The sequence below is a fragment of the Diospyros lotus genome, chromosome 4 (assembly GCF_014633365.1).
Source record: "Diospyros lotus cultivar Yz01 chromosome 4, ASM1463336v1, whole genome shotgun sequence".
NCBI lineage: Eukaryota > Viridiplantae > Streptophyta > Magnoliopsida > Ericales > Ebenaceae > Diospyros > Diospyros lotus.
In genome coordinates, this window is record NC_068341.1 from 36,157,064 (window position 1) to 36,229,152 (window position 72,089).

At 36.7% G+C, this 72,089-nt stretch overlaps 2 protein-coding genes across 2 annotated transcripts in view; one reads left to right on the plus strand and one right to left on the minus strand.

The window, feature by feature from the left end:
* Positions 1-11,191: 11,191 nt before the first annotated feature.
* Positions 11,192-50,549, minus strand: LOC127799278 (cullin-3A-like). The gene is made up of 2 exons (XM_052333187.1): positions 50,091-50,549; positions 11,192-13,371 (listed from the first exon to the last, which is right to left on the minus strand). Exons 1-2 carry the CDS (start codon positions 50,249-50,251, stop codon positions 11,331-11,333), a joined length of 2,202 nt encoding a protein of 733 aa, XP_052189147.1. The 5' UTR covers positions 50,252-50,549; the 3' UTR covers positions 11,192-11,330.
* Positions 50,550-67,655: 17,106 nt separating this feature from the next.
* LOC127798697 (transcription initiation factor TFIID subunit 11) overlaps positions 67,656-72,089 on the plus strand; it is a 6,509-nt gene continuing 2,075 nt past the window's right edge. The window contains exons 1-3 of the mRNA XM_052332244.1: positions 67,656-67,841; positions 70,007-70,411; positions 71,813-71,900. Coding sequence (XP_052188204.1) covers positions 70,047-70,411; positions 71,813-71,900 — 453 coding nt within the window. The 5' untranslated portion in view covers positions 67,656-67,841; positions 70,007-70,046. The remainder of the gene's footprint in view (positions 67,842-70,006; positions 70,412-71,812; positions 71,901-72,089) is intronic.

The following is a 72,089-nucleotide window of genomic DNA, read 5'->3' on the forward strand; positions in this document are numbered from 1 at the left end:
TAATTATTCTTTTATTCAAGATGTAAATGAGACTTAAGTCTAAATAACTTCTTTTAGCCTTTGTTTACAAATGTTGTAAAAGAAGACAAGCATCAAGGAGTTGGTGGAGAAGACATCAAGAGTTGATGATTTCTCGAGTTGAGAAGCTACAAAGCCAAGAGGAATTCATGTCACATGAGATGAGAAATTATAACGTGGATTAAATCTATGAGGCTCGGATTTAATCTATGCTCAAGCCCATGATTATTCTATCTATTTAGTTTATTTGTTTTTTTCATTTTATCCTACATATGATGTATGATGGAATGAATGGATGTTTTGATGAGACTGGGTTTTTATAAAAGCTCTTAAAATCTTTCCTTATATAAATGAATATTAAATTTAAGTAATAATTTGATTCATCGTGGCCCTCCACTATCGTAGGGGTTCACCAATTTGATTGGATGTGTCCAATAACTAAAATATGAGAGTGCCTTTCATGAAAAATTGGTTGACTTTTCCTATTTTAACCATATGATGGGACGGCATTCAATGGTTCTTATTCAACCAAAAACTAATATTTGAGGGAGGGTGATGTTCAAACCATTGCATTTAGTTAAGATAATGGGTAATCTAACTGGTTCATCAGGTCAAAACTAAAATGTGAGGTTTATGATAAGCTAAAGGCAAAAGATCAAGCTCCACATTTGATGTGGTGGCAATTTGTTGCCTATTCAATTATGTGAGCACTTCAAAAAGTAAAATATGAGGGGTATTTGTATATAAGAGAATTCGATCACCAACTATTGGATCTTAACAAATCACGTTTTCTACTTAAGAAATGCAAAATTAGAAAAATTTAGTGGGAATAACCATTTTATTTTAAAATCATTAATAAATGGTGTTTTACAAAAATACATCAACTAATAAACCTATTTATTTTTTGTAGAACAAATGGCAGACAATATGAATCCGTTGACATATATTTTGGATATCAATAGACTTATTGACCCAAATATTTTTGACTGGTTTCATAATTAAAAAATAGTGCTCAATGTGGAGAAAATTGACGATTTCTTATACTTGAGTCCTCTTGTTACCATACCCGAGGATGTGACTGAGAAGGAGAAGATCACTTGGGAGAGTTTAAGAAATCATGACTTGAAAGCTTGTAACTATATTCTCGCCTCGATGTCTAATAACTTACAATGTCAGCATGAGAATTTTTCAGATGTTGCAAGTATGATTCATAATCTCAAGGACCTCTATGGTGAGCATAGTCAGACAACTTGATATGAGATATCGAAGAAGCTATTTTAGGCTTAAATGATGTAAGGGTTCGATATGGGAGAACATGTCATCAATATGATGAATTGGATTGGTCAGTTTGATGTATTGGATTTCCCCATGAATCCTCATATGAGGATTGATCTAATCATGCAGTCGTCGTTGTATTCTTTCTCTTTTTTATCACTTATTTTTATATGAACAAAATAGAGAGTTCTTTCCTGGAGTTGTTAAATATGTTAATGACATCACAGTCACAAATGCGGGGAAAAGGCAAAGAAGGGGTTCTTGTAGTAGTCTCTCTTTTTTTCTCAAAAGAAATATAAATCAAAGGAAAAGAAAAAAAAAAGTTATTGGGGTGCAAAATGACATAGGTAAGATTGAATCGAAGGGTAAGGAGGTGGCAAGTAAAGGTAAATATTTTTTTGCTAGGAGAAGGGTCATTGGAAAAGAAATTACCCTAACTATCTCACAAGTTTGAAAGTCAAGTGTCAGGAAGGTCAAAGTATTTCTTCTTCCTTATTTGTAATTAAGACTAATTTTATGATTGGTCAGTACCCTACTTTATGAATTGTTGATTCTGATGCGACTTCTCATATTTGTTTGACTACATGGGATCTCAAAATAAGTAAAACGTTTAGGAAGTGTGAGGTGGTTCTGAAGATGAAAAATGGAGCAACAGTTGTTGCATTAGCCATAGGAACTACTTTTGTATAGTTGCCTCCTAAACATGTGTTGAAATTATATATTATTTACATATACCCAATACTATAAGGAATGTTGTGTCTATTTCTAAGCTTGTATAACTGAATTATAAATTCATTTTTGCTAACAATTGCTGTTACATTCATTATTGTAATGAGTGTGTGGACAAAGCTATCATGGTAAATGGTCTTTATTTTTTAGAAACACATGATTGTGGGCAAGCTCAACAAGTTGTTACTAATACCACGATAAAAGAGAAACATTCACGAGATAATAAAATTATTCCTATGCAATTGTGGCACCTAAGACTAGGTCACATTAACGAGAACAGAATAACAAACTTAGCACATCACGATTTAATAACTAATTTGGGTTCTAAACTTGGGCCGACTTGTGAGTCTTGTATTCTCAATAAAATGACTAATTCTCATTTTGTTGGACAAGAGGAAAAGGCTACTGAGTTGCTAGGATAAGTACATTCTGATGTATGTGGATTTATAAATATTATAGCTCAATATGGTTATATCTACTTCACAAATTTTATAGATGATTTTTCAAGATATGGTTACGTACTTAATAAAGTACAAGTTTGAAATCTTTAAAAAGTTTAAGGAATTCAAGCTTGAAGTAGAAAATCAAACGGAAAAAAGTATTAAGATTTTTTGATCAGATTGAGGATGTGAATACTTAAGTACTAATTTTGTTAATTATCTCAAAGAATGTGGTTTTGTTTCACAATTGATCCCTCTATATACACCATAAGTTAATGGTATAGCTAAACCTGGAAATCATACTTTGTTGGACATGGTGCATTCTATGATTAACTACACGGATTTACCAATTTCGTTTTGGGATTATACCATTCTTATAACGATTTATTTATTAAATTGGGTTTCAAATAAATCTGTTGCAACCATGCCATATGAGATATGAGTTGCGAAACCACCAAATCTTAGATATGTCGAGATTTGGGGTTGTCCTACATATATCAAAAGGTTAAAAACAAGGAAGTTAGAGCCCAGGTTTGAGATATAACGATTTGTGGGATATACTAAAGACTACTTAGGGTATTATGTTTATCTTTCTGACGATGCTAGAGTTGTGATTGCCAAACATATCATCTTTCTAGAAGAAACGTCATCTAAGAAAGAGGTATGGAAAAGAAATTAGATTTAAAAGAAGAGTTTTCAAGTCCACAAATTCCTAATTAGATAACTGAGTATGGAGAGACTTCTTGAGTTATCATTCCATAGGTTCCTTGTAAATCGAGTAGAGTATCCCATCCTCTAGAACATTGGTTTTGGCTAACTATGAAAGAATTACAAGAATTTTTCTTATATGGGGATAGTGATCAAATAGTTGGTCCTATAACTTATGAGAAGGCAATGTTAGATATTGATTCTTTAAAGTGGCAAATAGTTATGGAATCTGAGATAGAGTTTATGTGCTCTAACTAGATCTAGACCTTGGTAAATGTATTATCGTTACAAAGAGATCTCCCATATCCTCTCAAGATCAAGTTGGACAGATTCATTCCAAATATCAGATCTCTTAATTATAGGCAACATATGTAAATAGAATATTTGAATGATTTGTATTTGATTTTGAATTATATAGATAATCAGCAACGTGTATGTAAAAACACTATTATAAATACAAGGCATCTCCGCCCAAATCAAAATGGTGGTTTTCCATTTAGATGATATCAGAGCTCTTTTTTTCGAATTAACATCCTCGATCCCATGGCCTCCGTGAACCCCACCACCACCCTACCCTTCAACACCATGGTCCACCTTCTCACCATCAAATTATCTTCCTCAAACTATCTTCTTTGGCGCAAACAAGTCTTGTCATTGCTACAATGTCAGCATCTCCTCGGCTATATTGATGGTTCCTTTGCTGAGCCCTCTGCCACCATCAGCTCCAATGACTCCGTCTCTGCAAATCCAAAGTTGGTCGACTGGAAACAAACTGATCAGCTATGCTCAGTCCGTTGCTCTCTACCTTAATAGAGGAAGCCATGTCTGTTGTGGTTGGATTAACCATGTCTCGGGCTATTTGGTCTCAGCTTGAAAATGCTTCCAGCCATTGATCCAAATCTCTAAAACTTTGCCTCAAAGATGATCTTCAAACCATGAAGAAGAGTGACAAGAGTGTTCTTGAATTCTCTTGTGATTTCAAGGCGATCTGTGATCAACTTGCTGTAATGGGACATCCTATTGATGATCTCGACAAACTCCACTAGTATTTACATTCTCGATTCCTCCTTCTCTCATTTTTTTACTACTCAATTATCTCTATCACCCCTCCCCATCTTTGATGAGGTTGTGCCCAAAGTTGAAAGCTACGAAATATTTGTTCGTTCATTGGAGTCGACTCCCCCTTTAAGCTCCACTACCGCTACCTTCACTATTTCTCGCAACTTCAAATCTAGTTCAAATTCAGGTGGTCGTGGAGAGGGTCGCTCTTCCCGTGGAGGACGTGGTCCTGGTGGCCAGAATAATAGAGACCATCATTGCCCTATCCGCTACCATATTTGTTGTGGTGAAGGTCACTACGCCTCCTCGTGTCGCGAGAGTTATACTCGACCCCCTACTGCTACCAACTTGGTTGAGGCTTTCACCTCCTGCTCTCTTAATGATGGCCAAGACTCTGATTAGTATACAAACGCTGGCGTTACAGCTCACATGACTCATAATCCTGCTCAGTTAAACAAAGTCGACCCGTATTCTGGTAAGGATTGTGTTCTAGTTGGTAGTGGTGCCTTTCTTCCCATTTCTCACACCGGTACCTTCTCTCTGACTTCCTCTCTTCATTTAAAAGATGTTTTAGTTGTGCTTGGCCTCACTAAAAATCTTATATCCATTAGTAAACTCACCTCTGATTTTCCCTTCTCTATTATCTTTACTAATAATCACTTCACTGTACAGACTTGCAACACAAAAATGGTGGTGGCAATCGATCAATGTGAAGATGGACTCTATGTGCTTGAGCATGGTCATCAATCTTTACTTTTTGTTTTTCCTAATAATTGTCCACGGGCATCCTTTGATGTATGGCATGCCCGTTTGGGTCATGTTTCTCATAACATTATTTCTCTTTTCAAAAAAAATCATCAATTATGTGTTACTTCTTTGCTTCCTAATCCTACTATATGTTCCAATTGCCAACATGTTAAAAGTACAAAACTTCCCTTTTCTTTGAATGCCAACCGTGTTTCTCATGTCTTGGATCTTGTTCATTGTGATTTGTGGGGACCTTCACTTGTCCCTTCAAACCTTCAGTTTCGGTATTATGTTATATTTATTGACAATTATTCCCGATTTACTTGGTTCTATCCACTGAAACATAAATTTGATTTCTTTCGCATTTTTTTACAATTTCAGAAAATTTGTTGAAAATCAATTTTCCACTAAACTCAAGATTTTCCAAAGTGATAGAGGTTCTGAATTCACTAATCATCACTTTCAAAATCATTTAATTTCCTCAGGAATTCGTCATCAAATGTCGTGTCTATACACTTCGTCTCAAAATGGATTTGCCGAGCATAAACATAGACACATAACTGAAATAGGTCTTGCTATACTTTTTCACTCTCATGTCCCTCTTAAATTCTGGGTTGATGCGTTTAGCACTGCCACTTTCATTAGTAACCGCTTGCCAATGCCTCTTCTTGAAGGTTACTCTCCATTTGAGGTTCTGTTAGGTAAGCCTCCTTCCTACTCTATTTTTCATCCCTTTAGTTGTCTTGTATTTCCCTACTTACATGATTATGCTCCTCACAAATTAGCTCTCCAAAGTCTTTCTTGTGTTTTTCTTAGCTATAGTATGTCTCATAATGGTTTTTGGTGTCTTGATAGTCTTACTAATCAAGTGTTTATTTCCAGGCATGTCGTCTTCAATTACCTTGGCTATCGGTACAAACATCCCAATTACTCTGGGCCTTTACCTCCTACCTCAATTTATACTTTTTTAGAGTCCACTATAAACCCCTCCCAAAACACAATCACCTCCGAGGCCTCTTTACCTTCTCAGCCCAGTCCTTTCTAGAATTTGTGGCCTATGTTTAACTAATCCATCTTGTAGTTTTGTGCCAACTTCGATTTTGCAAGTACCCGTTGTCGATGGGTTGGGATCCCCTTCAGCACTCATTTCGTCTGTAGATCCAGCTCTAGCTATCTCTTTGGCCCCATCTTCCTCTAACTCTGGTCTCCTTGGCTCTCACCTAATGTAAACATGGTCCAAATCTAGGATTTTCAGGCCTTCTACTCCAGCCCTTCATACTTGCATTGCTCCAAATTCCAATCTTATTCAATCCTTACTCACTATGCATGAGCCAAAGGGGTTTAAGACCGCTGCCAAGCACCCCGAATGGATTGCTGCCATGGATGAGGAACTTCAAGCCTTGCATCACAATCACACTTGGGATTTAGTACCCTGATCGCCAAATAAAAATATTGTGGGCTCCAAATGGGTATTTTGCATCAAGTATCTTGCAAATGGTTTTGTTGATCATCTCAAGGCCTGTCTTGTTGCTAAAGGCTACACTCAGCAACCAGACATTGATTTTAATGATACTTTTAGCCCAGTTGTCAAAGCCTCCACTATTTGAATTGTTTTTTCCTTGGCAATTGCTAATAACTGGCCACTTCACCAACTTAATGTGAAAAAAGCCTTTCTGAATAGAATTCTTCAAGAGGAAGTTTATATGGAGCAGCCACCAGACTATGTTGATTCAAGATATCCCTCCCATGTTTGCAGGCTCAATCGAACTTTATATGGGCTCAAACAAGCTCCACGAGCCCAATTTCATTGGTTCAGTGCCTTCCTTCTTACTGTTGGGTTTTCTTGTAGTCGGGTTGACTCATCATTGTTTGTTTTTTCCAAGGGTATTGATTTAATCTAACTACTATTATACGTTGATGATATTATAGTGACCAACAACAATTTAGTTCTCCTTAATGCTTTTATTAGCAAATTAACCAAGGAGTTTGCCGCCAAGGATATGGGTTCCTTGAGCTATTTTTTAGGCCTCAAAGCACATCGGACTTCCTCTGGTCTCTTTCTCAGTCAGGTTAAGTATGCTCATGAAATTTTGCAACGTGCCAAATTGGTCGATAGTAAGCCCGTGAGCACTCCCATGGTCGTTGCACATCATCTGTCCACTGCTGGTCTAGATTTTGATGATCCCTTACTCTACCGATCCCCCATTGGTGCTCTTCAATATCTCACTATCACTCGACCAGACCTTTCTCATGTTGTCTCTGTCGTGAGTCAGTACATGCACAAGCCTTCTTTTTGTCACTTCCAGGCTGTCAAATGGATCCTACGCTACATCAAGGGAACCTTGTGGTATGGCCTCTCCTTCCCTCCATCTTCTTCCGACAACATTCCTGCTTACTCGAATGCTGATTGAGCAAGCTGTCCTGATACACGCTGATCAATCTCTGGCTATGCTATTTATCTTGGTGATAACCTTGTCTCTTGGCATTCCAAGAAACAACCGACAGTGTCTCATTCAAGCTATGAATCAGAATATTGGGCGCTAGCTAGCACTGTTGTCGAAGTCAAGTGGCTTGGTCATCTTCTTTGTGATCTTAGGGTGACATCTTCCTCTTCTCCAATTCTACTTTGTGATAATCAAAGCTCCATCTTTCTTGTTGCAAATCCAGTCTCTCACAGCTGCTCGAAGCATATTAGCTTGATTATCATTTTGTGTGCTAATTGGTGGCCTTTGGAGAGCTTCAGCTTCACTACGTTCCTACCAATCTCTAGCTTGTTAACATATTTATCAAGAGCCTTGGTCGTCCTGTATTCATGTTTTTTCATTTCAAGCTTCACGTTAGGGATTCTCAAACGCTAGGCTTGCGGAGGGGTATTACCGTTACAGAGAGATCTCTCATATCCTCTCAAGATCAAGTTGGATAGATTCAATCCAAAGATCAAATCCCTTAATTTAGGCAACAGATGTAAATAGAATATTTGAATGATTTGTATTTGATTTTGAATTATATAGCTAATCAGCAATGTGTATGTAAAAACACTATTATAAATACAAGGCATCTCCACCCAGATCAGAATGGTGGTTTTACAAAACCATTTACAAAATGCGCCAAAAGGAATCATTTCTATAGGCTGTAAATGGATTTTCAAGAGAAAGATTGGTGCTGATGGACAAGTTCATACATATGAGATCCAATTGGTGGTTAAAGGATATCGTCAAAGATAAGGAGTTGACTATGACAAAATCTTTTCTCCAATCACAATACTAAAATTCATCAGGATGATGTTAGCTATTGCCGCACACTATGATTTTGATATTTGGCATATGGATGTTAAAACGGTATTTCTAAATGGGTATCTTAAGGAGAAGTTCTACATGAAACAATCACGCACTTTTGAGTCCGTCAATTCTAATCAAGTGTGCCAGCTTAAAAGACCGATATATAATCTTAAACAGGCTTAGAGAAGTTGAAACATCCGTCTTGATCATAATATCAAAAAGTTTAGTTACATGAAAAATTTAGATGAACCGTGTATATATAAGAAGACTAGTGAGAGTGTCATTACATTCCTTGTCTTATATGTGAATGATATATTAATTATGAAAAATAGTATCGACTTGATGTTGTCTAAATTCACTATCAAAAACTCAAGTATAATCATACCCCATGTTTAATATCCAAACTCAAGATCACTAATAATGGAGACTACAGAAAATTACTTCTCCAGTAAATCCTTACAACTCTCCGTGGTTGTAATCCAAAATTAGAGAAAAATTCACTCCAAATAGTTTCTACCTCGTACCTGATTTTTTTGCTTCAACCTTGTGCATTTGCTGTTGCAGTTCCATCTTTGTGTCGCACACAAGCTACTCCTTTTTAGCTTTTCTTCGGCGCCACACCACTGCTCAGCCACTATTTTTGCAAACCTTGCATGTGTGTGTGTTCCGCCGCCTCAAGCGCCACCTCTTTTCTTCCTTTATTTTATTATTATTTAATGTGCTGGACATCTAACTTCAACAAAAAAAGATCTCGACATTTTATACTACTCTTTCAAGCCTATAAACTATCTCCTAAGTATTGGAGTGGCATTTTTTCCTTGGAGTCTGGAGACAGTTACTCTTAGTCTCTATTGTGTAGGAAACCTAAGTTCAGATCAATTCAATACGTAGTTTGAATTGTCGTTTTAATTAGTGATCGATTTCAATATAATGAGTTTTGTTTATGTTAGAATTGCGGTTACATTGGGATAAGTTTCTAATGATAAGATAAATGTTATGAATTTGAATTTGTTTTAAATTCATTAACATTTGAATTTTAACAATATATAATGAGATAAGCAATTGGAATTTGAATTAGATTCAAATTCCTATATGTCTATTTATATTTCTGTGATACCTATAAATAGATATAGAGCCTAATGTAAAAAGATATACAAGAATCAGAATTAGTTTTTGATCGCTCATATACTGTTTTCGGTATCACCATTCGAGTCTTGGACGGACAAGAGGTGGACGGATAAGAAAGTTTTTATAGTTTTCTTCTACGGTTGTTAGGCAAATTCAGATTCGAGTATTCCGCTGCGATTCAAATATTTTACATACCGCTCGTATTTGTTTAAAAGTTCTACGGTTTATTTCAGTGTTGGACAAATTTTTAAGTTATGACCGACCTTACTAGATGGTGGACTATGGCAAAACAGATGCTAGAAAACTCTGCTCGAGCGGTGAACATCATTACAGATAACAGAAGCTGGACTTTCCTTTTTCCTACTTTTTCCGTACATGTAACTGTTTCTTGTTGTACTTCATTTGGGCAGTTTGTTCTCCTATGGAGGGAGGGATTTGCTTAAGTGCTAAGTGCATGCTCATCAGCTTCCTGTTGGTTATTGATGCTGCCAAGCCCTATACCACCCACCCTTTCCATGGAGGTAACTATCATTTCCTAGTTTTTCTCTTCTTTATCTCTTTCGTTTTCCTTTTTCTTTTGGTAGCTTTGCCTGTAATAGGAACTAGGAGATAAAATGTCTTAAGCCTCTCAAAGTTGGCGAATTATGGCAGATTGGAATCGTTTGGTAATGGTCGATGATTACCAAATCCAATCAAAACTCTGGGCTAACTTGTTACCGGGCAATCTGCCAATCTGATATTAAAGATGAAAAAAAATCGAAAAAGTTGTCAAAGAGGCGCCTGAATTTGAAGTGGTTCTTGGGATGTGCCAGTGGGATAGGCTCAATTCCCCAAGACTTGAGTTGGGTATGCTAGTTTCTGTTGATAATAGGCAGCTCTCTTGCTCTGCCATTTGGATGAGGAAGCCGATGATGAGGTTTACGGCACCAAGGTTGGTAAATATGACTTAATTCCCTTCTAAACCTTTACAAAGCATGGAAACGCCCTTCCTTTTAGAAGGCTGTCTGCTTGGTGCTTGCTAAGCGGCACAAAAAGCACGTCTCAAAAGTGAAAAGTTCAAGCAAACTGAACGTCTTTGCACGGGCTGTATTTATTGTAACCAAAATGCTATTCAAAAAAAAAAAAAAAACAGAACAAAAACACAGAGAGGTGGCTATTCTTATTTTATAAAATTAACAGAAGATATTTCATAATAATAATATCAAACAAATACCTTTGATTACATTACTTAAAATTTAATTCTAAATAATAATTACCTAAAAAATAAAAAACACCCCATCCCCTTTGAAAATGAATTTCATGAAAAAAAAAAATTAAATATTTGTACCATATACATATTTTTAAAAAAAAATTAAAATTTTAATTATTTTTATAAAAAATATATGTAATAATTATACATAATCAGACATTTTTTATAAAAAATGTACCCTATGAAACACACTCTAAGAGCCATCCTCGGGAACAACTATAGCAAGGAGTATGGAAAAGTTCTGTGCATCATAAGTCAAAACTAAGTCCTGAGCTTAAGTTCTTAAATATATATATATGTGCGCCTTTGAGGGCTTAAACTTTGCAGTTTAAACGCCTAACGGGACAATGAGCGATAGCTTCCAGTGCTTCTAGACACTTTTTGCAAGCCAAATCGCCCAAGAGACGCTAGTCCATATGATTCAGAGTTGTACCACAATTTAGAATAAACAAATCAAAGCTCCAAGTCACCAAAATATTACCCAGTAACTTTATCCAAAGGATAGCTCGTGGACCTTAAGGCAGCTTATCAGGGGGGAGAGAGAGAGAGAGAGAGAGAGAGGCAACAAAAACATAAGCTATTGTTCAGTAAAACCCAACCAAGCTTGCGATGATTCGAGGACAACATCCAACATACAGTTCAACCAGCCAAGGCCACAAAAAAGGCCCAATACAATGAGACAATTATACGGGTAATTCTTCAAGCAAGGTACCGGTACATCTTTCTATCCCCTTTGTCCCTTTCCAAAAACTCGCGCTCAATTAAGGATTCAATTCTTTTCTTTATTACTACAGGATTTGGCAGAAACCGTGATTGTAGTTGCTTTGTTACCTCAGCCACAATATTATTGTGATCCAGCACCCGTCGTGACTTCATAATCCTAACGATTGCTGCCTCAATCTGGGGCTTCCTGTCCTCCTCCACTCTCTGCCGAGTCTCCTGCTTTTCTGGTTCTGATTCCTTTTGAGCAATAACAGTACCTATCTTTACCTTGTACAGCTTGCTGCTGAACTTTTCATTGAAGAAAAAGGCATCGTCCTCCACAACTTCTTTGCTCATAGGTTCTTTTCGCAGTACATTCTTCCCCTTAACACAGGCCAAAGACTGCAGAGACCTCTTCAAGTCCGAGGTAGGAATCTCTGTAGCCTGCTCTATTTCTTTATAGCTCAGCCGATCAGCATTGTTGAATAACATCAGGACACACATCTGATACGTTGAAACATTCAGCTCATGCTTCTGGCCCTTCGCAAATAGTGCTTTCAGGTCAGCGCTGCCCATATTTGTCTGCCAGGACAGCCTCCGCCCTGTGTGGGTCCCAAGGTAATATGTACGGAATTTGTCACATATACCAAGGATTTCGGACGGAAGGTTGCAAGTGACACTGGATTGAGTTGGCCAAGAACCGGTGGTGAGGACCTGAACAGCAAGTGTAGGATAGTCAGCAATCTCAGCACCCATGCTTGAATAGAACCCCTGCATTGTGTCCTGAGATGTCTTCATGTCTGTGAACATACCTTCCAACTTTGATGTAAACTGATACCCACATTCTGTCTTGAGCTTAACTATCAAACTTCTCTCTGCATCATCAGAGACAGTTTTCCCTAACAGAAGCCTCTTTGCCAAATGTTGCTTGTAATACTTCTCGAACACATCCTTCTCTTGGAGGTATCGGAAGAGCATCATTACCTTGTCCAGTACAATCTCAACATCCTCCTCACTGACGCCCTTCAGTCCTTTCCGGAGCTTATCATCCACAAACAAAGATATGAACTCTGGAGACCGAGGATTCAAATTAATAAAATATTCAAATGAGGAATTCAAAGCATTTTGAAATGTCTTGTCATTGTTATATGCCAAACTGATGATCTTATCATGTTTATCCTTCTCATCCAACAACCGCTGCACAAAGTCAACAGGATCCTTTAACCTTTCTGGATCAGTTACTAGCTCTTTACCTGTATCTCGAATATGGGAAGTCATGACATCTCTAATTAGTGATAGTCCATTAGTCACTCTGCGGAACAAACTATACATCCGGCCCAGGTCCTCATATTTGTCATCCACAATCATTTTAACTAAGCCTGAGTTCTCCATATGGACTAATCTCTGCATATGACTTTCAATCATCTCCTTTTCCACTACATTAGTGATCTTGGCTTCACTATTTGCATCCAAATAGTGGGAGACTCTCTCAATCTCTTCATTCAGACGACTCTCAGCTTTCTTCAAATAATCCCCACAATCACAGCACTCAATAAACTGTTGAGACTCACCACAATAGAAATCAGCTGAGACTGCAAGAAATGGTTTCTCAAAGTCTTCTTGGTAGACAGAAGAACCTAAATCCATTAACATTTTTATTATACTCCTCATCAAACCCCTGTTTATAACTTCACTAGTCCTCTCCTTCTGCACGAGTTCAAGAAGCGTATCTTGAAGCCTTGGTTGAATTTTGTTAGAGTGGACAACATTGTCTCTCCACAAGTTCAAGCCTAGCTCATGAACTGGGGTTTTATGCGTGTTAGGAACAAAAGTCCGGTCCATGTACATCAATATGTCTCGGATCATTTGCAACGCCTTGTTGTGCTCAGCCCATTTCCTGTTTAGCTCTTCCAAAAACAAATCTCCCTGGGCAGCCTCAATTGATTTTGCTATTTCCTTTAGATGGGATGTCATAGTGGAGACAAGTCCAGAGTAGAGCTTCTCTCCAAATTTGTGCAGAACCATATTATAAGCATTCCTGATATAAAACCAAAAACTATCAGAAGTTTTACTCTATAGCCATCAGATAACAAATTCACGGCAGCTAGCTATGAGGTTATTTAATTGTTCATATGCAACATCCAACATTAACGGCATGCAAAACACTCACTGATTTCCATGTAGATCACTCCTAGATAACAAACTGATCTGACAACAATCACAAACCTTAATCCCATTAGGTGAAGCTAGCTTTTCAACAAGTTCTACCGATGGACATATATTCAGATGACAAACTGATTTGAATTGAACACATATACAGTTATCTTTTTTTTATAATTGACAATTATTTTAAACATAAAAAATATTACTGCACAAAAAAATTTAACAATCTACTACTCTGACATCATGTAGGAGGGGAGTTGGTGTGTCTGACACAAAGACTATCTACTTAGAGAGAGTGTACATTTTCAAAATTTGAAGACTACTTAAAGAGTCATTCAGAATAGTAGTTTGAAAAAAAATTCATCTCAATATCATGATTTTTTTAAAAAGCAGTAGTATATTAGGGGGAAAAAAAAGTTGGCACTTAAGTACAAACTGCTCATTAGGACAAATTACAATAAAATTATCACAAACCAATCAAGGAAAAGTTATAAAGTAACCATGTAGACCTTATCTTAAATAGTCTCATTTGTTCTAAGAACAAGTATAAGGTTTCAAGAAGACTAAGAATTGCAATGTGACAGACATCAATTTGAGTATGGAGCTTGTTTTGTAATCCTTCTAAAACTTTTGTCAAGTGTGCTGGACACTAAGGTACTGCATGTTTGGTACCACTACATTACAATCTAGCTAGCAATATGATTACAGAGGACTCTTCTCTACTCCTGTCCACAGAGCAAGGATGAGATTCGTGGCTTATTGAAGGTCTGATGATTCTCAATCTCTAACTAGATTCCCTAAAGACATCTGCATCACAAAATTCAGAATCTAGTTTGCAACACAATTTGTTCACCAAGAAAAGAATAATAGATCAAAAAAGTAAAATTAGGGGGGTGCTACAATAACGATTGCCCCACCCATTTCTCCCACCTGTACAAAGCCACAATCAACAAAACATATCAACACACAAATCCCTTTGCCAACACTTCCACACCTATCACTACCAGCAACTGCAGAACCAATATAGCTATTAGCTACACCAACATGCAAAAACGCACACAATTTTTATTTCCCAGTGTCCATTTGTTGAAGTGAATGGAATCCATATTCCCTCCAATCAAGTAAAGTTGACAAAGGGCAAAGAAATGATATTCACATTGTTTCTTCAAAAAGGCTTTCACCACCAAACCAAACAACCAGTGTTTTTTACAGAAATAACTCAGACTTGCAATAAAAGCCACACTTACCCAAAATTAATTCTGACAATGGATGCAGACCTTGTCCCGCACTCAGAATGAATAATCACGCTCATACCATAAAGCCAAATGAAGTGCAGCAAAATAAAATTCACCAACAAAGATATAAAGAAATGGAATGTCACCACCCTCTAGGATTTAAAACTCAAAAGCCTTCATAAAGGAGAGTTATAATTCAAAGCAGAATAAACACAGCACTCTCCAACATTGAGTTATAGACTAAGGGCCTGTTTGGCATTGTTGAGTTATAGACAAAGAGGCTATTTCAACCTTAATATTGCGCCAAGGCTGGCCTTTGAATTTAGAATTAATTGAAGCTAAAAATATTGCATTATCTTGGAAAGTGGCATCATTAGGAAGAGAGAGAAATTGGTTAACAGTAAATGACCCTTTAAGATTGAGTTCACTATAAGCTACTTTGTTTTTAAGTTAAAGAAGAGATCCTTCACTTTTGCTTTTAAATAGCTTAACATTCCTTTTTAAGAAGAAGCAGTTGTATATAACAAAACGTCGATTTTCCAGAACTATTAATAAAAAACAATTTTTTAAAAAATAATAGCAACACCAAACAGTACCTAAGCAAATATGAGTCCAGATGTAGAATGTGACAATGACGTCCATAACTTTGAAAATAAAGAAGAGAGATTCTAATTAAAAGAAATTGATGACTTATATCCACCTAATTAAATGTAGTGAATATACAAGCAAACAAGCTGGATGGTCCTCATAAAATACCAAAGATAATCTAGAAGATGGGGAACCCTTAGGAATAAGATGAAATTCTGAATAACTTTAAATACAAACTCCCTTCACCCTCTATCCATAATTTCAAATGGCTAAGGATAATTTCAAATGACAGAAGCAATTAGCTACGCCAACTCCATGGCATCCTCATGCATGAGGAAAGAGGAATACAAGTTCCAGGTATGAATTGATTCCTAGAGTTTGATGTTTGCTCAAATGAAATTAAAAGTGAAACAGGACAAGAGTTTCAAGTGATGGAATAGACTGAGTTGACTTCTTCAACTTTACAGTTGACCCCATGCTCACTAGAAACAAATCTCAAACATTCCACATGAGTCAACCCAAAGTGCTGAACAAGACCATATGTTCTCAACGAATTGAGTCAACTCCATTCAACTAGGAACTGAAATACTGCACATTATAATATGAGCTGAAAATCAGTAGATTGAGTCACTTAGGAAGGGGAACAGATTGTCAGATTGTGTCAACTCAAGCTTCAAGAACTTTGTGGCAACACAGAAAAAAAAAAAGATTGAATCAATTTTCCTTATTAAAAAAAAAAAAAGAAGCTATGTTGGCATTAAATGTACTCCAATGGCTATATTAAGCTCCAAGGCCATAAACGGAACAAAACCCTCAGCCATGGGCTTCTGTTGGTCATCACCAAAGATATTCAAGATCGGCCCTTCTTTCTCTCTCTTGTCTATGGTTTAATCTTGCTGGTTATACCCTCAGTTTACATGGATTTCTCTGTGTGTCATGTCCACTACAAATGATAAACGCAGGGGCATGTGGCATTATCTAACATTCATACCCATAAACACTAGTATCTTCCAACTTCAACAATATTTTAAAGGAAGGAAGGAAGGTTGAGGAAAATTTTTAAGACTCTCATTTGGACAATAAATAGAAATTTAATTTATTTTGCTTGAAAAAAAAAACCCATCACCAAAAAAGATATTTCTTGACTTGAAACCTATGACCCCTAGGTCAGAATAGAACAAGAACAACCTTACACCAAGGCTCATAATCAATTAAAAAGTTATAAAAAATGAAAACTAAACTCAAGCATCAAACATAGCCCCTTGAAAGTAAGCCTTCATCAAAAATCTTCTATCTTTTACTTACATGTGCATAGCATGGGCTACCACTCTGGTCTGTCTTTAAAAAAACACTAGAGGGTTGGCCGGTACTATACACGTGCAAATAAAAAGAAATAGAAAGCTTCAAATAAAAGCTCACTTTTAAGGGATGCCACTTGGTGGTCATAATTTAGTTTTTTTTTTTTTAATAAATCTTAATTGACGATGAATCTTAGTGTAACAGTAAAGTTCTTATTGTTTCTACTCTATGCTACAGACTTCGAAAAAATTAAAAAAAAATAAAAAGGGCTTCAGCACACAAAATCTGGTGTTTGTTTAAAGAATAGAATAAATAGATAGATGATTAAAATGTAACCCATCACCATCACTCCCTCTCACCCACAATTGTGCAAGCTGGCAATTGTTTGAATTTCACAAATGTTTGTTTTTAGCTTAAATTTTGAATTCATTACAATGTCTAATAAATAACTAACGAGCATATTTTTTAAACCAAATTTTGGAAGACGACATTTTGGGAAGTTCAGGACTTCAATACACCAAAATGGGTGTTTGATTAAGTAATAGAATAGACAATTGGCATTATACTTTTGCCATGTATAAGTACCCAATTTTTGGAAGATCCTAAATAAATACCTCAGTCCACATAATACAGTACACACCTAGTGATATTATACCCAGTTTTTGTAAAGCTTCTTCATACTTGACATCAAAGAGTCAATGAGCTATCACCAGTGAAAAATTTGTGAACTTCCACACTGTTTCAAACCCAAAACATGAATTGTTATAAAGATGCTTTTATTCTAATTTTTGGAACAAAATAGTACCTCATTATAAATCTCAAACAGCATTTGGAAGCTAGAATCTATCCAGTGAATTACTAGAAAAAAACATCAAAAGGGAGCTTTGAGAAGTAAATATAAGCTTGGTCAAAGTCAAATCTGATGTTCTCCGTAACACAGTTTGTTTAGATAGGCTGAATGGGAAAGGAATACAACTTATGTTCTATGGTACTAAAGGTTCAAATTAGTGTCAGATCCTCGGATCTGGCAAGGGTTGTTTTAGGTAGTATTGGGAATTAGAGAGAAGAATTTGGAGGGAGAATCAGACAGAAAGGGAGGGAAACAGCAAGAAAGGAGGGAGATAGAATGTCCGAGAGAGAAATAACAGAAAAGTGGAGGGAAAAGATTCAATTCATATCACACGCTGCCTCCCAACCTCTAGCTGTGGCTTATCTATAGCCTTTCAGCCTCAGCAATACAACTATCCATACAACCGGTAAAGCACAACCGTTTCTACAACTAAGTACAAACATCAAGCATAAAAGAAAAAACACAATTACTGCCCACCCCTAGGAACATGACAAATACCCCCTCCCTTGAAACATTCCTTGTCCCCAAGAAATTACAAAAGCTGGCCACGGTCCAACCAATTCCTGCCTTCACTGCCTGGTTTATTCTTCTCTCTTTCTCTCTCCTTTGCTTTTCCTCATTGAAAAGTTGAAGTGTAGCAGTACTCGCAGCCTTTTAATGTTATTCCTCTGCCTTAGTTCTTTCTTCAAACTCAATAGCCTGTATGGAGTACAGCTAAGACTCTTGAGCTGCTTTCTGTAACAATTTCTGCAACATCTTACAGGTGATCACCTTGCACTCACCAGTTTCGTCTTGGAGAACACCCCCTTCTTCGTCTTCTTCCTCTTCTTCATCTAATCTTTCCACGTTCATTAACAGTCTTAAACATTGGTCACCGGGACTGAATTTATCTCCACATTTAAAGCATAACCTTAACTTTCTTCTCTGCTCTAAAGTAGATGATTTAGCTGCATTAGGGTTAGGATAAACTTGAGAATTCACATTCCCTTGATTTCCTTCCAATTGCTGACTGAACAAAGGCTGAGCATCCGTTAAGAGCGTGTACTTATTGACAATTCCTTCCAACGTGAGCTCCTATACTTATTGACAATTCACATCCCCTGGAACATTCAACATTCCAGGTATATTGGATGTGTCAGTTGTTTTCAAGTTCCAATTCAAGCGTGGGTAAGGAGGTGATGCTTGGCTAGCTCCGGGTTTTTATTTCATTATGTACCCATGTAATCCGAGTGATGTATTGTAATAAAAGCTAGGATGCTCGGGCTTGTAATAAGTGTGTTGAGTGTCCTATAGTTGTACTAAGGCTTGTAGCTTCGATGTACGTGCATGGGTAATATCTCAATTGATGCACTTTGAATGTCATATAGGGAAGCTGTCATGGTAAGGGTTTATTCGCTAATTTGGGTATGTGTTGCAGTGGTAACTACAAGTAGTGAGATGTGTCTTTTGGGTTTATTGAAAGTTGTATGCATTTTCTATACATATAAAGGAAATATAATGGAAACCCCTTTATTTAGCTTTGGTTAAGCTTTCAGATTCGATTCAATGCTTCAGTTGGTAAGGGTTTCCATAATGCCCGTAGGTGATGTCTTTTTATATTTCACGTTGTTGTGTATTTGGAAAAGTGAGACATTACATACAAACTCTTAAATCAAGGTACAACCCAACCAAGCACCAATAATTCTCAGCCCAATGCTTCTCTAGCATTGCAAGGTAATCTCCAACACTATTCATTGGTTTCTAAGCATTTTTCTAAGAATATATGGGTGAATGACAAGGGTGCATGAGACCGTATGACAAATTCAGAAAAGTCTATGACTGATTGTACCCTATGTGACTCATCTATCAACATATCTATGGCCGATCGAACCACTTCACCTGTTTTGGGTATAGGAACAGTATTTATGTCAAAACTGAAGCTCAATTTTGTGCTATATGTTCCTGATTTGAAACATAATTTGCTATTAGTTAGCCGGATCACTAAGGATATAAATTGCAATGTAATTTTCTATCCTTCCTATTGTGTTTTTCAGGATCAACCCTCGGGGAGGATGATTGGCAATGCTAAAGTGATGGACGGTCTTTATTGTCTTGCAGTAGATATTCCTAATTCCTCTTCAAATAAAGTTATCCTAAGTGTAAGCACCAATGCCAAAGCCTTGTTATGGCATAAACGCTTAGGACACCCTAGCCTACCTTACCTTAAATTCTTGTATCCTGATTTTTCCAGTAATAAAGAGCAGGTTCTTACATGTGAACAATGCACTCTTGCTAAACAACCTAAATCACATCATCCTATTCAATTGTATAAGCCCTCTAAACCTTTCCATTTAATTCATAGTGATATTTGGGGACCCTCTAAACACCCTAATATCACTGGTGCGAGATGGTTTATTGCATTCATAGATGATCATTCTAGGGCTTGTTGGGTGTATTTAATGAATGACAAATCAGAAGCTTGTAACATATTCAAAAGATTTCATAAGCTAATTGAGAATATGTTTCAAACTTCTATAAAAATCCTTCCAACCGATAATGGTCGAGAGTATTTTTTAAATAATTTCACAAACTACTTGGTCGAGCATGGTATCTTTCACCAAAGCTCTTGTCTATATACACCCCAACAAAATGGTGTGGCTGAAAGGAAAAATCTTCATCTCTTAGAAATGGCTAGAGCTATGATGTTTATCACAAATGTTCCTCATTCTTATTGGAGAGAAGCTGTCCTCACTGCCACCTATTTAATCAATCATCTCCCTTCAAAAACCCTACAATTCCAAACACCCCTTAGCATCCTCAGCACTATGTATCCTAACATTTTTGCCTTTCTTTCTATTGCTCCAAAGGTCTTTGGATGCATTGTGTATGTTCACAACAATGCCCTATCCCAAACCAAATTGGACCCAAAGGCTCAAAAATGCATCTTTGTGGGGTATTCTCCCTCTCAAAATGGAAACAAGTGCTATTGTCCTTCTAATCACAGATTTTTTGTTTCCACTGATGTAACATTCTATGAGGATCATCAATTTTATTCCATTACCACACCTCAAATAGTCCCTAATAATCCTTCTCCACCCTTGTTTTCTATTGATTCTTTTCTAGCAGTGTGTTCTCAAGGGGGAGAATGCTCAATGTCTCATAATCACACACTGGTAGAACCTGCTTCTAACCCTATTGAGCCTGAAATTTCCCATACCTCAGCCTCAGATTCTAATCCAGCCCCACATCAGCCCCCACCTATAGCAAACAATAACCCTAACCCTTTATTCTTCTACTCAAGAAGACCTAAAGGCTGGCTGGAACCAAAGCGAGACCAACCATCATTTCCTAAGGCTGGTCCTGCAAAGGAAAACATTGATAAGGACAAGGGGACAGCTACACTTGATACTGACAGCAATGCTAGAGAAGAAGATGGTTTGGATTGGGCTGTTCCTATAGCATTGAAGAAAGGGGTAAGATCATGTGTTAAATACCCAATGTCTAATCATCCAACATATGCAAAATTGTCCCCACAGTTCAGGAGTTTTGTGGCTAAGATTGACAGTAATGACATTCCCAAGAATATTCAAACTGCTACGAATGATCCTAAGCGGAGAATGGTCGCGGTGGAAGAGATGGCTGCCTTAGTAGGAAACAAAACTTGGGAGATGATTCCACTACCACCAAACAAGAAATTGATTGGCTGTAAGTGGGTATTTACAATAAAACACAAGGCTGATGGAAGTATTGAACGATACAAGACTAGGTTGGTCGCACAAGGCTTCACTCAAACCTACGGCATCGACTATGAAGAGACATTTGCACCAGTTACTAACCTAAACTCCATTCGGGTATTATTATCTCTTGCTATAAATTTTGATTGGCCCCTCTTCTAATTTGATATTAAGAATGCCTTCCTTAATGGCAATTTGGATGAGGAGATCTATATGAAGGTTCCCCCTAGTTTTGAGCAAGAAGTCGATAGTGGAAGGGTGTGAAAGCTTAAGAAGTCCCTCTATGGACTCAAATAGTCACCGAGGGCTTGGTTCCATAAATTTAGCATGACACTTAACCGGCTAGGAGACAAACAAGGCCACCATTAAGCACAATGAAAATGGAAAATGGGCTATATTGATTGTTTATGTTGATGATATTATTATAACATGGGATGATCTGCAAGAAATTGATAATCTAAAGAAGCAATTGAAGGCTGAGTTTGAAGTAAAAGACCTAGGAACCATGAGGTATTTCCTAGGCATGGAGGTAGACCAAAGCAAAGATGTCATATTCATCTCACAACAGAAGTATACCTTGGATTTGCTAAAAGATACAAGAATGACAGCCTGCAAACCAGGTGGAACTCCCTTAGAGAAAGGCTGGAAATTTGAAGAAAATGGTGATAATGCCTCGGTGGACAAAGAGAGATATCAAAGGTTAGTTGGAATATTAATTCATTTATCCTAACTAGGCCAAATATAGCCTATTCAGTGAGTGTTATCAGCCAATATATGCATTCACCTACTGAAAAATATATGAAGGTTGTCCAACATGTTCTAAGATATTTAAAGGGAACACCTGGGAAGGGATTGATGTTCAAGAAATTTGAAAACAGGGGAATTGAAGGCTATGTGGATGCAGATTGGGCTAGATCTAGAGAGGACAACTAATCCACTTCAAGGTATTGTACCAGGATATTTGGAAATGTGGTTACATGGAGAAGCAAGAAGCAATCAGTTGCAGCAGTGCTGAAGCTGAGTTCAGGACTATTGCTCATGGGATATGTGAGGTGATTTGGCTAGAAAGACTAATGGAGGACTTGGGGATAATTCTATCTCAACAAACAAATGTATTTAGTGATAGCAAATCTGCTATTAGTATTGTTAAAAATCCAATGCAACATGACCTGACCGAATGAAGCATATAAGAATTGATAGAAGATTTATAAAAAGAGAAATTGAAGGAGGAGGGATAAATCTGTCTTATATACCTTCTAGTGATCAAGTGGCTAATGTGCTAACAAAAATGGTTGCAAAACCAGTCTTTGAGTTCCTAATTAGCAAGTTGGGAATGACTTCCATCTATTCTCCAACTTGAGGGGGAGTGTTAGACGAGAATTTAGAAAAAGAAGAATAAGAAGTCTACATTGAAAAGGAGTGGAAAGGCTTTACAAGACTCGGTAGTTATTAAAGATTATTCTGGGATGTTTTTAGTAATAGATAATTGTTGTAAATAATCTGTAAATATTATCTTTTGTATCTGTTTTTATCTCCTAATTTTTAGGAGATAGTGTTTCCTAGATTTTAGGAGTAGATGGCTCAAATCCTTTCCTACTTTATAGGAAAAAGATTATGCCAAAAATTGTATATATTCTCTAAACCTCTCAGAATTAATCAAGCAAGCATTCCTGAATTTTTCCAAAGACTTGTTTCAATAACAATACAGCAGCAGTATAAACATTACAGTTACAACAATATAAGGCAACCACGCCATAACATAAGAAAGTCCACGACAGCTATTCAAACATTATATCGTTCTACATTCCCCCTCAAATCAGACTCCATGGCAGAAGAAAAAGCTTTGATCTTCAAGCTGTTTGGAGTGATAATAGGATTATGATGCACTGATGCTAACTTAAGACCAAGCTTGTCACATAAGAACATAAATCTATTCCTTGGCAATCCTTTAGTAAAATGTTAGCCACTTGATAAGAAGTAAGAACATATCTGATTTCAACTTCACCATTCTCCACCTTCTCTCAAACAAAATGCACATCAATCTCAATGTGCTTAGTACGAGAGTGAAATACAGGATTTTCAGGTATGCTCTTAACAGCTAGATTATCACTCCATTGGAGTATTAACACATGAATATCCCAACTCAAAGAACAGTGACTTTAGCTACAAAAGTTTTTTAACTCCCTATGCAACTACTCTGTATTCAGCTTCTCCAACTGATCTAGCTACCACAGACTATTTCCTTGAGCCCCAAACTATAAAATTCTAGCCAAGAAACACACATAACCCACTAGTGGATCTCCTAGTAACTTTACAACCCGCATGATCCGCATCTGTGTATCACTAGGAGAAGGAGAAAATAGTAGGCCCAAACCAATTTTTCCCTTAAGATATCGAAGCAATCTTTTACAAGCTAACCAGTGCTACATCTTTGGAGAAGACAAAAACTGACTCAACTTATTAACCACAAAAGCAATGTCTGGTCTAGTGTATGTCAAGTATTGTAGAGAACCAATGATAGTCCTATAGAGTGATGGATCAGAAAATGAATCACCCTCATTAGTCAAAGAAACTCCCAAATTCACAGGTGGCACAGGGTTTGCAATCTTGCATATCTGCCTTTTTCAACAAATCTAAAGTATACTTGGAACTTGGATTGAATGAGATAAATGCCACTATTATCTCTATGGGCCTCAAACGCTAAGAAGTAATTCACTGAACCTAGAGTCTTAAGGGAAAAGTGAGTATCCAAATCTTGAATGCAAGTCTGAAGGGCTATAGAATCGGAGCCTGTAACAAGAATATCATCAACATACACCAAGACGAATAACACATACTAAGAGGTTCTTTTAATGAACAAAGAAGCATCAAAAACAACCCTTGTAAACCAAAGCCTGCAAGGTAGCCCTCAATTTTCTGTACCAAGCTCGAAGAGCTTGTTTAAGACCATAAAGAGACTTTTTCAGTCTACAAACATAAGAGGGAAATTGAGACTTAACAAAGTTTTCAAACTGTGACATAAAAACCTCTTCAGTAAGGTCACCATTGAGGAAAGCATTATTAACATCTACTTGCTTAATATCCCATCCAAATGTGACAGCCAAGGAGAACAACACCCGAATAATAGGGGCCTTAATGACAGGGTTAAAAGTTTTAGCATAGTCAATCCCGGGAGTGTAGAGAAACCCCTTAGCCACTAACTGAGCCTTATGCTTGAGAACTAATCCATCAAAGTTATACTTGACCCTAAACACCCATTTGCACCAATAAGATTAATATCATGAGAAAAGGGAACAAGTTCCCATGTATGATTACGATGCAAAGCAAAAAACTCCTCCTCCATAACCTTAACCTAGTGAGAATCTAAGAGAGCCTCATGAACTGAATTAGGTTCTAGGGTACTCACTAAAACACGAGGAGAAGTGACAACAAGCTGCTTAGATTTAGATTTGGTAAGCATAGGATGAATAGAAAGGGCTGGAATAGTTTTAGGCTTAGATAAAATGAACTTTAGGTTTAGGTAAATAGGATTGAATTGACTATTGTTCATGTGTAGGAGTCGAGTGAGAAGGAGAAAAAGAACAACCAGCAAAAACAAGAGTAGATAAGGCCCATGGAGGGCTACGCTACTCAAGGAGAAGAATTGGAAGAAAATGAAGGAAGAGATTGAAAGAACTAGAGAAGCCATCAGAAGCTAACTGATGTTTAAAAGAGGAGCAAGAAGAGGATGAAAACAGAGTAGTAAATGGATACTCATCAAGATTGAACTGCACATGTCTAGAAACATAAATTTTCCCTAACGGATGCAAACAATTGTAACTAGCTTGAACATGGTTGTATCCCAGAAACACACATTTGGTGGAATGAAAATCGAATTTGTGCTTGTTATGGGGTATAAGGTAAGGAAAACAAGCACAGTCAAAAGGTTGCAACAACAAATAATTAGGTTATTTGTGGTAAAGCAATTCAAAAGGAGTGTGAAACTTGAGAGGAAACAACAATTTGAAACGTTTCAACCCAAAACTTTAAAGGCATGTGAGCATGGGCTAACAATGCAAAACCCATCTCAGCTATGTGTCTATGTTTTCTTTCAACAACCCCATTCTGTTAGTGTGTATAGAGACATGTAAACCAAGACTGAATGCCATGGCTATGAAAGTAGGGCAAAAAGGCTTTAAGCTCTCTCCCATTATTAATTTGGATAGCTTTAAGTTTGGTTTGGTACTGTAGTTTAGCAAACTTATGATTTATGAAAGGTTATAAAGGTGGCCAATGCATCAGATTTTAGTTTCAAATGATATAGCCATGTATGTCTAGTATAGGCATCAACAAAAATAATGCAATACCTATACCCTTCAGTGGATACAACAAGAGAAAGACCCCATAGAACAGAATAGATCAACTCTAATAGTTTCTTTCATGTGATTTCACAATCAACAAAAGGAAATTGATGTAATTTTCCAACTTTGCAAAAGTCACAAAATGAAAGGGCTAAACGTGAACAAGAAATATGAATCTTATTCAAAATCAACTGTAGTAAATTAAACGATGGATGCCCCAATCTTGCATGCCATTGTTGACATACATTGTTATTTTGGGCTACATTTACGCTGGGAGATAGTTCATGACAAAATGAATTTACAATTATTCAAAGAAGAAACTCTACTGGAAAACACATTAGGCTTGATGGATTGGACTAAGTTGCTGTTAGCAGCATGACCAAATGTTGGAGCCAGCTGATAAAGTCTATCCTTAAGGTGTCCATGAAGCCCTGAACCCTTGTCCTTAATTAAACAAAAATCAGAGTGAAATTCAGCAACAATATTATTGTCTCTTGTAAGTTGAGAAACACTAATGAGATTTTTCTTCATATGAGGAACATAAAGAACATTAGGTGTTATGCCTGCATTTGTATGTTTCTTTTTTGTTTTTAGGGTTAGAATATGTATACAAAGAAGGCATGTTTCTAGAAGGGTGGCTGACCGAATTAGTTATTTGGTATTTTCGATCAGTCGGTCAGTCGATCAATTTATTATAACTCACAACCCTATAGTCTATAAATTGGGATCGTGGGACAAGGCAGTGCGTGTGCTTCATTCCAAGAAGGTTTTTTGTTTCTATCTTGTGGGTTAGGATCGATTGAGAGGATGAGAGTAAGTCTAGGGATAAGTCTTGTAATCTCGGGAATCCAGTTAGCTTTCAGGATATATGGGCTGGGTGTGGATTCAAGTACTCTTTGTAATAATCCTAAAGTTTGTTTCAAGATAGTGGATTGGAAGGAGGCAGCTACAATCTAGACATAGGTCTCATAATTTTTAGACTGAACCAGGATATATCCCTTTGTTCATTACTATTTTTGTTATTCTTGTTTACTTCACTTATATCATTTGTGTTCTTGGAGGTGGTGAGTGATTTCAGCGAGTAATTGGGTCAAAAGAATTAGTGGGATTGTTGTGTTCTACTCTAACATTATGCAATGAAATGATAGAGATAGGATGTGTTTCAGAATATAATTGACTAAGGCTAATATTAGAAATAGGAAGTCTCTTACCATTTCCAATGGCAACTTTGTCAACACCATTGTATGGAGCGTGCAAAGACAGATTGTTTAGGCTGGAAGTGATATGGTTTGTTGCTCCAGAATCAACAAACCACGAAGGTTCTCCATGATAAGAAGGCAAAAAAGACTGGTATAGTTTTCCAAAGGCTGAGGAAAATTACCAAAGTGAGCCCCTTGAACTGAACTTACTTCACTCAAGAAAATTTCATTAGAATCACTAGGGGCAGCTATATACACTCTTGGATCTGATTGAGTAATAGTACTAGGTCTTCCAAAATTTTGGTTAGAAGTCCTTTGAAAATTTATATCGAATCTGTGGTAGCACTTATCAACAAAGTGACCAGATTTTCCAACAATTGACAATAGATTCTCCTCCCAATACATCTACCACGACCTCTTCCTCCTTTATTCATATAACCACCTCCTCTCGGAACAAAACCACCTCTAGTGTTTACAGATCCATTACCATTTTTCAGCAAGTATGAAGCCACATTAACATGCATGGATGAGGACGCAACAAACTCAAAATTAACAGCAGAATGTGGCATATTCTTAGCAGCCAGTCTCTGCTCATGCATCAACAACAAATATTGGACTTTCTCTAGGTCTATATCATCCATTTGATAAGTAATAAGACTAACAACAGTCTCATAATCATGATCTAGACCATTAAGGATAGCTAGCAAATCTTTATCATTCAGAGGTTCATCAATGGCAGTAAGAGCATGCCCTCTGGTTTTGATTTTTAGTATATAGTCGTTTACAGACAATGAATCCTTCTTGATTGACCTCAATTACTGCTTTAATTGAAAAGATTTTGCAATAGTTTACCGAGAGTAAAGACTTTCAAGAGAAGACCATACCTTCGCAGATGATTCACAATGAATCATCTGTGCGAGTACCTCTTTGTCGATTGTAGAGAAAAGCCACTCGAGCAACAACTGATCAAATCTAATCCAATTCATGTACTCTGGATTAACAACAAGAGATCCAGACTCACTAGCGGCTAGATCTGACATGTACTTCACCGAAGGCGAAGATTTGTTGAGGAACAACAAAAGATTAATGCTCTGATCGTTGCCAAGATCTAAGCCTTCCAGAAGATATAATTGCCAGAATCCAACTTGATAGGGATAAAATTGAAGGCTTTCGCCACTACCGCAAAATCGGACGGTGAAGTTGATGACAAGGAAAAGGAGGAACAAGGTAGAGAAGAGGAGGAACTAAGATCCGGATTAGAAGCCATTGACATATGTCTATGGCTCTGATACCATGAAGCAAGAGCTTCTTCTAGGGCACGAAAAGAAAACGCGAGAAGAAGAAAGAAAACCTTGCTGAAATTCTTACTGAATGAGAAAATGAAAATCGATATAAATTGATAACAGATAGTTGTTGCAATCTACAACAACCAGCTAACCGCTTAAACAATAGCCTAACTAAACAATCACCACATATAACAATACAACAGCAGTATAAACATTACAGTTACAACAATATAAGGCAACCACATCATAACGTAAGAAAGTCCACAACAGCTATTCAAACATTATATCCTTCTATAACTCCTCTATTTCTAAAGGATCAGGAACACGACGTCGAATCCTTGATCCAACCAAGATCGAAGCCGTGGTGGATCTCGGAGGGAAATCCACCGGTAAACTCACATTGGTTAGTTCGAAGAACATACTCAGGACAATGCTCAATTGTTGGCCAAAATCAGAATTCTTTTCTCTAAGGCTTGTGACATCTTCTCGAACACCAATGACCTCCGCCTTGACACTCTTCTCCAATGACAGCTTTGCCTCTCTAGTGGCCAAATTTTCTACTCTACCACGACTCACATCTTCTTGAGTTTGGTGAAGCCCAAGCTCCATTGTTTCCAATATATCCTCCAGCTACTCCTGATTTTAGCAAAGCCTGATCTCCATTGCATCCAATCAAGTTTCCAGCTACTTCATTCTGGATCCTTCCACCACCTTCTCAATTTACCGATCATGCCTTAGATTGAAAACAACTACCAAAGATCATTGGAACTGATCTACAAAGGAATTTGATTTGCAAATCGATACCGCCGAATTACCGATCACCTATTTCTAAAATCTGATAGCGATTGCGATGAGCTCTGATTGCTCAAATTTGCTTCACACTGATGTCACGCTCTCCGTCGCATGGCCAGGAATTGCCTAGCTCTAATACCAATTGTCAAATCCTTGAATCTGACAAGGGCTGTTTTAGGTAGAATTGGGAATTAGAGAGAACTTGGAGGGAGAATCGGATAGAAAATGGGATGGGGGGGGACAAGAAAGGAGGGAGATAGAATGTGTGTGTGTGTGAGAGAGAGAAAGAGAGAGAAGTAACAAAAAAGTGGAGGGAAAAGATTCAATTCATATCACATGCTGCCTCCCAACCTCTAGCTATGGCGCATTTATAGCCTTCCAGCCTCAACAATACAACCACCTGGAATTTAAAACCGATAAAGCACAACCGTTTCTACAACTAAGAACAAACATCAAGGATAAGAGAAAAAACACAATTACTGCCTTGCCCCTAGGAACATGACACTAAGGTTATAAAACCAAACCATCCAATTGAACTTGAAAAACTGGTGACTGGTCCTTAGTCTGGTCCAATCAAGAAGAAAAAGGTAGCTGATTTTTAGTTGAACCCAACAGTCAAAACTGTGACCTGGGCAACCATTCTGGTTTAATCGTCCCTTCCCCTAAATCAAAAACACACCGTCTCAATCATGCCATACAATCTCACTAGGTCAAAATTGCTAAACAAATTGAAGAAGCACCACAATAATCATGCGGCCATCAATGGCACATCATTCTCTTGGCTAGCTTTAAAGAAGGCAAAGTACACACAAAACCCATATTTTGCATGGATCTATCTCTCTAACAATCAAGAATGTGTCACGACCCAAAGGGTAAATCAACAAAGGGGCCAGTAGTAGCCGTTAGATGTTAACTAGCTGGGGTTAGGAGGTTAGTGGGTTAGCTAACGGTATTGCTTTGTTGATTATGTTAGTTAGGGGTGTTGTTATATTGTTAGAGTTGTTGTTATGGTTGTTGCTGGAGGCTCTATAAGAGACCTACAACAATAAGAGGAAGGATCATTGATTGATTGAATAAAGCATTCTGTTTTCCCTCTCTCTTATCTCTCCCTCTATTCGTCTAAACCCTTCACCTTTCCTTCTCAATTTCTCCCTCTTTCTGTTCTATTTCCTTCCTCTATTATGTTCTTTCTTCTTCAAATTCTCCCAAAATTCCATTCTAAACCCCAGTAAACCCTAGGGTTGTAATAGAATATGAAATGAAAGAAGGTGAAACAAAAAAGATGAAGTAATCCAGCTTTTGCTGGTTTCAATCTCTCTCTCAACCAATGTGTCAATGACATTTACTTGAAAGCTTCCAGATATTGTAAGCTAGTTGCGATGTTTTGCATATCATCCATTTCCTATAAAACACACACAAATAAATAAAGCAATTCACTTGGTTTATAATTTTAGATAAAACGTGAAGCTTGTTAGTATACTGTAGGAATAAACGCTCAGCTCCCTTATGACACTCGCACTTACAAACGACCTACCCACAGAATCTCTCAAACCCTCACGGCAACAAGAATTAATGAAACACATAAATAAAGAACATTAAATCATAACAAGAACAACAACAATTTATCCTGGTTCAGTCTTCTAAAGAAGACCTACATCCAGATTGCCTTGAGGCACTTATCTCCACTATCTTGAACGGACAAATCAAGAATTACATGCACTATAACTCTTAACAGCCTTATACCTAGAACTGCAAAGAGTTTTCCCTACCCAAGAATACAAAGATATACCCTCTTTGATCTCAAGTATAACTTGCGCATACTCTTTTCCCTTACTCGACACAAGACAGAACAATCTAATAGAATGCCTCTCACCCGACCTCTATTTATACATTATAGAGGCGGTAAACAGAAAACTAACTACAACTAGGTAGTTACAACCAACTAATCGGACTTAAACCGCTAACTAACCCTTCTAGAAACAAACCTTCTAGAATAACACAAGTGATATACAAATGCTAACAGAAAAAAAAATCCTCCCAAGATAACCTAAAGCTAATCTAATACAAGTGATTACAATATATACCAATTTTTATGAGACTTTTACTTTTTATTTTTTATATAATTTTATTTTGTATAATAATTTTAGAATGTGATAATATTTTTATTATTTTTAAAAAGTCGGAGATGAGATATTTTTAAATACTATTTATAAGATAATTGAATACCTAGAACTAACAAATAAACTTGGTAACTAAAATATGATATTAATATATTTTTTTAGTTTTTAGATCATAGTCCTAATTATTATATATTAATATATTCCAATTCACCGTTCCAACCATTGACCCTTGTCCCTGTCCTCTATCCAGTTCAATGTCCAATCAGGTGTCAAGACCCTAGGGTTTACTAGGGTTTGAATAGGAAATTGAACAAAGAAAGAACAGAATTGGAGGGAGAAAACAGAACAGAAAGGAGAAATGGAGAAGGGAAGGAAAGGTTTTAGAAGAGTGGGAGGGAAAACAGAATGTTTCATTCAATCCATTCATTGCCCTTATTCTCTAACCTACAGCCTATTTGTAGGCTATTTATAACCATTCAGTTATTAACCAACTAATCAACTAACACACTAACCAACTCAAGTAACTACAACTAACAACTCCCGTACAATTACAACTACTGCCCTTGGGGTCATGACATCAGGCTTTTAAAATACTGCAGGTAACTACAAAATCTAAGTTACTTTATAACAATTTTCTTCTAACAATTAAACATCCAATAACATAATAAAAATAATATACTTTTCCTTTAATTTAACCATGTAAGAAACTCATATTTGAAAATATGATGTTTCTTTTACATTTCTCTAACCACAATGGTACACTCACTAATGCCAATCCACAATATACAATATTTTCTCTTATCCAGCTAGTAATTTCTTTTGAGGAAAAAATATTAAAACCTCACAATTGCCTTGAATCGCTAGATTCACCATTTCAACAAAAATGGCATATCATATTGCATATCAATTAAACCAACTCAGAAAATGCTACGCCGTTTGACTATTCTGAAACATGATCAAACTACTGTAAATCCTTGTACATTTTTCTGAATCTCTTACCTAAATTATTTATTGCTCTACATTTCTTTCATATCCATTATAGTTTCATTATGTTCACATTTAATTTAATAGCTTACCTGATATATCTTGCCTACATATTTGCAGACTTGAGATTTTTCTTGTAATTGTTTTCAATTAATTTTTAGATTCAACCCTAGATAGGTTTCCATAGTTGATTAAAAAAAGAAAAATCCCAATTCAAATGTAGAGAAATTGACTGCCTTGTACGACAAGATGAGTAACTATTAGACCTTCAATAAAATGTAAACTTGCATGCTTAATGAGTTGAAAGTAGCTCAATATATGGCAGACAGTAATGATTGAAAAACTTTTTGTGGACTGAAAGATTAGAATTCATAAAATAAAATTACAGGGAAAAGAAAGGTAATGCAGAAGCATGTAGTGTTTTGTCTGTGTATACAATTGACCGAGACCTATATTAGAGATAAAAAGTTTCTTACCATTCCCAATGGTCACTTTGTCTACACCATTATATGGAGCATGTAAGGACATATTGTTGATATTGGAGGTGATGTGATTTGTTGCTCCAAAATCAACAAACCGTGAGGGATCTGGCGAAGAGGATTGAGATAGGTTTCTAGAGGGTTGAGGAAAGCTACCATAGTGAGCCCCTTGTACCGATCACATTTCACTCATGTAGGCTCCATTAGAATCACTAAGAGAGGCCATATACGCTCTCGAATCTGACTGAACACTGTTATTAGATCTTCCAAATCCTTGGCTAGATGTTCGTTGAAAACTTCTATCGAACCAATGATAACATTTATCTACAAAGTGCCCTGCTTTGCCACAGCTGGCAATAAATTCTCCTACCAAACACTCTACCCCGATCTCTGCCCCCTCTGTTCACATAACCACCATTCCTTGGTACATAACCACCTCTATTATTGACAAAACCACCACCATTCCATGATGAATATAACGCCACATTAACATTCATAGAGGAAGACATAACAGAATCAAAATTAGCAGAGGATGGTGGCAAATTTTTGGCTACTAACCTCTGCTCATGCATCGACAACAAATATTGTACCTTCTCTAAATCAATATCATCCATTTGGTATGTTATTAGACTGACAACAGTCTCATACTCGTGATCCAAACCATTTAAGATAGTAAGTAAAAGATCCTTATCATTCAAAGGTTCTCCAATGGCTGCAAGAGCATGCCCTATCGTTTTGATCTTTAGGATATAATCATTCACAAAAAGTGAATCAACTGTTGCTTCAATTGAAAGGGCTTAGCCATGGTTTGACAAGAATAAAGATTTTCCAAAAAAGTTCATACCTCTATAAATGATTCACAATAAATCACCTGCATTAATACCTCCTTATCGAGAGTAGAAAACAACCATCCTAGCAGCAGTTGATCAGATTTGATCCAATTCAGATAATCTGAATTGACCAAAGGAGATCTAGCCTCACCTGCCTCTAGATCTGACAGATACTTCGTCAGAGGTGGTGATTTGCTAAGGAATGGCAACAATTCGAATGCTCGAATTGTTGCAAGAATCTGAGCCTTCCAAAAAATGTAATTGCTAGAATCCAGATTAATTGGAATGAAATTGAAGGCCTTAGTCATCGCCGCAAAATCTGACTGCAAGGCGGATGACAAGGAAAAAGAAGAACGAGGTGGTGGAGAAGAAGAAGAACTAAGAGCTGGATTGGAGGCCATCGAGGTAGAGCTATGGCTCTAATACCATGTAATGAAACCCCCTAGGGCATGAGAAAAGAAAGAACGCAAGAGAGAAAAACTAGCAAGAATTTCACTAGTGAAATAAGAATGAGTCAAAAGAAACAAAAGGAAGAGGCATAGCTGCATTTATATACAACACGCCACTTCAACAGATTGTTGATGTAATCTCATACAATAAGAACCACCTTATAACAGCCTGAACAATATAACAACAATACAAATAACATTACAATTAACAAATCACCAACATGGGTAAAGACTGCTACTCAAACACTACATGCTTCCACAAGTAAGTCAATGTCCACCAGAAAATAATAATGAGACTCTCCCCCCAGCTAGCAAAACTGGGATGCTCAAAGCAAAGAGAGGAGGGGATAAAAATAAAAAAAATGATTTCATTTAAAAACTCAATAGTAAATGAAAAACAATGGACACAAGCAAACCATTTCTGATGTTGAAATATTTGCCTAAGGATTAGACTCGGACACGGTAGAATAATGTTGATTAGAAGGAATTAGAATAAATCTTCTAGAAGCCTATTAGTTAGGGTCAGTTTTGTAACAGCAGGCGATTAAAACAGTCTTGTAAATCACGCCCTCTATATTCTATAAATAAAAGGGCGTGGGGGTCTCCTTTTGCATTCGGTTTTTGAAGGGTATGTGCCGTGTATGTATGTGAGAGAAAAGGGTTTCTTTGTAATCTCCAGGTAGTGCTTGGTCTGGTAATAGGGCTAAGGGTGTGTGAACAGCATATGTAATCTTGTATTTCCAACTTCAAAGTAGTGAAGAGCAAGGTCATACCAGTCTAGATGTAGGTTCTCTTTCAAGAGTTCCGAACCAGGATAAATCCTTTGTTTTGTGTGTGAGTGTTTGTGATTCTGTCTTGGTTCTTGTGTTTCTGATTTTCTATTATGAGTCAAGAGTGTGAGGGTGTGTTTGTCTTGAGAGGAAATCAAGTATGTGTGTTGGTGTCACAACCCTGTTGCAACTGTGGCAGCTTTTACCACAATTCCGAGGGAATTGCGAAAGAGATTTCAGAACTCCACTTGGTGTGGAGTCGTCGGGAAGAGGAAGACAGCAAGGAATTAGAGAGAGAGAGAGACGAGAGTGACAGAGGGAGAAAGGGAGAGAGAGGGTAGCTGGAAAAGAGAATCTTCTTGATTGTTAGCATTCCGCTACATCGCACGGTAGGGTCCTTTATAAGGACGTTGGAGGAATTATTCCCCTGACAGATGGGGCCCTCTCCCTTAATCGTGTAACAACTTGATTCTAACCAACCTATTGGTCCACCTAGCGCCTAAGGCTACAGTCGAAATGAACTTACAATTTAAAGGTCTTAATTAGCAAAATTTTTAAAAACAACTCTTAGTAAATTGCTTGCTTGACAATGCTCCCCTCTTGAATGCTTCCTTGTCCTCAAGGAAGATTGAGTAGGCTAAATGCGCGGGGAAACTTCTGGAGCAGTTCAAGGAGGTATTCTCATGTGTTGGCCTCCGTAGTGTTTCCTTGCCATTTAACCAAGGACTTGGATTAAGGGCACCCCTCCTTGCTAGATCACTCGTCTCTCGAGTATGGCCTCTGGCTCTACAGCTTGTTCACTTCCCTTGGGTAAAGATGGCAGTGTGGAACTTGATGGCTACCCTCCAATCGACTTCCTCAGTAGTGAAACATGAAATACAGGGTGGATGTGAGTGTCGGCCGGCAATTGCAACCGGTACGCCACTCTTCCCATCTTGTTAGTTATAGGAAAGGGCCCGAAGTACCTGGGGCTAAGCTTGGTAGCCTTCCCCTATATCAGTGACCTCAGGTGTGGTTGTTAGTCTAATAGCTAAATGTTGGGTGGTGTTATACCACCACTGTGCCAAACATAACCACCTATGCCATTCCTTGGGTCGCATTAGGCATATACACCTTAGATAGGTCTCAAGGCATTGATTCACCCTCTCGGTTTGGCCATCCATTTGAGGCTGGTATGCCGTGGACAACCTTAGGTCCGTTCCTAGCGATTTCATCAACTCCTGCCAAAATAGGCTAGTAAAAATGCTATCCCTATCGGAGATTATATTCTGGGGAACCCCGGGCAGCTGGATCACGTGATCTAGGAACACTCTCGCAACCTCCTGAGCCGTATAAGGATGGGACAATCCGATGAAGTGGGCGAATTTGGTAAACCGATCCACCACCACCAAAACACTGTCTTTACCCTCTGATCTAGGCAAGCTGCCCACGAAATCCATTGACACACTCGACCAGGCTTGCTCCGGGATGGGGAGGGGTTGCAGCAGTCTTGGGTAGGGTACCCGCTCTGTTTTGCACCTTTTGCAAACATCACAACCCCTCACAAACTCCTTGACCTCCGCCTTCATTCTTGGCCAGTAGAATATCCCTTTAACCCTCACATATGTGTTTTGTTCGCCCGAATTGCCTCCTAAGGGTGACTCATGCAAGGCCTGCATGATCTTTCTTTATAGCTCAGCCCTGTCCCCGATCACTATACGCTCCTGATACCTCAGCATTCCCTCCTTCAGAGTATACCCCTCCACCTCTTCTTGCCTCACAGTCAATTTTTCCAGCAATGCCGTAATTCTTTGGTCTTCCCCGTAGCTGCTAATCACTTCCTTGTACCACTGTGGAGTCACTACTATGACTGCTACAATACTTCCCTCTTCATGGCACCGGGAAAGGGCATCCAATGCTATGTTTTCTTTTCCTTTTCTATATTGTATCGTGTAATCTAGTCTCGTGAGCTTGGCCATCCCCTTGCGCTACAGTTGTGTTTGAAGCTTTTGCTACAATAGGTATTTCAGGCTTTCGTGGTCCGTTTTGATAATAAATCGCCCCCCTTCCAAGTAATGCCTCCATCTATCCACTGCCATTAGGACTGCCAAAAATTCCTTCTCATAGATGCTTAACCCAGAATGTCTAGAGCCTAGCACTTGGCTTAGGAAGACAATAGGCCTTCCTTCCTGTGCCAGCACTGCCCCAATACCAGTGCCACACACATTAGTTTCCAGGGTAAAAGGCTTATCAAAATCTGGCAACTTCAACTCAGGCGCACTACTCGTGGCCTCCTTCACCTCTTCAAATGCCTTTTCTGCCTTGGAGCCCCAATTAAATTCTCCCATTTTCAGCAACTTGGTCAGAGGTCGACTGATAACTCCATAGTTCTTAACAAACCGCTGATAATAGCCTATTAACCCAAGAAATCCCCTTAGGGCCCTCACAGTTGTGGGCCTCGGTTAGGACACCATAGCCTCGAACTTCTTTGGGTCAGTGCTCACCTTACCCTTAGAGATTATGTGCCCCAAATACTCCACTTGCCCCTGACCAAACTCACATTTGGATTTCTTGATGAATAATTGGTGGGACCGAAGGATGTCTAGGGTGGTTTGCAAGTGCAGCAAGTGTTGTTCGAAGGTGGAGCTATAATAAGGATATCATCAAAGAAAACTAAGATGAATTTCCACAAGTGGGCTCAAAGACGTGGTTCATGAGTGATTGAAAGGTGGCTGGGGCGTTGGTAAGCCCAAATGGCATTACCAAAAATTCGAAGTGGCCATGGTGGGTTTTGAATGCAGTCTTAGGAGTATCCTCGGGTTTCATCCTAATTTGATGATAACCTGAGCGCAAATCAAGTTTGGAAAAGAATTTGGCATTGTAGAGTTCATCTAAAAGATCTTCCACCAAAGGTATGGGAAATTTATCCTTGATTGTAATGGAATTCAAGTGGCGGTAGTCTACACAAAACCGCCACGTTCCATCCTTCTTTTTCACTAACAAAACAGGGGAAGCAAAAGGGGCTTTGGCTTGGTTTGATAATGGATTGTTGGAGCATGTCCATAACCATCCTCTCAATCTCATTATTTTGGATAGGTGGGTATCGGTAGGCTCTAATGTTAACTGGTTCTGTATTTGGTTTGAGGTTAATCGAATGGTCAAACAGTCGGTTAGGGGGTAAGGATCTTGGTTCTGCAAAGAGGTCCTCATATTTCACCAATAAATCATCAAGTAAAGCCAAATGTGTTACCTGGTCAGGAGGCTCCTCCCAATTGTTGGTTGTCAAGTAAGACTGCCCCAGCTCTCCTTATTCCTCAAGTGTGTCTTCCTTGGCCACTATTGAAAAGAGCCAGGCCCATTGAACCCACTTGCCCTTCAGGACTCTCCGCCCGTGATGGTCATTCTTTTGCCCTCCTTCTCGAAGGATACTTCCATACGGTTAAAATCAAAACTAATAGGGCTTACTCCCTTCATCCAATCCCCCCCCCCCCCCAAAGACCATATCACAGCCTCCCAACTGCAGTAGCCTTAAATCGGTCACAAATTTCTCCCCTTGCATCTCCCACAAGAACCCATTGCAGGCCGAAGTGCTCAACACCTTCTGGCCGTTGGCCACTGTCACGCTCAAGGGAGTCATCCCCATCAACTGACAATTTAGCCTTCTTGCAGTGTTCTCATCAATAAAACTGTGGGTACTCCCACTATCAATCAGAATCATCAGGTTACTCCCCTTGGCTTGCCCTCCTACCTTAATAATTTTATTATTGGCCACTCCTTTCAAGGCATGAATGGATATTTCTCCATTGTCTTCCATGCCCCCGTCACCCCCATCTACCTCTTCCTCCACCTCCTGGTCACTTCCTTCATTCCCTTCTAGCAACAGAATCTGCCTCTTGCAGGGCTGGCCAAGGTGGTACTTGTCTCCACACCGAAAGCATAGTCCTACTAATCTTCTTTGCTCCCTCAATTGATCTCCCGAGGGTGTTGTGTTTTGACCCGCAATTCCTCTTACCCCGCCGATACCCTTGCCTACTTTCCAATTAAAATACTTCCCTACCCCATTTTGGGTCCCTGCCACCATCCCCTTTGTCTGCTGCCTTTGTTTCTTTAACAAGGCTTCTACTACTAATTCCTGTAATCGGGCATCTTCCAATGCTTGAGCTACAATTTGGGGTCTAAGTACCTTTACCATTGGCCTTAATTGTCATTGAGGCCACTCAAGTAACTTGATACAAAATAGGCTTCGGTTAGATAGGGGATGTATTGGATCATGTAAGACCTCAGCTCCTCGAAGCGTTTCTGATACATCTCCACACTTCCCGACTGTTTGAGCTTGTTGAACTCTTCCACAATGTCAGCCATGCTTCTTCCTCCAAACCTTCCACACAGAGCCTCTGTGAACTCCCCCCACGTCTGGTTTCCCCTTAGCTGTATCACTCCTTGGTACCAAGCATCAACCTCCTCATTGAAGTAGGCTGCTGCTAGCGACACTTTCTGCGGCTCTAGGATGTCATGCCATTCGAACAGCCTTTCGCATTTCCTTATCCACCACCGCGGGTTAATCCCTTCAAACACTGGGATCTCCATCCTAGCGAGAGGAAACCCCTGTGGTTGATGGTTCATCGGGCCCCCTGGCCCCCTTCCTAGTATTCCTTCTTCTCTGCCACCTTGGTTAATCTCCTCCTCATGTATTTCCAGCTCCCGACCAGCTCTATCCCTTTGAAGGATAGGGTCTATCCCTTCCCTCGGAGGAAAGTCAGGTCCTAGCCTTATCGATTGTTGTCAACCTAACATGGCCATGTACTGTTGCATTTGTGCAACCAGTTCCTCCTGTACCCGCGTAATGGACTCGTCCAACCTCCTTTCCATTCCACCCATGGCGTTCTCCACACAACGATCCAGTGCAAGGATCGCCTCCTTATTCCGAGTCGAACCCAACTCCAATTGCTCCATCTTATTTTGACATTTCGCTACCACCACCCCAGTTTACTACAACTGGGTTTCGAAGTTCTTCATACGTGTCCCCTCAACCATAGATTATCCTTTCCACCCACCGGCCAGAACAGTGCTCTGATACCAATGTGTCACAACCCTGTTGCAGCTGTGGCAGCTTTTACCACAATTCCGAGGGAATTGCAAAAGAGATTTCAGAACTCCACTTGGTGTGGAGTCGTCAGGAAGAGGAAGACAGCAAGGAATTAGAGAGAGAGAGATAGACGAGAGTGACAGAGGGAGAAAGGGAGAGAGAGGGTAGCTAGAAAAGAGAACCTTCTTGATTGTTAGCATACCGCTATATTGCACGGTAGGGTCCTTTATAAGGACGTTGGAGGAATTATTCCCCTAACAAATGGGGCCCTCTCCCTTAACCGTGTAACAACTTGATTCTAACCAACCCACTAGTCCACCTAGCGCCTAAGGCTACAGCCGAAATGAACTTACAATTTAAAGGTCTTAATTAGCAAAATTTTTAAAAACAACTCTTAGTAAACTGCTTGCGTGATAGTTGGCAAGAACTATTACAACATATGACATTCTTTTTAGTAGCAAGGTGCCATGCACAAGTGGTGCTAAAGTAGAATAGTTGTCTTCCGAAGTGTAAGTCTAACTGTTGGTGTTTCAACTGTTACAAAAAACTAGACAGTTGCAGAATCATCATGGTCCCATGTTGGATTAGTAATGCAATGGAGGTGGTGTGAACAGAGTCATTAACAACAGCATCCATGACTATGATAAAAGCATAATGGCGGGTGTAGGTGAAGGGGAAGGCCATGCAGCGACTGAAAAAACAACTGATGAGTGATGAAAACAATTTGAAATAGAAATTCAGGTGATGCTGTCCATTGTTTTATGATAGGTACTCAGAAGCAGAGATGGGAAAAGCACACGGTAAACCATGCAATGATTGAGTTGTATGCGTTATGTTTCTGGTGGTTGTGGAATGAACCATGATCATGATGATAACAGTAATGGCAGCAATTTCAAGGGCACACTTTTTTCTAAAATATTAAGAGAGGACATGATTAGAGATGGTCCGACAGCAATATGAAGGTGTAAATGTCATCCTACACAAAACAATGAAAAAAAAAAATCAACACTTTCATAAGCATCAATATGTGAAAATTATCCACAAAACTGAACTTAAAAGGAATTCCAATCCAAGATTTAAAAATCCATCCTCCAATTTCATTAATAGTCCAGGGCATATTCCACAAGTTGAATGAATGCCTGGCAGTCTCCTTCGAGGAAGAATCCTTGCACTAGAAACTACTAGCCTAGAAAAGGAAGTGCAAAAATGTTAACTATAAAAGAATATACTACTTGTCTAAGTTACAGATTCTAGCCTGTTAGAGTGGAGTAGCTGTAATACCCCAAAAATCTAATGAAGAGGTTGGATATAATGTAAGGGTGGATGATGTAATAAAGTGTGTTTTAATGAAAGTTTTGGATTTGCATGCAAATGAAAATGGTATTAAGGGCTTAAATGCAAAATAAAGGATAACTTCCCCAAATAATTGTCATGATAAAGGCTTCTTTGAGAAGCCTTGAGTTGGTGAAATTGTATTGGAGGATTTAACCCAAAAGTCTTAAAGTTAAGATAACCATAATTACTCATACCCTTAATTCAAAGTAAGAAAGATTTGGAAGAATCCTATTGGTTCTCTAACAGATGAAGATAAGAAAGGTTGTTTAGAAAGTCACGAAATGGGCAAATGGAGGAATAAGATTGGAAGAGTAAAAGCTTTTTAAAGAAGATAGAATCAAATGGTAAAAGTTTTCAAAGATAGCCATTATGCCTAGGGAAGAAAATAGCCAACCTAAGAGGATAAGTGCAATCTTGAACTTGGAGGTAAAAGGACCATAAAAGGGTTGGAGAGGTGGACCACGTAGAGGAAAAGTAGAAGAGAAAAGCAAGGGAGAGAAGAATTCAAAGAAAGGAAACAAAAGAAACCAAAACAGGAAGACCAGATTGAGGAAACACCAAAAACGGAGAAAAAACCAAAAAGGTAAGCCACTTTTCTTTCCGTAGTGTCGTAGCACACTGAAAGGGGAGTCCGTAGGTTCAAACGAAAGTCGAATCGAGGTTAAAATAAAGAAGTTATGGCCGTTTTAAACATCGAAAACAAAATCCGTAAAAACCAGGGGTTCGACGCGTGTAAGTCACGCGCCTGCCGCAGCTGCGCGTGAGGGCGCGTGGCCACCCTTCTTGGGGCGCATGGAAGGGCCTTTTGCTCTGAAATTTTTATAGTTTGCTCCTTAAATGATTTCCTACAATCCTATGTAAAAATATTTTAGTTTGGTGACCCGAACTGTATGTAACTGCAGCTTAAAAGGGCTTAATTTCGTAAAAACGGTGGTCCAGCAAGAAATACAGCAAGTGTGAGTGGTTCTCTACATCTTTTGCACTTTATATTAATCATCCTTTGATTCATTTGTGTTATATGTAGACATGCTCACTTACTTCCTTTGTTTGGCATGAAATTTTACTTATTTCATCACTTCATGGCATATGGTTGTTTGTGGCAAGCTAGTGGTCGCCATAAGTGACTCGCGGAGTCACATATGCGTGTTTTGAGGTGAGCATGGCGTGCGCGGTGGTGATTGCAACACCTTGGCATAGCTTCCACAAAGGGGGTTTCATTTTTGCATACTTGCATTTTCATACATGAGCTATTCATTTCTTGAGAACATCTCACTTGGATTCTTGTAATCTAACATGGGTTGATGCTCCTGGAACGTTCCGCGTTCCAGGTATGTTTGGTGTACCAGGAGCTAAGGAAGCGACGGAGGCGAATGGAAATGAGTCTATGGATGTTTAAATGTTATTTTGTCATTATATGTAACTTTATTTCAGAAGTGATGTACTTATTCGAAGATGGTACACTTCTTTTGTTATGCTAGACTCATATTTTGTCTTAACGAAAGGATTGTGCATATTTAGCTTGCTTGGAAACCCTACAAATATTTCGATAGGTTCGATCCATTGTTTTCGCTGCTAGGGTTTCCTAACGCCTCTTGGACTACTAGGTGTAAACCTACCATATTACTTTAAGGAGGAGGAAGCATTACAGTGGTATCAGAGCGGGTTTATTATGGTTTTAGATAAGGTATGATTTGATTGATATTGAGGTTTTTGATGTGTGACAGGATATGGATCCTAATGACATACGCCAGAGGGTTATCACAGGATGGTGGACTGCAATACTTCAAGGACATGTCATGCAGCCTGCTAGTGCTTTAGAAAATTTCTTGACTTGGTTGTTCCAGTTATACAGGAAGTTCCACCAGGCCCGGCGCTCCCATACATAGTAGATCTCCAGATAGGTTACTTAGTATCTATACTGACCCCAGCTATGCAGGGACTGGCACATGGGCTTTTAGAGCAAGCCATCTACCCGGACCTTGAGACTTTTGTAGACCATCTGCGTGAGGCGGAGCAGAATCAAGGGATTGAAGATATGCCGATAGAGGCGAATGATCTTGTGGATTTTTTGGAAGAAAGGGAACTCACGCCTCCCTCTACATCTGAATCTGAGGAAGAGTAGTCTACTAGGAGTTAGAACAATTTTGTGGGATTGTAGATATGTAAAATAGAGAACTAATCGGATATGTTGTAATATATTAATGATGGTAGGATAGGTATAACCCTTACCCCTTACTTGGGGGAATTTTGGTTTGTTTGACGGATAGTATAGCAAACTTGGATGACATAGGTGGTAGTGTTTAACAAAATAGTTGTGTATATATAACAAGGATGTAATGAGTTGATAGTGATATAAAATATGGTGGTCTAATACGAAGTATAATAGTACTGTGTAAATGGACATGCACAGAGTATGTAGACCTTTGGGGATTTTGGATAAAGAGCAGACGAAAGAAAATGGTTGTTAGGAAGGATAGAGTTTGAGAAGGACCTTGTAGATCCTTAGAAGGTGCAGGTATCTAAGGACCCAAGGAAAGGTAGTTGTGAAAAGCGGTAGATCTAACCCTAAGAGTGATGTTATTTTCTTTAAGGATTTTAGTAGCTTTAATTATGACCTATGTAAGACAAGTTTAGTTACTATGTGGTATGGATTCAAAGATATGATTCTTAAATATTGTTCTTATAAACTTTGTGGATGTTTCAGATGGTGAACACTCGTCAATCCCAAACTCTTAGACGAAGGGGTGGCAACCAGGAAGAGGAGACACGACGTCCCCAGGAAGAGGGAGTAGAGCTGTCTCAAGAAAATTCTTCTCAAGGTGGAAGTCAGGGGAGTGGGGATCGTATAGATCAGGTGGAGCGAGTTTTGGAACACATGGTCACATACATGTAAGGGACACGGCCAACAGGTCAAGGTATTTCTCAGGTGCCAGATGCCATCGACCGGTTCCAACGATTAAGTCCCCATGTTTTTCGAGGAAGGGCAAGCGCTGACCCGAGCGAAAGCGAGTATTGGATAGAGCAACTCGAAAAGATTTTTGATTTTATTGGGTGTGGAGAAGGGGAGAAAATAGTTTGTGCCACTTTCATGCTTCGAGATGAGGCGGACCATTGGTGGCGAACGATGCAAAGGACTTTGCCTGGCCCTACGAAACAAGGTATGCCAGTTGTCACATGGACTCAGTTTAAAGAATTATTTTACACTAAGTATTTCCCTTTATGCAAAAAGTTGGAAAAGAGCCGAGAATTTATGAATTTGAAACAAACTGGGGATATGTCAATCGCCCAATATGAGGATAGCTTTTCTCGGTTAATTAAATACATGCTTGTTTATAATTTGGATGAAGAGGCAAAATCTCATAAGTTTCTTGGTGGGTTAAGACTTGAGATACAGTTGGCATTATGTTCCTTAGGGGCCCGTACTTATTCGGAGGTTGTTATGCAAGCTTTGACTGTTGAAAGTAACCTTGTTCGAATGAATGCTTTAAAAGTAGAAGTGCAGGAACCCGAGGACAAGAACGCGGGAAGGAAGCAGCACTTAGGAGTCCGAGGAGGAAACTTTAAGCCTAAGAGTAGGTGTCCCAAGTGTCAGAAGTTCCATCCTGGAAGGACATGCCAAAGCCGGACTCAAGGATGCTATTCGTGTGGAAGGAGTGACCACTTAGCCCGTGATTGTCCCAAGGGACCTAAGTGTTTCAACTGTCAGAAGATCGGTCATCTTTCAAGGGACTGTCCACAGAGGAAGCAAGTCGAACAAGTGGGTGTAGGTAGAGGAGGCCAAGAACCACGACAAGGCCGGGTGTATCATCTGACGAGGGAGGATGCTAACGCAAGCCTGTCGGTCATACAAGGTACACTAATTTTTCTCAATACACCTATGCGAGTGTTAATTGATCCTAGATCGACACATTCATTCATTTCACATGCATTGATACAAAGTTTGAATTTGGAATTGGAGGATTTGGAGTGTCCTATGTTTGTGGCTACACCTTTAGGGAAACAAGTAAAACTTAGCACGGGATATAGGGAAGGAAAGGTTGAGTTGGGTGATAGTGAATTTGCACTTGAACTCACATCATTAGAAATCCAAGATTTTGATATGATACTTGAAATGGATTTTCTGTCCAAATATAAGGCCCGAATTGATTGTCAGACGAAAACAATAGAATTTCAAAATAACCAAGGAAGTTGGGAAAAATTTCGAGGACAAGAGAGTGATAAAAAGATTAAGTGGGTCACGGCCCTCAAAGCTATCAAAATGCTTGAGAATGGAGCTTATGGGTACTTGGCAGGGGTGCAAGTAGAAAATAAGAAAATGGAACTTGAGGAGACACCAGTAGTTAATGAATTTTCTAATGTGTTTCCCAAAGATTTACCTAGGTTACCCCCTCAAAGGGAAATTGAATTTTCTATAGAAGTTGTACCAGGAACAAGTCCCATATCCATATCTCCGTATAGAATGGCTCCGGCAGAACTAGAGGAGCTTAGAAGTCAGTTGCAGGACCTTTTGGACAAGGGATTTATTCAACCCAGTACCTCACCTTGGGGAGCACCTGTATTGTTTGTTAAAAAAAAAGACGAAAGTCTGAGGATGTGTATTGACTATAGGCAGCTAAACAAAGTGACTATTAAAAATAAGTATCCTCTCCCTAGAATTGATGAACTGTTTGATCAGTTGCAGGGTGCTAAAGTATTTTCCAAAATTGATTTAAGGTCTGGTTATTATCAATTGAGGATTAAGAAGGAAGATATTCCAAAGACTGCCTTTAGATCTCGGTATGGACATTATGAGTACCTCGTGATGCCTTTTGGATTGACTAATGCGCCTGCAGTCTTTATGGATTTAATGAACTAGGTGTTCAAACCATATTTGGATCAATTTGTGATTGTGTTTATTGATGACATCCTAATCTATTCTGCTAGTAGAAAGGAGCATGAGCAACATTTGTGGATTGTCTTGGAAACCTTGCGGAAGCACCAGTTATATGCTAAGTTTTCAAAATGTGAGTTTTGGTTAAGTCAAGTTGTTTTCCTTGGTCATGTCATATCTGGAGAAGGAATAGCAGTAGATCCCTCAAAGGTTGAAGCAATAAGAAGCTGGTCACAACCTAAAACAGTAAATGAGGTACGAAGTTTCTTGGGTTTAGCTAGCTACTGTAGGAAATTTGTTGAAGGATTTTCTCGCCTTGCTCTACCTTTGACTCGATTAACACGAAAGGGAATTAAATTTGAATGGTGCGAGGGGTGTGAACAGAGCTTTAAGAAACTTAAGGAGAGATTAACCTCTACTCCGGTATTAGCAATGCCTGATGATACAGAAGGGTTTACAATTTATACTGACGCCTCGAAGACCGGGCTAGGGTGTGTTCTTATGCAGAAAGGAAGAGTAATAGCCTATGGGTCTCAGCAGTTGAAAAAGCACGAGCACCATTACCCTACCCATGATTTGGAGCTTGCAGCAGTTGTGTTTGCCTTGAAACTCTGGCGGCATTATTTGTATGGAGAGAAATTTGAGGTCTTCACGGATCATAAAAGCTTGAAGTATTTGTTCTCCCAGAAAGACCTGAACATGAGGCAGCAGTGGTGGATGGAGTTTCTGAAGGATTGTGATTGTTCGCTTCAGTACCATCTCGGGAAGGCAAATGTTGTGGCCGATGCATTGAGCAGAAAAGAGCCTGCCTTGATGACCAGTCTGATGACTCGGGAATGGGAATTGATGGAAGCTTTTGGCCAATTGGCGATAAATGTAATTCCTAAAGAAACTTCTATTTATGTCACTGGCCTAATGGTTCATTCTCAACTGTTAGAACAGGTTCGGCAAGCCACTAAGGAAGACCCGAGACTGAAACAGTGGGTTGACGACCAAGGGCGGGTCAAGAATCCTAGTTTTAGCTTCTCAAATGGCGTGCTGCGATTCGCCAATAGAGTTTATGTACCTAGGGTACAGGAATTGAGGCAAATTATACTAGACGAAGCTCATAGAGCCAAATATACGATTCATCCTGGCGCTACGAAAATGTACAGGGAATTGAAGGGCGTATATTGGTGGCCGGGAATGAAAAAGGATGTGGCGCGACAAGTGGATCGGTGTGATACCTGTCAAAGAATTAAAATTGAGCACCAAAGACCAGCCGAAAAATTGCAACCTTTGGAAATTCCTGAGTGGAAGTGGGAGCATATAGCTATGGACTTCATAACAGGATTGCCTAAAAGACCCTCGGGGAATGATGCGATTTGGGTGATTGTGGACAGATTGACAGTCTGCTCATTTCTTGTCAATGAAGACAGGACAGCCGGTTAGCAAACTAGCTCAGCTGTGCATCAAGGAAATTGTTAGATTACATGGAGTACCAGTCAGCATTGTCTCTGACAAAGATTCAAGATTTACCTCTCGGTTTTGGACAAGCTTGCAAGAGCAACTGGGAACACGTTTGCAGATGAGTACTGCATATCATCCACAAACAGATGGCCAGTCGAAACGAACCATCCAAACCTTAGAAGACATGCTGAGAGCGTGTGTAATTGACTTCTCAAAGGGATGGGAAGAACACTTGCCTCTAATTGAGTTCGCATATAATAACAGTTTCCATAGCAGTATCGGAATGGCCCCCTACGAAGCTCTCTACGGTCGGAAATGTAGAACTCCTCTGTGCTAGACGGAAGTAGGGGAAGGGCGAATAACAAGACCTGAAATTGTACAACAGACAAATGAGAAAATTAAGATAATCCGAGAACGGATCAGAATGGCTCAGAGTAGACAAAAGTCTTATACGGACCATAGAAGAAGGGACTTGGAGTTTCAACCAAGCGATAAAGTATATTTAAAGGTCATACCTTCTCAAGTAATATCCCAAGGAAAGAAGAAAGGGAAGTTGAGCCCTAGATACATTGGACCATATGAGATCTTGGAGCGAGTCGGGGTAGTAGCTTACCGTTTGGCATTACCTCCGACAATGCCCAACATACATAATGTTTTCCATGTCTCTCGACTTCGAAAGCACGAGCCTGACCCTACTCAGAAGATTCTTGTGGAGGTTATCGAGCTACGAGAAGATTTAACCTATCATGAAGAACCAGTCGAGATTTTGGATACAAAGGAACAAGTGCCAAGGAACAAGACAATACCACTGGTGAAAGTCCTATGGAGACATCACAACGTTGAGGAAGCTACTTAGGAAAGGGAATAAGAGATTCGACGAAATTATCCAAACCTATTTGACTTTATGGAGACTTAAAGAAATTTCGGGGACGAAATTTATTTTAAGGGAGGGAGAATGTAATACCCCAAAAATCTAATGAAGAGGTTGGATATAATGTAAGGGTGGATGATGTAATAAAGTGTGTTTTAATGAAAGTTTTGGATTTGCATGCAAATGAAAATGGTTTTAAGGGCTTAAATGCAAAATAAATGATAACTTCTCCAAATAATTGTCATGATAAAGGCTTCTTTGAGAAGCCTTGAGTTGGTGAAATTGTATTGAAGGATTTAACCCAAAAGTCTTAAAGTTAAGATAACCATAATTACTCATACTCTTAATTCAAAGTAAAGGAGCAAACTATAAAAATTTCAGAGCAAAAGGCCCTTCCACGCGCCCCAAGAAGGGTGGCCACGCGCCCTCACGCCCAGCTGTGGCAGGCGCGTGACTTACACGCGCCGAACCCCTAGTTCTTACGAATTCTGTTTTCGATGTTTAAAACGGCCATAACTTCTTCATTTTAACCCCGATTTGACTTCCGTTTGAACCTACGGACTCCCCTTTCAGTGTGCTACGACACTACGGAAAGAAAAGCGGCTTACCTTTTTGGTTTCTTCTCCATTTTTGGTGTTTCCTCAATCTGGTCTTCCTATTTTGGCTTCTTTTGTTTCCTTTCTTTGAATTCTTCTCCCTCTTGCTTTTCTCTTCTACTTTTCCTCTACGTGGTCCACCTCTCCAACCCTTTTATAGTCCTTTTACCTCCAAGCTCAAGATTGCACTTATCCTCTTAGTTGGCTATTTTCTTCCCTAGCCATAATGGCTATCTTTGAAAACTTTTACCATTTGATTCTATCTTTTTTAAAAAGCTTTTACTCTTCCAATCTTATTCCTCCATTTGCCCCTTTTTGACTTTCTAAACAACCCTTCTTATCTTCATCTTTTAGAGAACCAATAGGATTCTTCCAAATCTTTCTTACTTTGAATTAAGGGTATGAGTAATTATGGTTATCTTAACTTTAAGACTTTTGGGTTAAATCCTCCAATACAATTTCCATATGTAGACATGCTCACTTACTTCATTTGTTTGCATGAAATTTTACTTATTTCATCACTTCATGGCATATGGTTGTTTGTGACAAGCTAGTGGCCGCCATAAGTGACTCGCGGAGTCATATATGCGTGTTTTGAAGTGAGCATAGTGTGCGCGGGGGTGATTGCAACACCCTGGCATGGCTTCCACAAAAGGGATTTCATTTTTGCATACTTGCATTTTCATACATAAACTATTCATTTCTTGAGAACATCTCAATTGGATTCTTGTAATCTGACATGGGTTGATGCCCCTGGAACGTTCCGCGTTCCAGATATGTTTGGTGTACCAGGAGCTAAGGAAGCGAAGGAGGCGAATGGAAATGAGTCTGTGGATGTTTAAATGCTATTTTGTCATTATCTGTAATTTTATTTCAGAAGTGATGTACTTATTTGAAAATGGTACTCTTCTTTTGTTATGCTAGACTCATATTTTGCTTGGGAACTCTACAAATATTTCGGCAGGTTCGATCCATTGTTTTCGCTGCTAGGGTTTCCTAACGCCTCTTGGACTACTAGATGTAAACCTACCATATTAGTTTAAGGAGGAGGCGTTACAGTAGTACAAGACGTATAATATCAAGCAAGTAAGCCAAGTACAGTACGGACATGCCTCACAAGTTCGTCTGTTATTTTTCTTTTTCTTCTCTTGCATAAATACCAGGATAAGTGACAGAGAATTCCAAAACCCTATTGCACGGACCACTCAATCTTGCAGATGGAAATCTTAACAAATGATTCAGACCAAAACCAAAAGTAATTAAGTATTCTGCTTTAGCAATTTACATTTTCAACTCTGAAGAAGCAAGAAATGATTGGCATAATAGTTCCAGATACATATTCGAGAAAATACAGGGAAATCAGACATCAAAAAGGCAAAAGTACTAACGTAATCTATCATCTTCGACCAGGAACGCAGAAGAGTATACAAAAGCAACAACGAAATATAGATACGGAGAATAGAAGAAAGCAAACCTATAAAGCTCTTCGAAACTTAGGCCACTAGCGTTGTGATTGTAAATCTCATGAATCGCATACTCCAGAATCTTCCAAGTCTTCTCGGCGTATTTCGGATCCACCACGACCCGATGCTTAAACGCCTCTATCTGGAAATTCCTCTTCTTCTGAGCACTCATCCTCTCCGATGTCCTCTCACGACCACCACCTCCGAGTCCAGACGGTTCGCCCCCGAAACAAGAGCCGATCGTACTTTCAGATTTGAAAATTAGGGTTCGAAAATTTCAAGATTGAAGGCGAGTTAGGGTTTAAAAAATCAGGAATCGCGGGTCTGGACGAAGGGAGTTGGTGGGGGGAAGAATCCGCAAATGGAAGGGCGAAACGTGAAAGCATCAGAAATCCAAGCGAGGAAGAAAGAAGGACGAAGGAAGCCCTCAAAGCAAATCCAAATTCCCTTCTCTGTTTTTGATTCTTCTTTTTTAAGTTTAGGAATTTCCATTTTTATTTTCTTTTTCATTATCTACTCGAGCGCGCGTGGGCCTCACACGCATCGTCCTCGTTGGTTTGTCTATTATGTATTTTTTAGAATTACTTTTGGAGTGGTCCTAGCCACGTACACAACAAAAATTATAAATTTTAAATAAAATTTTATTAAGTTATGTTTAATAGTATTAATTTATTTTTTAAAATTCTTATCTAAAATTTTAAATACTATAGTAAATTTTAAAAAATTAATTATTATTTAAAAATTATGTGCCCAAATTTCATTACCGTAAGTAATGTTTATTTTTTAAGAAAGACATGTAAAAAATCTTTAAAAAATACTAAAATATATGTTATTATGAGTGTTATTAACCCATGAGAGCATTTTAAATTTAAAAATAAATATAATTTACTTAAAAGAGCAATGTTTGATTAATAATATATGATTTTTTTTGACAAGTCAAAAAAGTTGGGTGTTAAAATTTGATTTGACCATTTGGTGAATATTTATTAATGTATTTATATTTGATTTATCTTGTATTTAATAGCCTTACATTAAAAAAATATATTCACTTTTTCTTAAATTTACTATTAATCTTTTAAAAACTTACTTTACTTTTCTTTTTAACCTAAGAGAAATTTAAGGTTCAAACTTTTATTTAAAAAATTATGTAATGATTATCATTGATACACTTTTCAAAAAGTTGATAAAAGTATTAATTGAAAAAAATCTAATCAAAGTGGGGTCCACCACATCAACAATTAAATAATGATGTTTATCTAAACATAATAATTATTTTTGTAAGTCCCAAGGGAATTGATAAACTCAAAAAAGGGATATATAAGGGAGATTCCTAAAATTATTTAAGATATTTGAAATATTTAGACAAAAAATAAACTTTTTCTTTTCAACTATACACCATGACTAACTTGAGCATTATAGGATAAATTTGTAGGTGCCTTAGGTAGTTCACTCCACTTCATATTTGCTAGTGGAAGGAACTCTAGATTCAAAGGTATCGAGATAATCAATAACCACCTTGACTTGATAAATTCTATTAGTGTGAGAATTCACATCTCATCAATTATTATCTATCGTGGCGCTTTTATGAGATTCAACATGTCCAATTTTAAATTTGCTATGTTAAAAGGAAAGAACGAGTTCATTCCTTTGAGTTTGATGGTCACATATACAAGACTTTTATTGTTTCATGAGGACAATCAATAGAAAAGGAATATGAGAACAATGCAAGATAAAATTGATCAAATGCAGGATGCACTAAAAATCCTCATGAGAACTTGGTACAGGATTCTAGCAAATATAAAGTTAAAGAAATGAAAATCAACAATGGGAAAAAGAAGTGGTGTTAATCCAAACTAGAGAAAGAATTGAACAAGTAGGGAGAAGAAAGAGTTTGCAAGAAAGATTATTTTTAAGATCAACATAAGGAGTTGTTTTATTAAGATAATGATGATAGATGTGGCGAGTAAGACAAAGGTCATTACAAAAAGGATTGCTCTTGCAGTCGTGAGAAATATTTTGAGATTAATGACCAAGACAAAGATTAGAGAAAGAATTCTTATACGAAATATTTTTTTGATTCAAATGGTGAAAGATTACAACAACTTATGTGGTTAATGGAGGATAAGTTTGGTGAGGATGAAAAAGGATATAATACTATCTATTTTCTCTTAAATCCTTTTATAGAAGACATTTCTAAAGCACAACTTCCATCTTATTTTAATTTTTCGTAATTGGAATAATTCGATGGAACAAATGATCTAGTGTCACATCTTATAGGGTATAAGACTCCTATGGATTGTAGGACTCTCACTAAAACCTTGCTATGTCAATATTTTCTACAAACTCTTAAGAAAGTTGCTAAAGATGGTTCAATTCTTTGGAGCCTCAAAATATCTGAGTTTTCAAGAATTGGTCAAAAAATTAATAGCAAGGTTCACTTGCTGTTGCATAGTTAAGAAATCTTGCATTAGCCTACTACACATCAAGCAGGAAAATGAGAAAATCTAATTTGATTCCAAGAGACTATTTCATAAGTGGGTCATTTAGACAAGAAAATAGCTCTAGTTGTGCTTATGAAAGGAATTGGGGATATAAAGCTTTCTAGGAGCCTCCTACAGAAGATGCCAAAAAGCTCAGTAGAGTTTTATTATTGTGCTCAAGTGTTCACTAACCTAGAGGACCAAGTATTAAAGAAAAGAAACAAAGATAAAGTTGAAGAGAAAGAGAAATTTGAGGCGATAAATTTGAGGAAGAAATATACTCTATGTTAGCAAAGAAACCACGAATAAAGCATGAAAAGTTAAAACAATTTTTTTATCATAATTTGGAGGGTGTAAGGCTTGTCTTGTCTGTAATCTGTTACCTGACTGTCATTCGTGCTACGCCCGTGGGGGCGGAGGGTGTAAGGCTTGTGCATACTAATGTTGTGGTTGGTATTGTTCTTATTGCCAACTATAATATAGAAAAGACATTAATTGATATAGGTAGTTCTGCCAACATAATCTACTCTCATGCCTGTAATGCAAGTCCATTATTGTCAACAAAATTTAGCAATTTGTTTTAAATATAAAATTTTTAGTAACCTTCTGTAAAATAAGGTGCCAATTTAAAACTTGGTAAAGATCGAACCTAATTAATGCATCCATTGAAAAATAAAAACAATAAAAGTATTCATTTACATTACCTTTATTTTTTATTCATTATCGTTGGAAAATTTAGAAAAAAAAATTAAAAATATAAAATCGCTAGCAATTGTTCATTAATTCTTTGAAAATATCTTATACGTAAATAAGGCAACCAAATTGAAAAAAGTGGTAAGGATCGAACCTAAGAAATAACTCGAAAGATAGGGGTAGAATTGTCACCTTGGTGAAGTTAAATCTTTTCAAAAAATGATAACTGTGTCCTCGTCTTCCTTGATAGTTCCTCTCACCACCAATACCTCCTCCAAGCACTCCCAATAGTCGAAAAATTGCTATTCTCCACACCAAAGTCCCCTGCAAGAGTCGCTGACCATAACTATCCTTATTTTCGACCATCTTTTAGCCACCAAAATGCTTTAACACTATTTTTCTCCCTCACATCGTCTCATACTCGATTATTCTCCAAAACTAAAGGAAGTCTACCCTTTTTATTGTAAGAACCCTTCCATCGCTTCACTGTTAAAATCAAACACCATTTATTTCAACGATTGCCAATCCCTTTGTTAATGCCCAAATTTTATCCAATCACCTTGATATTCCTCAATTGTAATGATTTAGAATGAATTTTAGTTGGATCTTGGGGCAACCACAACCAAATCAAAGATTAATTGCTCGCATTAGTCACTGATTTTATCTTTTCTTTTTAAAACTTTTACTTTTCATATCTACTTTGTCCAAAATTGAAAATGTACAATAAAATCATTGTTTCACCCTTCTACATGCGTATGCAAATCCTATTAAATGGCTTGGTTTGTTTCGCATTCATTTGTCCTAAATTTGAGTCCAAAGTCACCTTCTCAAAAACATTCACCTTATCTCTCCATTTATTTTTTTGTAACATTTTGAGTTTGATTATTTTCAATCTAATCGTTAATATCAAAATCCGAATCTACCATTGTATTCTCGACTATGTCCACTATTTTTTTGGTTTTTCTTGATTCAATCCCAATTGGTTTCTAAGTAAGTTCGAAGTAGCCTACTCAATTAATATATCACATTTTTCACACATCTTTGGGTTCAAATACTTTTAATTCTTTTGATGATTTTTGATAAAAATGGGTCATACGAGTTCACCTTTGTGTTATCTACGGAGCCTAGTATTGAGCTCAACCTAATTAGATATGGTTTATTCTAGTTTTAAGTTTTCACAATTTATACTTAGGCCCAAATCCTTCAAAATCTTTGATTATTTCATCGAGACTCCATCCCAAGCCCACAAATTTTGCTAAATTATCATTAGGCCCTATTTTGATTTAATTCCCATTATTTCTCAAAATTTACTTTAATATCCAAAATTTTTGAATATTTCATCAAATACCCCTTAAAGAAATTTCATCTCAAAATCTTCCCAAAGTAAGTCTCAAAAATTATCTTTTTACAGAAAACTCGATTCTCATTTGAATATATGAAAAGTAATACATCATTTAATCTTCTCATCAAACAAGTAAGGATAACACATCTTGATTTCCTCCTCATGTTCCCACATTCACTTCTTCATTTGTGTGATTTCCCTAGTTTACCTTGACTAGAAAGATTAGTTTGTTGCTAGGACTTGATCTCATTGGTCCAAGATTTTCACTAGTCATTTGGGATACCTCAAATCTTCCCATACTTCTATGATCTTTTTTGGAATTTCATAACTTAATAGTCGAGCATGTAATATTAGCTTATAATCTATAATTGATAATACTTGGATCTCAAGTCTATTTCAAAAATACTTTTCTTTTTTCGAGTTGATCAAATAGCTCTTTGATCCTTGAAAGTGGATACTTGTTCTTGATCATGAATCAATTTAATTGTCGATACACATCCTCAAGTTTCTAATTTTTTTTTTCATAATAATACCTATGCATCCTAGAGTGACATGTTGGGTCAAATGTAGCATTTATCTGCCAATTCCTGCAACTACTCTTTTAGTTCTCTTAGTTCTATCGAGGCCATTTTGTACGAAGGTATGGATATGGGATTCATTTTTTGTACCAATTCAATAGTGAATTCGACTTCTCTTGTTGGTGGAAGTCTTACGAGATCTTCAGGAAACATATTGACATATTTGCAAATTATTCATACCTCTTAAGGTTTTGGGGTTATCTTCTTCACTTATTGAATAGAAGCTAGGTACCCAAAGATGCCCATTTCTAGTCATAAAGTTGCTTTAAGTACCGTGATCATCTTTCGTTTCCCATACTACTTTAACCTTGGAACTTGATTGACACCTTATTAGGTCTTATTATATAATTGTCTTGGTTAAACAAGCTACCTTACATTATAGAAAATCCATCCCACTAATGAGGTTGAAATCATATCTCTAGTAAAGTAAGATCCACTAAAAACTCAACATTTCTTATTGACACTTCACAATCCAAACACCTCTTTTTCGGTTTCTAGAGTCATCTTTTTGATTTTTAGAGTCTTTCACATAGGTGTGGCAATTACCATTTGGTACCCTAATATCACAGATGCCACACCTAAGCTTCTTGTTAATGTGCATAACATGAAAAAATGTGTAGCTCTTGAATCTACTAATGCATGCACGAATGTGTTAAAGATGAACATGGTACCTTGAATCACCAATGAGTTGTTGTATGCATCCTCATTGGTCAAATTGTAGTCTCGGTCATATTGAGTCCTTTTCGTCTATGTTTGTTATTACGAGGATGCAACAATTAAATTTGTTTGTCCTGGGATAACTCAGAAGCAACTTGGCAAAGCCTGGTGAGAAGAAAGGTAGGGTAAGGTCTGTGCTGGTAAAGGGCATTGGTAAACATCTAAAACTGTTTAGGGAATGGCTCAATCCGCTATCTGGGAAAGTAAGGTGCGGAAAGCTAGGCTTGATTCGTTGATGGTGGTCTTAAAGGGTCTTCGAGAGTGAGTGGCCCCGAAGAGGTCTTCAACTAAGGGTTTTTGGCTGGGTTTGACTCTAGTAGAGCTATGGGGGTCTCTGGAGGAGCTACTATTTTATTGTTTCCGAATGGGTTTTTTAGGTCTTTGGGAAGTCTACGACAAAGAAACAATTAGAAGGCACACATGGAGCTCTCTTATGTAGGCCCTCCAATGCTAAAGTTAGATGTTGCCATGATATAGAAGATAGCATGCGGATGGGTTGTGTATGTCTTCAAGGTCTTCGGAAGGATTTGAAGCGTTGGCTTTTGCTTTAGGTCTAGGTTTTCGAGTGTTAGATCTGGATCTCGAGGAGGGGTATTTATAGGCATCGAGGACTAGTCCATGTGGCAAGGCGGGACACATAGAACACTCATGTGGCTTGACCCTTTGGGTGAGGCACCTAGTTCTTCAAGGCTATGAATGAGAGCTTGAAAGTACCTTCAGGGACCAGAAGCCCCGAAGAGTATCATTTTGTAATACCCGAGAATTTCTTAAGAACTTGAGTATAATTATTTTGAGGCATAAGTGAAATTTTCAAAAAATTTGGGGCTAAAGTGTAAATTTTAAGAACTTGAGGAAAAAGGGCCAAAGTGAAAGGAATCGAAAGAGAGAAGGCCAAACTACAAAGGCAGTGTGAACATTACAAATGCAGTTAACGACCACAATGGCTACCGGTGTGGAGGTCAAATCCCGGCCATTTGAGGTTGCCTAGGGCCATCATGGCCTAGGCTTAGACCTTGTTGTGCAAGACGAGGCAGTGGTTGGCCAGAGATGCAGTTAGAGAGGCTATAAATAGCAGAAAATAGGCCAAGGGTTTTACAAAAATTAAGTTATGAAATTTGAGCAATCGAGGAAAAATTTGAGAGTATTGTTAAAGGGCTTTTGTTCTCCAAGTTATGGAGATTATTTTTGAAAAATTTGAGCGAGTGAGATGTCGATTTGAGGTGGTTTTAAGCCTTGCCAAAAAATTAGGAAGTCGCCGGAGCCGAGCTTTAACGGCCAAATCGAGGGTGTTCTAGTCGGAATCACCGTGCAATAGGGATACCATTGTATTCAAAAGAAGAAACAAGCCCAAAACCAATCATTGACTATGAGGAGAAGGCCAGAAAAGATGACTGGTTTTGGGTGCGTGGGTACAAGCGCGTGAAGGTAAGAAAAAAATAGAGGAAAATTGGAAAAAAAAAATTGAAAAATTAGGAAATTATGTTTTATTAATTTTTCAAAAATTTTGGGTAGGAAATTTATCAGGGCTCAAGTTTCGAGGTCAAGGTACGCATAACAAGAAAGCCTAAGGAACTAAATCAAGGTGAGTGGTTCGCCTGGAAATTTTATACGTGGTATTATTTGCTTAAGTGAGCATGAAATTGTTAGGGTTTCGCCAAGTTTATGTTGACATATGTGCATCTTGTTATACATATGCATAATCATTTTATATTGCATCGGTAAATGTGATATTGCACTGGGCATGATATTATTGATATAGCATTATTTATGTTTAACATGATGGGATGGAATATTGCCCTAGTAGTTTGATCTGCATTTCCCCAAGGGTGATTGTTTGAATGACTATAGGGGTATCTCGTGCCGTGTGTGTTTGCCTAGATGATTGCCTTAGTTTCCATATCGGGGCTAGAATGCTATCAAACCTACTCTAGGGTGTTCGTTGATTTTTATGTCCATGCATCATGCATTCATGAAAACTATTTTAAACCCTCATTTAAAAGTTTCATCTTCTAATTTGGATTTTGTCCATGAGATATTCAATGTTTTAGGCGAGATAAGCAAGAAAAAAGAAAAAGAGATTGCTAAGATATGATTATGTTGGTAATCATGTAATAAGTCATATTCCCATGTTAGGACAAAGTATGAGAATCTTGATAGGTGGCATGTTTAAGCTATTTTATATTAAATTTGTTTTCCAGATATTGTAATATTGTGGTTATTGAACGATTTTGTACGAATCTTTTTCCTTTGCAATTACAATATTCCTTTAGGATTCAATTTTACTTCCGCAAATGGTTAGTTTACTATTCCTTAGCTTATCATTTGGAATGTTAAATATGTATATGTTAAGAATTTTTAAATTTGGTACTTGTGGCAATAAGAGATGGTATTGTGGGAAGAGAAAATATATATTTAAAAAAAAAGAATCCTAGCATAGTGACACGCCTTGGAAGAGCGGGTTGTTACACCTTCTATGGGTTTTCTCCCAAAGGAATTGAAAACTCTTCGAGTCTTCAGGATTCAAGAGCTCTTTGGGTCTTCGGGGTTCAAGGATGCTTGGCCAAGCTTGCTTGGAAGACTTTTCGGGGTCTTCTAGGTCTTTGACCTTAAGGCATGTTTGGTTATCCCACAACAATGGCTCCCCACTTTTGACTTTAGTTATAAGGCAAAAGGAAGAATATGTATGTCTCTGGGTTCTAAATTTCTCGAAGATAGGTATGCAAATGTGTTAGGTTTGAAGGAAGGATTTTGAATGATTTCATGTTGTCAATCAGAAGAAGCAAGAGACATCTTCAAATGCCTAGGCTCGCGTGCATAATCATTATGTGACAGTTCGAGTTCCAAAGGTAAGGCTATAAATAACAGTGGTCCCCTATGGGTCACACCTTTCGTCCTTTGCCTACTCGGAGACTCATTAGCACCCAAAACACCCGCAGACTCTTCCGAATCTTTTCCTTCCAAAGACTTTTCCCAAGACCAAAGGTGTTGAACCAACCTGCTCATATTAATTAAGTTTTGATGATTAACAAAAATATTTTTATGATATAAATGTATTTCTTTCTCATATAAAAAATAAATTTATTTTGAATCAAAAGTGGGTACAAAGAGTAAATTTATTTTCAATTAAAGGTGGATTGTCTTTAGACATGTTTCTTACTTTTGATCATTTATGTCTCAAAAATTTATGTTTGAATTTTCATTTATTGATAAATATTTTTATTACTTATGCAAAAAGTATATTTATTTTAAATTAAAGGAGAATTAATTTTAGACATGTTTTATCTTTTTCATACAAAAAGTAAATTTATTTTGAATTAAAGAGAATTGGTTTTAGACATGTTTTCTCTTATTCATGCAAAAAGTAAATTTATTTTGAATTAAAGGAGATTTCTTTTAGACATGTTTTCTTATTTTAATAATTTATGTCTCAAAAGCTTAGGTTGCGTTCTCTTTACTTTTCAATTTTCAGTTTTGAGTTTTGAATTCATTTTCAATTTTCTGTTTTGATAATCTGTTTTTAGAAAATTGAAAACGCGTTCTCTTTGTCATTTTTCAAAACTATTTTTCAAAACAAAAAATTAGAAAACGCGTTCTCTTTGAAATTTTGAAAATATTTTTTTAATAATATTTTATTCAATAAATTTGATTATTAAGTAAATTATAAATATTTAATGTTAATATATTATTAAAAAATATATACATTTTAAAGTTAATGAATTTTGTAATATTTTTTTCCATTACAATAATAAAATATGAATAAATAAATAAATAGATGTATTTTGAGTTTAGAGTTTGTTTTGGATGAAAACACTCAAAACAACTTTTTGTTGTTTTGAGTTTTCTTTACAATTTTTTTTTTGTTTTTAAAAATGCATTTTTAAAAACAACAAAGAGAACGCGTTTTCATTATTTTAGAAAACTGAAAACTAAAAATGACTTGAAAACAATAAAGAGAACGCAACCTTATATTTGAATTTTCAAATCTTAATTTCTTATCCAAAAAGTAAATTTATTTTGAATTAAATGTGAGACATGCTTTCTTATTGTTTGATAAAGTCTAAACATTTTTAAATTTAAAATTTCATATTAATCATTTCTTTAATGGCTAAAATGCTTATAAATATCCCCCAAACTCATTTTTTGAAATTACACATATTGCACATCCAAAACTCCCAAAAGCTCTCAAGTTAATTTTCAAACATTCTAAGGCTCTCAAAGATTCATTATTCATCCACCAAATAGTCACAAGGTAAGAGGAGAAAAGTTTTTCAAGTCTTCTACGACAAATCCGAACTTTTCCATTTGATGTTGCAAATTTATTTATTTAAATACTATTGCCTTGTATAATTTGTCAACATTTGTGTCCAAATGTGGACAAATTATTTGTAAATATTTAAATTATTATTGAGAATTATATAGGTTTCCTAGATCCATTAAAATCTAGGTGAATCTAGTTTTCAAGGTAAGTTAGGGAGAAAATCTTGGTGTAGTGGTTGCCTAGAACCCATTGTAATTTAGGTGTGTATTTAGTTTCCAATGTAAGCTAGTGTGGAAATCTTGATGATTTTGATTTAGTGGAACCCCAAGGGTGGTTAGACCTTGGGAGAGTGGATTAAGTGTGTGTAAAAATACCGAACCACTATAAATTGTCTTGTGTCTCATTATATTTATTTTTGTTATATCTTGCGGCTTTCGTTTATTATTAAACTCAAATATAATTTATTATATTTATCAAATATATATTTTTCAATAAAATCATTAATCAATAATATTTATTAAAATTGAGAAAAAATTTAATCACTCAATTCACCCCTCTCTTGAGTGGCCATACCCTAAGGGACCAACAAAAAGTAATTAGGTATGGCCTTTTCTAAACCCATACTTGTACTATGAAAGGGTATGTCGAGGGCTTCTAGGATACTTATATCTCCCAGATTGCAACAATTAGTTTTGAGGAGTAGGGATGTTGTGGGTTATACACATGCATTTAGCATTCTCATTTCGTGGTTGCCAAGAAAACCAAGTAATAAGGAGTATACAGCTACAATTGAAGGGGTTACCATGGCCATTCATATTGATAGCCTATGGGCAGGACTTAGGTTATTACTTCATCCATTTGGGATGAAGTTTGTGGATGAGGAGATACTGACACTGGCCCAGTTGCACCCAAATGATTAGGCGGTGCTAACAGAATTTTTTTATTTTATGCAAGAAGCATAGGGTGGAGCCCACTACCAGCTTGTTCGGATGCTTTTATCGAGTCTGAACTACAAGAGAGGAGAAGGAGTTCGTGGCACTACAAAATACTACCAATAAGGTCAAACTTTTCAAATGAGCACCTAAAAGGTGGACGGCTTTGAAACCATATGGCTAGTGGTTTGGCCTCTTCTAAGTTGGAAGGCCCCTCGATTTTGGCACACTACGACTACAAAGGAAGCATGTGCACAAGTGGTCGGACTTGAAGTCGTTAGTTAAGTCACATCAGGCAAACATTGACAAATTGACCCATGGAGGATCGGTTTCCTCACCTGACTTACTCCTTTATGAGCGCCTAATCGAGGAAAGGTAGATGGTGATCAAGAGGGAAAATAATGAGGGTGTATGCTCGTCAAATCCTGTAACCCAAGATACTGGGACTTCTGTGCCTATAAGACCCATGAGGACAACTCCCCAAGGACCTCGCATAGTGGATGAAGAGGAAGATGAGAGTAGAGAAGAGAAGGAGTTAGATGTAGTAAGAAATGAGGATGAATAAGGAGAAGAAGAAAATGAAAAATGTGAAAAGGAGACAGACTCTGAGGGTGCTTACCTCACCTTGTCTTTTCTTTTTATTTACAGTTAATAGACTTCATTGCCTTTTAGATTATCCTGATATGTTGCTAGACTTCACTCAAAATTGTCATAATGTCTTGAGAAGATGGAGAGATTCTTGAGACAAGTCAAAGTGTCACTATAAAAAAATCGAATTTTAGCGGAGGTTTTTTTTGTCATTTTGCGACGGTTTTAAAAATCGCTGCAGATACAACCATTGAGAGGCATTTTGCAATGGTTTTCAACAACCGTTGCAAAGTTACATTTTTTGCGACGAATTATGAATCGTCGCAAAATATATTATTTCTTGGCAATTAATAACATTTAGCAGCGGTTTTAAAATCGCCGTTAAATTTCAATATAAAATTCAATCTAACCATGACTTTTGCGACGGTTTCAAAACTGAACCACTGCTAAATTTGAATATTAGTATTGATTTTAGCGATGACGATCGGAGGTGGATACGGATGGGTCGACGGCGGGAGTGAATTCATAGAGAGTGAGAGAATGAGAGAGAAAGAGAAGAGGGGAAGAGGGGGTGAGTTAGGGTTTCCAATTGAGGAGAAGAGAGAAATAGGGGGATTTGGGAAAAAAACTTTTTCACCTTTCCTTATTTTGTTGAAACATTTATTTGTTAAATAAAAATAAAATTATTTATGAAAATAATATTATTAATTATTTGATTGATAAAAAAATAATTTATGATTATGATAACTAATAAAATAATAATTTGAAATAATAATCTAAAATATGGTAATAAAATAATTTAAATTATTATATCAATTTAATATTTATTTAAAAATATAATTATATTATAAATCTAATAATTATAATAAATTAGTTTGATATATTAGATTATTTATTATTAGTTTGTTACCTCAAATAATTAATTTTTTTTTATAAATAAGAATTACATTAAACGAAGACCGTAGAGCATCTACAGATTACCAAGGTAGACCTTAAGTTTCACAAATAAATTATGAGACAAAACTTGTAAATAACGAAAGTAAAACTAAATACTGGAAATAGAATAAATTTTCAAAACTAATTATATACGACTATTATACAAAGAGGTGAAGTGATGATCAACAAAACAACGAAGAGTTCGACACACAAAGACAAGTATTGAGAGAGTTTAAGAATAGTTTTGATAATACTTTCATAAAAAATAAGAAGATATTTTGTAAATTTATTTTAAAAATAATTCATTTCTAATTAAAATTACATTCTCATGTCAAGTCTTAAGAACCATTATTATATGCTGAATTTACACTATTATTATCAAAATATAATAATAATATTTTTTTTATGCGAGATAATGTTTCGATCAAAATACAAGAGAGTGTCTCTTGGTGTTTTTGAGAGATTTGCAAAGAGAAAAACAAATTTAGGGCGTAAATGAGATCACCTGCAAACCTTTTGATGCATAAGTCAGTTTTATGTCCGAAGTAAAATTATAATTTCACTAAAATTGTGAGCATATCTTACATTAGTGGAAAGTTCTCCTATTTATAGAGAGAAAGAGAGTGACAAGGTAGTATTTAGACTCATTTTTATATAATACAATCTCTCGATATTATTTTATTTTTGTGATTTTTAAAATTTAAAATAATAAAAACTTTAACAATATTATGGTTTTTAAACTTTTTATTTATTTTTCAAATGTAATATTTGTTTACATTTTATACATATTTAATAAATATTACCAATAGTTAATTATTATATAACATTTGTAGTATTTATTTATTATCAATTGTACATATTCAAATGTAGTGTTTGTTTACATTTTGTAATTTAAGTATAAAATCATAGATACGTGGATACCCACACATATATAACATTTGTAATTATGTGTGGATAACTTTATAAACAATTATTCATACATGCGTAACATTTATTATTATGTGTAGGAAATTATTTAAAAAATTAAATTAATTTTTTTATAATAAAATAAAAAGAATAACGGAATAAATTAAAAATAAATAAATTAATTAAAAAATAAAAAGAAGAGTTAACATATATTTTTTAATTTTTTTTTATACATTTTCAAAATTTTATATATTTTTAATATAAATTTTAGATTATTTTTTAAAATTTTGTTGCAATTCTTCAAAATTGTCACAAAATTTATTTTTTAATTATTAAATAAATAAATTTTGCAAAGGTTCTTAATTGGCACAAATGTTAATTTAATTTAATTTTTTAATTAATAAATTATTTTCTAAATTTTATAGTGATTTTCCAAAATTTTATTTTTTAATTAATAAATTAATAAATTTTGCAACTGTTATAATGTTAATTTAATTTAATTTTTTAATTATTAAATTATTTTCTAAATTTTATGACAATTTTTCAAAAATTGCTATAAAATTTAATTTTTTAATTATTAAATTTTGCAATGATTTATTAAAATTGCCATAAAATATTGTTGAAATTGTCGCAAAATATCCCTTTTTTTTATAGTGTGTTCAATTTGCATTAAAGGTGTTTGATGTTATATGATCACTATTTGACAGTGAACTTAAAAGTCACACACTGAAGAGTACAACCGATCGGATTAGTAAGTATAAACTGATACATTATTTTTTTCTATCATTTAAAGTTAATAAAAAATTTAAATACCATTAAGAATTCATAGAGTTTTGACGGAATAAGTTTAATACTCTCACTTTACATTTAATAAAACCCATGCAATTGTTATTTCTCTTGACATGCATATAATTATATAGAGGAGCACAACTGACTGGTTTAGTGAGTATAAACTGATACACTATTTTTTTCTACCATTAAAAGCTAATAAAAAATTTAAATACCATTAAGAATTCATAGAGTTTTGACAGAATAAGTTTAATACTCTCAGTTTATATTTAATAAAACCCATGCAATTGTCATTTCTCTTGACATGCATATAATTATATAGAGGAGCACAACTGATTGGATTAGTAAGTATAAACTGATACACTATTTTTTTCTATCATTAAAAGTTAATAAAAAATTTAAATACCATTAAGAATTCATAAAATTTTGACAGAATAAGTTTAATACTCTCAATTTACATTTAATAAAACCCATGCAATTGTCATTTCTCTTGACATGCATATAATTATATAGAGGAGCACAACGGATTAGTGAGTATAAAATGATATACTATTTTTTTCTACCATTAAAAGTTAATAAAAAATTTAAATACCATTAAGAATTCATAGAGTTTTGACGGAATAAGTTTAATACTCTCAATTTACATTTAATAAAACCCATGCAATTGTTATTTTTCTTGACATGTATATAATTATATATAGGATATATATTTAATTTATGGGAGAAGGTGGACACAAGGTGTACAATTATTATATATGAGATATATATGAATTAAGCTCCCAAAATATGTTAAATGGTAAAAGGACAAGTGATATCTCGATGCAGTTTGGTGAGTCATGATTTAATTTTTTTCTTATATATAGGTCAAATATTTAATCTATAATTTATCTTCCTTTATATAATTAAGGATACAAATATAAAAAGTCACACAAAGAATACGAATTAATAAAGGGAGTAAGTGGAGGCACACTGGATTATTATTACGTTTGGCTTTACATTATATATTATATAATATATATGCGGAGAAAAAGGAATTTGCAAGAAGCTTCTCGTGGAAGCTTGAATCGGCCGCATATATATATATATATATATACACACACGACATGCGGACAAGCAGAGATGACAACGATGACTGTACCAGAATAAAAAGCCAGTAGCAAGCAGTTCACCGAAGCCAACAACCAGCAATCCTCCAGACAAGCCAGCAAAAGTTGCAGGTTGCCGGCGATGCAGCATGTAGGTGGTCGGCGGAACCGCAAGCAAGTGGGTTAGCAGCGGCGAGCAACCTGTGTGCGAGCTACATGCGGCGATTGCAAACAGCGTACAAGCAGCGAGCAGCGTGCAACGTGCGCGTGAGCGGCGTGCGGCGAGCATGCAGTATGTGTGCAAGCAGCGAGCAGTGTGTGGCAAATGTGCAGCGTTCGAGTAGTAGGCGATCATGACGTTGCGGATGGCTGATGGTGCAGTAGCGGCAGTTGGCGGTTCTAGAAGCAAGAGTTGCCCGCAGGACCCGCTTCTAGTTTCTGGTGGGTTTCTTCTTCATCTTCAACAAGGTCGCTGGTTAGGGCAAGAGTTGCAGTAGTTAATAGCAGGTAGACGACCGGAGTTGCAAGTGGTCAGAGTTGCAGTGGCAAGCAGTTCAGCGAGCTTTTGTAGTAGTAAGCAATTCGGTGAAATAGTTTACTGCGATAACTGGCAAGTGTTGCCGGAAAGACCAATGTTCTGTTTCTCCGGTGGCTGCTTCGGTGTCGGTAAGTGTTGTCGGCAGTTTTCTCCTGCCAGTTTTTGTCAGTGTGCTTGGGCAAGTGTTTCCGGCGGGGTTTCAAGCTGCTGTCCCTTTCAATTGTAAGCTCGCAATTGGCTCGATTGTAGATTCGCGGGTTGAGTCGATTATAAATTTGTGAACATGCTCGATTAAAGGGTAATGAGTTGAATCATTTAGAGGTTTGCAAGGGAATAGTTTGTTTATAAATATATTAATAAATTTATTTATAATTTTATAAAAAAAAATTTAATATAAAATTATTAAAATTTAAATTATTATAATATTATCATTTAATAAAATATCTTAATAATAAGATATATTGTACCTTAAAAATTAATTAACTAATATATGAGTTTAATAGAGTATTTATCTTTTTAATTGAATAAAGAAATGTTTAGTTTAGTAACAACTAACAAGTATAGTATTTGATTGATTTTTTTTAATTAAGTAAAATCTAAACATTCAAATAATATGATGAAATAATATTATTTGAATAAACAAAAAGTTAATGATATATTAGTTGAGTAATTATAACATTTAATCGAGTAATAAATCTAAATTAAAATAATAAGTGTTTATATTTGTATGATTGTATCATTAATCGATTAAGAATAAATATTAATTAAGTAAAATATAGTATCGACAAGTTTTACTCGAATAACTATATATTTTATTCAAGTAATACTTAGTTCACTCAACTAATGTTATATTAAAATTTAAAAAATTAATCGTTAAATATAGTATTAAATGTACATTTCAAGTATTTTATTTACAAATAAATTTTATAAATTGGCATGATATTGTAAAACTTATAATAGTTTTATATAAAATCAATAACAATTCATAATAGTTCTATAAAAAATTAATAATAAGTCATAATTGTGATTATAATTATTTTTAATTTTTAAATAAGATTATTATGAATTATATAATATTACACCAACATATATATATGAATAATATTGTTATGAAAGTATAGTAATTATTTAAAGTATATAAAAATTTAAAGTATAGTAATTGTTATGAAAGTATAGTAATTATTTAAAATATATAAAAATTTGTATATATTTTGAGTAATATGCAGAATAATATTTTTATTTTATATATTATATGTTACAAAACACATCATACATTAATTTTTAAATAATACATATTTATTATATCTTATTTTTAAATCTAACCTTTTATTTATGCTATTTGTATTTGTAAAGATATTTCTATTTATCAATGTTTTATTATACTATTTTGTTAAAATTTTACTACCCTATTTTGCCTTATATATTAAGAATAAATTAAATTTTTTCCAATACACCCTCTATTAATTTAACGGCAATTCTATATTTGTTTATAAAGTTTTTCTTTGTTATTAAATAGTTTTACAATTAAAAAGATCTATTTGTATGATCATTAAAATAAAATAAAAATTATATTATAATATATTTAATTATAAAACTTTTCAATTGCCGTTTTTAATTTACATTATTAAGAAACCACATTGCCAAAATTTAGGGGCCAATTTGACCCAGTTGTGTTGTGAACCAGTGGGCAGGCCAAGGCCCAGACATATATAAAGAAGGAAACCTAGGGTTCCTCCTCCATTCTGCCGACAGTGCTTTCCAGTGTAGCGCCGTTGATTCTCTCAGCCGAAGGCTGTTATCCCCGTCGTACTCGCCGCTCTCGCCGTCTCGCCGCTGCCTCGGCGTCTCAGAGAGAGAGAGAGAGAAAGAGAGAGAGAGGTTTCTTCTTCTTCTTCTTCAATCCGTCCACTCTGCACATTGGTAACACTTCTCTTCCATTCCTCTTCAATTTATTATGTGTAATCAACTGCTCGTCATTTGTGCAAGTGTTCCTCAATCTTTTTGGACAGTGTGTGTTTGATTCAACACAGAAGTTGATTACACACACTGTTTTGTTTCTTATTTTTGCAGCCTTCTTTCCTCTGCTCTGTCTCTCTGTCTCTCTCTCTCTATAAATGGATATATATATATATATATAGTTCCTTTGACAACTTGTTACTGCTTAGTATGCACATAAATCTGGCATAATCAAACAAACCGCATAATGCACAAATTTGAATGATTTTGACAGACTAAAATGTATTAGAGGTCAAACTAAAAAAACAAAGAAATTGCAAATAAAGCTCAGGTATGAAATGATAAAATTGCATAAAAGTGAAACGTCTACATAATTTATAAAAATATCCACAGCTCCAGTTGGTTAGGGTTGTTTGGGTGTGGGGCTGACTTGGCTGTTCTAGTTAAGGTTTTATGTTGAATTGTTTCCTAGTGTAGATGTTTTCTAAATGGTGTCTTCATTATTGCATGGCAGGTGTTTGATAGAATGTATGAAAGAACCTTACAAAATGTAGTTGTTTTCAAAGGAAAAAAGAAGCTACCATTTCAGGAAACTGAGCATGTAGCAGAAGACAACTCTACTGATCTATTGAATGTAGTGATATATGGTTGAAGTTTAGATTTTCTATTGATGTTTGACTTTTTTGCAGAGTTAAATCAGGTTTATTGGGGTGATATATAATTATGGTGTTTTTTTTCTTTACTCGAATAAGATCACTACATTAAGGGTATTTTAGGAAGTAATGGAAAGTGAAACTTAATTATATATTTATTCCAAACACAAGTATGTGGAATTCAATTGAATTCCAAATTTTAAGTTGTGTCATTCTACATTCAAATTTGTTCATTCCTAACAGGGTGAAAAACTTTTATGTCTTTGCACTTTTTCTTAACCTTACAATATGGTGATCCTTTTGAAGAGAAAATTGTGGGAACTTTATCTTTTGTAATTCAATCTAATCCCTTATACCTGTTCCATGAATTTAAGTAGGGTGGATTCTGAAAAATAGACATGGAAATGATGGGGGAGACTTATGGATGGAATAAAGAAGGCATTGGTGGTGGCAAGAGGGGTAGAGAAAAAGGGCTCTAGGTGTCAACACTGGGGTCATAAACATGATTGAATGGGGGACGAGGGGGCTGTTTTGGTTAGTGCAGGATAGGATAGGGAAGTGCAGGGGAAGAAAATTAATACTAAATGAAGTTGTTAATGTTAAAATTATGATACAAATACATGGGCATCTCATTTAAAGAGTGGAGAAAATTATAATATTTTACAAATGAAGGGCATATGAGTGATACAAGGCATTAGTTTATGTGGTTCCTAGTAATTTATCCTTACTTTAATCAAATTTTGAATTATGGAATAGTGGATATTTAAAATTTAGCAAATTTTTATTTTGGAAAAAAGGAAAAAATTAACTAGAGAGCATCAGTTGCTCAAGTAGAAATCAACTACTGCTAACTAATAAATAATGAACAGTTCCTGTGCATCAAGGAAATTATTATATAGTCATCCTACTTAGTTTTTTGCTGAGTGATAAGCTTTACATTCTTGTATATAATAATTTACCAGAAATCTTGGTCTAGGTGGTGAAGTTACAGTAACAGATCCATCACTTCTATTTTCCCACTCCATTGAGAAAGGATATTTCTCATCTTTTTGATCCAATCTTTTTCCTTTTTGAATACCCCTTCCCTCTCAAAGATCCTAGGACAAACCCCTGTGATCAACTGCCACCCTGTTGGTAGGTGGTGGCATGCCCATAGTTGGACTTATAGGATTGTTACTAGGGTCTAGCTTCAGCATAGGCTCAATTTGGGTCACCTTAACTTGGACAGACATATTTTAAGTAGCACATCATGAAGCCTTCCCTAACCCAACCCAGCCAGCCTAATGTCCATCCTTTACCATGTAAAATAATTGTTGTTGGGGCATGCTCGTCTTGTGATTAACCCTGTATGTGTATTGTGGATGAGCATCTTATATTGTATGTATTTGTTTTATGGCCATACAATCCCTTCTTACCTGGGACAAAGTAAAATGAAAATACAGAAAGACTAACTGTTTCATCTTTGGAAAAATTCAGGCATATGTACGGATAGTTAAAGGGGGAGAGAGAGACAGAGATGATTATGAAGCAGTCAAAGGATCCATTTGAAGTTGCATTTGAGGAACAAAAGGAGGAATCACCACCTGGTTCTCCCATTACTGCCCCCGATGGTCTTGAAACTCAAATTAATGTTCAATCTGAATCTGCAGCTGTGCAGTTCCCTGTTTATGCTAGTGTTCAAGAAGATGATGACGACATTGTTAAAAACACCAATGCTGGCCCCTCAAATAGGAAGCCTTTGAAATACAGAGCTGGGGCTACTGCAGCTGCAGCAGTGACCGGTAAAAACAAAGAAGAAGATGAGGAAGAAGAAGACAACATGGATGTTGACCTTGCGAAGCTTCCATCTACCTCCGACCCTGATAAAATGTCTAAGATGCAGTAATTCCTTGTTCTTGATTAATATTTCCTTTTTCCTGTCGTATTTTTGAAAAATAATTGTCACCGTAGTTAATACTGTTTTACGTGGTCATAATTTCCAATCTGTTAAAGTTTTTTTAGGTTTAAATTTTCCAGATGAACTTTTGTGAATTAAATACTCATCAAGCAGAAATTGTGTGGCACTGTAACTATTGACTTCTTGATGCGTAAGTATAACTTTTTTGGCACTAACCTGTGCTAGGAAAGCTTCCTTCACTGGTCTATAACTGAAGTTTGAATAATAACAAGCCTTGCAAGGCAATGAATTTTTGATGACTACCTAATTACTAAGTATCAACCATTGTTATTTGAACAATGATATTTCGGCCAATTTGATGAATCAAAATATCAGGCCAAATGGGAAAAATGCTCATTCTGCCATTTGCTGTAACAATCATTCTGATTGTTAAAGCAAGGCCAGATGGCATTTTGCCCACTTGGCCCAACATTTTGGCTGTTCAAATCAGCCAAAATATTCTTGTGCTTTTTATTTTCAATTTATTTCTGAAATAAGTGGAAACTGTACAAGGAATTCTTAGATGGCATTGAGGAGCTTCAAACTAGAGAAGAAGAATGGCATATAACTGTGAGTAAAATGTTGAATTTGTTTTAAGTTTCAAGGATAATTCTTGGGAGGGTTTATCAAATTCCCACACTTCTTAACATTTTAGGAGTTCATTGATCTGTATATATATTTGAAAGAAAATGATCATGGATTGATCTTGTTGGATATTTTGAAATACATTACTGGGCCCCATCTAACAATTTAAGGTTTTATTACTAGTGGTAAGCTTATTGTGATAATAAAATTCTGGTTTTAAAGGTCCTTCCTTAAGTTGGTACAGAGGGAGAGACTAGGCAGCAGAGACAGAGAGATCCAGCTGGAGAGAGATGGAGGCATTGTGGCAGTGGAGAAGGGAGATCGTGGTGGCTTTTTGTGCCAGTGATCAACAAGAAAGACTGAGAGGGTGAGATCGGGAGAGAGATATTGAAGGGGAGGTTGGCCGGTGGCGGTGGCCAGTGAGGAAGGGCAGCGACAGTCAAGATAGACGGTGGGGGGGGGGGGAGGGTTTTATACTTGACGGGCAAAATTGTCGAAACTGAGTAAAAATTTATCCCACCAAAGTGGGATTAAATTATCCCATGGGGGGAAATAATCTGAGGCTTAAGTTATCTTGCTTTTGATTTACGGTTTAGGGTTGTATTGTTAATTGGCATTAAGAATGGTGTGCTACAAACCCTAACTTAGTTAGGTTGAAGTGCAGCTAATGATGATGATTTCTTTTCTATTTTGTTGAATATGTAAATTTACACTTACTCTTGTCCCTTCGAACCATTATATATATTGATAATTTCTTTCAGGGCCATTTTATCACGATTCACAGGGGAGCAAATGAGTAGGTATGAATCCTTCCGGAGATCAGGATTTCAGAAAGCAAACATGAAAAGGGTATGCTTTTCACTTTGGCTCTTTTTACCAATTATGTTTCGCATCCAAGTAGGCATGAGCTTATTTTCTGCACTGTGTGTGTTTCAAAAGAACCATATACAGTAGTGCCATGTAGTATAATGCCGACATTGATATTTCATGTGTTGGTTGATGAGACAGAAGGAAGGTGCGAATAAGCTCAAGATATGG

Coding starts and splice junctions, on each gene's coding strand:
- LOC127799278 (XM_052333187.1), bottom strand. CDS start 50,251: ATGAGTGCTCAGAAGAAGAGGAATTTCCAGATAGAGGCGTTTAAGCAT. Junction 13,372..50,090: donor AGTTTCGAAGAGCTTTATAG/GTTTGCTTTCTT, acceptor GTTTTATATCAG/GAATGCTTATAATATGGTTC.